General features: G+C 44.0%; 1 long non-coding RNA gene across 1 annotated transcript; it reads right to left on the bottom strand.

Moving 5' to 3' along the window:
* Positions 1-1,613: 1,613 nt before the first annotated feature.
* Positions 1,614-22,250, bottom strand: LOC309872434. The gene is made up of 3 exons (XR_014315865.1): positions 21,679-22,250; positions 3,883-4,458; positions 1,614-2,258 (listed from the first exon to the last, which is right to left on the bottom strand). It is a non-coding gene; the product is annotated as an uncharacterized lncRNA (long non-coding RNA).
* Positions 22,251-72,089: the final 49,839 nt, after the last annotated feature.

The raw sequence follows: 72,089 nt of genomic DNA on the forward strand, positions 1-72,089 counted from the left end.
AGCTGGGTGATCCTGAGGACTGTGGAGAAGGGACCAGAGTCCAGAGAACTGGGAGTAGAGTGTCTTTGTACTGAGCACTGAGCTCTGCATACTTAAGAAACCTCTCCTCCCGATAGCCTCACAGCCACCCATGTGAACAGGGGTCTCTTGCCCAGCTCAGTGCTGAGGGAAGGGTCTGCACCTAGACTGGTGCCCAAGATGGGTGAAACACCAGAGCTTCCTGAAGGCAAAGCTGCATGCATTCTGTGTGAATGGGCCGCAGTCTCTCTCTCAGAGATTGCCTGTGGTGAAGAGTAAAGTTAGGATCCTGCACATCAGTAACAGGTCAGGAACCCATAAACCCCTGCCTGCCTGAGGCTTCTGCAGCTCCCTTCTGTTATCCCAGTATGTTGTGCTGCAGGGTGCAGACCTGGAGCCCTATTAAGGATCACAAATCTTTCGTTCTCTGGACCCAAGGGCTTGTTCTAGACCCCAGTCTCATTGTGTCTCAGCGGCCCCCTCCTGTGTCCTGTCCTATGCACAGCCTAAGAAGGGGGGTGTGTAAGATGCTAGTCCTGACCAGGGGCTATTTCTAAGGAAAAATGGTTGTCTCCTTTACAAGGGAATGAGATCAACCACTCCAAAAATAATAAGGTGAGCATAAGTGGCACTTCCTGTAGGGAAGGGGAGGCAGCCCCTATCAGAGACACCCTTGGGAAGAATATTCCATTGCTTCATCCAATCCCATCCATCTCACATTTCCTGGGATAAGATGCTAAGAAAGAAGTGGGAGACCCATCTAGTGAGTCAGTAGGGATCTAGAAAAGGCGTCAAGTAGAATATCCCGGAGGAGGGGCTAATTCTATTTGCCTCTGAGTACAATTTGGGACCGGATGAAGTTGCATTCAGCAGGGTGGCCATGTGTGCCAAGACCCAGGACCGGTTCCCTGTCCCACTGCTCAGCCCTCACCTGGCCCTGTAGCTTCCCCACCCAGGCTTCGTGCGCATCCTGTGCCTCTCTCCCGGACCAGGAATGAGTCCTCACAGACATCATGCTGCTCCAGGCGGCAGCAGGGAATTACTGCCTAGAGCCCCAGCATCCACTCATGGCCTGGTTCTGGTCTGTGGAACGGCTCAACGAGGATGAGAGGTGAGGCCCATTCAGGAGCTGGGTCAGGGTCGGGGTGGAGTCATTCTGCTAGCCCACCTGGGTTCCTTCTTCTAGGGCTCCCTGGGCAGTCTCAGGCCTCCTTGCTGGGAAGCCAGACTGCAGCTCTGGGAAAACCCTGGGAGGGACTCCTGAATGCAAGCTGCTCCTGAACACACAGTTATCTCTCTGTCCCTAGCTACATCCTGTCCTGCCAGCAGAACATAAGCACCAGGACAACTGGCCACAGCCAACATCAGGGCTGAACCCATTGCCAGTGCCCGAGTAAGGATTTCCCCTCGGCAGCTGGGGTACTTGTGCTGCATGGGCCACATGTGCACAACGCCCCTTCCTCTCAACTAATGACTTATTGTGGTGGTGGCAATATTTAATATATTTAAATGGTTTATATTTTTCTCCTCTTCTAGCCCACCAGTGTGCTTTGGTTCTTTTACTTCCTACAGTACTGTGTAACATGCAGAGACTCTCTTATTGCTTCCTGAATCCAAAAATCTTAAAGAGTCATCAGCTTTTCAAAGTGGGAGGTAGAAGAAGGGCCAGCCCTCCTCTCTAGCTACAGGTGGCACCTCCAAATCCCCTTTCCTCAGAGGGCATGTTTTTTTCAGTGTCAGGCATCTGAGCCAACAGCAGAGGCAGTTCTCAAGACTCCTAGATGGAGAGGTTGCAGATCCTTCCCCAGGAAGGCAACAAACACTGAACTGGAGAGTCCATGAGCGTGCCTTACACTCTCCAGAACTATGTGGTGCCAAGGAGAGGGGCTGCTTTTCTCCACTCTAAAGCAAGGAGGACTATGTCTTCTTTCCTTTGGGATATGGTGTTTGTGCTTGTGTTTGTGTTGATTTGGACCCAGTATTTGGAACTGACAGTTGTCGAGTTCAGTCTCTGGAATTGCATCAGCACTAAGTAGGGAAAAACATGTAAAGAGATCCAGTCCCAATTGTGGAAGACACAAAACCCGAGGAAGATGTTTTGTCAATGGAAGAAGGGCGGACAGGACATTCCATCCTCAGTTTCCTTTTAGGCTCTCCAGGCTCATGCTTTACGAAGATTGGAATCCTGGGATCGTTGTCTATGATCTCTGGATTCCGTTTTCCTGATATTTATGGATCTGCTGGGGAAAATAAGAAACCAGGAGGTGTACATTTAGGGCCACAGCTGGACCTGGCTCTATTCACCTCTATGCTGACCTAGGAGCTAGGATGTCCAGCCTTCCTGCATTTTTTTACACAGTTCTTGATAAGGAAGCAGTACCCTCCAGGTCCCAGCCACTTGGTCAGATCCATGGAAACCACTGCTCCCAGGCTGGGGACTGATGGAGCAGAGATTGCTTCACTTTTGCCAGGATAAAGGTTCATATGTTAACCAGAGATTCCCACACTCTCTTTGCTGGCCAAGGGGACTGTTAGGTCCAGGTGGTTCTGAAGTCCCTGGTTTCCAACATCCACCACGTGACACACCCATGTTCCAATCACTTATCTGAAATAAGGAAATCACCTGACCTGGAAGATTGAGACACAGATATAAACTGAACAGAGGGGAAGCATCTGTCATGCAAATGGATGCCAAAGGAAGCAAGGGTAGGAATACCTCTATCCAGACAAATAGGCTCTTAAGAAAAAAGGGGGGGGGGTAGGATAACACAAAGAAGGAAAAGGAGGCCCCACAATGGCACCAGTTGAACAGTAACACAGAGGAGGTTCTCTTGACACCCGCTCAGAATCCCAACTCACTGAGCAAGAGTGAAGAACCCCAGTCCCTCAGGCAAAATGGACACATCACTGGAATGGGTCATTTCTCAGGAAAAGGGAAATGTGGTCAAACATGGAAAGGTACAAAATAACATCACTGAAAGAAAGCCCACTGTTATCCCCTGCCTGGGTCTTAAGTTCCACCTATGAGTGAAGTCATTTGATAATCACAGGGGAAGGGAGGGAAAACTGAATGGGAAGCTACCAGAGAGGGAGAAAAAGGATGAGAGGCTCTTACCTAAGAAACAAGCAGAGGGCTGCTGGAGGGGAGGTGGGTGGGGGTATGGGGCAATTTGGGCAGGAGCATAAAGGAGGGCATGCGATGTGATGAGCACTGGGGATGATTCGCAGCTGATGAATAATTGGAAGCTAATGAGGTACTATATGGCGGCTCACTAACTTTAACAACAACAACAACAAGAAAATAAAATCAAAGGCTCTGTGTTTTCTTGATTTTCAATGTGGAAATTACAGGAAGATTTCTTGTCTTCCCTCAAGCAAGGAAACGAGATAGCCTATTCATGCAGAGGAAATTCTCAGGACACTCTGCCTTTTTTGGCCCTAAAGAGGTTTTCAAACAGGCTTTCACCATTTGCAGTCCTCATGCCCTTCTAGTCAATTCAAAGCACTCTTGACAGGAAGAAAAACACATTTTTTCTTCAAGATGACTCACTCCAAGCAGGTAACATCCGTACTTGCCATAGGAGTTACTACAGGTGTGCACCCTCCATCCTTTACAAGGGCCTCAATACAAGTTTTCCAGAAAGGTGGAATGAATACTGGTGGCTGGAGGTTTGATCCTGGATGATGTCCATCCCTTTGTTCACTTGTGGGATGACAAGGGGCAGGGTCTCCATCTCACTCATGGAGGTATGAGAGCTCTCCAGCTCACCTTCAGACATGGCCCTCCCCTCTCTGCCATAGAAGAACCTGCAGAACTACGTGACCATGAACTGGGAACACACAACAAGGGTACAAAGGTTTTACCTGAATTCAGCTCAGCATGGCAATGACAGATTGGTCCCTCTTGGAGCTTGCTCCCAATGTCCTTGAGTCATTCGAACCTTCTTGGTGACTGACACCACAAAGTGGCTCACCTGTCACAGTGGCTCACGATAGAGGGATGAGAAGTTCCTTGGAGACAGGTGTCACCACACCACTATCATCACCCTTTGTCATGGAAGAAGTCTATGTCCCTCCTTGGATTAAGAAATCCTTCAAACAGGACTGGAGCAGAGTGCAATAAAAGGCTCCCTTTGAAGAAGGGATGAGCTTGGGGACATGTCCAGTCCTATGTCTCACTGCTCCCATCACCACACAGGTGGTTCCCAAATGGGCAGGGTACCATTTCCAGTACATGGCTCCTGCTCGCCCACCGTACCTATTCCTATCTCGTGCCATAGCATCTGGCCAGGAACCCAGCATCAGGCCTGTGCTTCTCCAGTTCATGCTGCTGCCTGCCTCCACCAATGATCCTGTTTCATCTCTGAATTTGGAGCTCCGCAGCATTCATCTTCATCAGCTTCACAAAACAGGATTGGGCAATGATTTCATGGATGCGACCTGCAAGGCACAGGATGGTAAAGAAAAAGAAACTCACACACTGGACATTCAGAATACTTAAAATTTTTGTGACTTGAATGACATTATCAACCAAGGGAAAGCAGAGTCCAGAAGTTGGGAGAGCATGTTTGCAAACCATGGATCTGACAGGTTCTCAATATCCACAATATCTAGAGATCCCTGAAACTCAACGATAACAACAACAACAAAAGAAAAACAAATCAAATGTGATGTGTGAATGTACAAAGGGGGAAGAGATGTAACCTCAAAGCTATACACATGGAAGAAAATTGCGAAGGATAGTTCCCATCACTAATTCTTCAGGAAATCCTAATTATAACAAGCAATGAGGTACCATTATGCATCCATGAGGTTGGCTCCCCATAGAAAAAGAAAAACAAAGCAAAACAAAACAAAGACTCAGGTGAAAGGAAAAGATCAAGTGTTGGCAAAAATATAGAGAAGTAGGAACCTTGCTGATTGTGTGTGGTTGGAATGTTTAAGGGCATGCTTGTGAAATCAATATGACAGCTCTTCACAAAAACCAACTTTAGCAGGACACCTGGGTGGCTCAGTCTGTTGAGTGCCTGCCTTCGGCTCAGGTCACGGTCAGGATCCTGGGATGGAGTCCCGCATTGGGCTCCTTGCTCAGCCAGAAGTCTGCTTCTCCCCTGCCTGCTCTGCCTGCCACTTCTCCTGCTTCTGCATGCCTCTTTCTCATGCTGACAAATGAATAAATAAAATGTTTTTAAAAAATCAACTTTAGCATTACCATGTGTTTTAGTACTTGCCCTTCTGTGCTATATACCCACATTCATGAGCAGTATGATCCTGGAGACTTATCTGAGCACACCTTATCATGGCAGCATTGTTCCTAAAAGCCAACCCATGAACGCAATCCAAGTATCTGTCCAGGGAGGAACAGATGTTGTATATACAGACGTTGGGATAGTATTCATTCTGTAAAGAGGACAAAAACATTGACAAGCGCCACCCCATGGGCGAACGTTGAGGACAGTATGCTAAGTGAGAGGAGTATGCATGAAGATACCAACTTTGACTCACTCTTAGGACCTAACTAGAGTAGATTCCAAAGGACAGAATGTAGAATGGTGTTTTCCAAGGGCTGGAAGGAGGCGCTCGTGGGAAGACTCTGACTCATGCTAAAGAGGTTTAGATGGACAAGATGCAAGGAGATGGGAAGGTGGGTTCCAGGGAGCTTGGACAAAGACAATACTTTTAAGACATTTAGAATATACTCCGTGAACTTCATGGAAGTCACGACCTAAAAATAAATTGCACTGAAAAGCTGCAAAGATGGAGAAATGAACACAGGACCATTTCATCTGGCCCTTTATACCCTTTCCAGGTAGGTCCTCTCTCAGCCATTCGACTTCCGCCATTTTCCTTGAGACAACATGGAGCCAACAAAATGTTGTCCTTCTGTGCCTACTTCGATGTTGAAAAACAGAATTGCCCCACCTGGGACAACTTTATGTGAGAAGGTATTTTTCAGAGTTAATTTCTTGAGACCTGTTATTCCTCGATCATGTTTTGAAACAGAACCAAAACTAAACATTCCCCTTCATCTGCATGATTTTTCCTTCCCTGATTTTTTTTCCCCACTCAGAATCCATTGTTGATGCAAGGGGCTTGGATGTTCCTATGCCTGTCGTCATCTACTGACTTTAGCTTCTGCTGTGTCCAGTTTTGCTTACGTGTCATTCCTTTACCAAGTCAACTTTCCTGAGGCTCATTATGAATAGTAAAATATTTTCAGCCCCAGTTGTATTGAAAGAATTGACATTGAGCACTGTGCACGTCTCAGCTACACAACACAATGATTTCATTTGCCTAGGTCCTAAAAGGAGGACCAGAATAAGTTGAGTTCACCGCCATCCTCTCTTAGAGATAGAAAGGCAAGAGCAAAGAAATGAAAGGTTCTTCTTTGTGTGATGAGATCTCTCCAAATGGGCTCTCTTAATACTCTCTAACATGCCATAGAGCAGTATGAACTGTAGTCATAAGGTTGTACACGACCTCCCTCTTACATCTTTCTCTTAAAACGGGAAGTTTGGGGACGTCTGGGTAGCTCAGTTGGTTAAGCAGCTGCCTTCGGCTCAGGTCATGATCCCAGCGTCCTGGGATGGAGTCCCACATCAGGCTCCTTGCTCCGCAGGGAGCCTGCTACTCCGTCTGCCTCTGCCTTCCACTCTGTCTGCCTGTGCTCGCTTTCACTCTCTCTCTCATTCTCTGACAAATAAATTTTAAAAATCTTTAAAAAACAAACAAACAAACAAACAAACAAAAAAATGGGAAGTTTGTACCTTTCCACGATTCACTCCATCCCTGCCCCACCCTCTGCCCTCTGCTTCTGGTTCCTTCCATCTGAAGGCTTGGCTGAGTTCGCTTTTCTCCTTTTCTCTTCTTGGTTTCAGATTCCCCCTAGAAGGGGAAAATATCTATCTATCATCTATCGATAATACCTATCTATCCATCTATCTTTCTATGTATCTATCAATCTATCTATCTATCTAAGCTAGTATCTCTCTATAGCTCCCTACCTACATTCAGATGGTACGTGCCTTCCACGGTCTCAATTATCTCACTTGGCATAATGCTTTGAAAAGTCCATTCCTGGGCACCTGAGTAGCTCAGTGGGTTCAGCCTCTGCCTTCAGCTCAGGTCAGGATGTCAGGGTCCTGGGATGGAGACCTACTTTGGAACGTGCTCCGCAGGGAAAAGGTTCCCACCCTCTCTCTACCTGTCTCTCTGCCCCCTTGTGATCTCTCTCTGACAAATAAATGAAGAAAAACCTTTAAAAAAGAAAAAGTCCATTAGTATTTTCACAATGCAGGATTTCCTCTCCTCATGCCTGATTTCCTCTCTTTATGGCTCCTGTTATATAGACTAACACTTCTTTATCCAGTCAGCACTAAAGGGCGCGGATATTTTTGTTGTCTTGGCTGTTGAAAAAAATGTTTCTTGAACATGGGGGTGGGTTCAGGGAGTTCTTGGACATATTCCTTGGCTGTCTATGGGTATGTTCCCAGACGTGGAACTCTGGGATCCTACGGTAGATTGTTGGTTGGTTGGTTGGTTTTGTTTCTCCCAGGACCCTCCATACTGTTTTGCACAGTGACTTGTCCCAATGTGCATTCCCACTGATGGTGTCCAAGTGCTCTCTTTTTTCCATATCCTCACCGGTTATTTGTTAGCTCCCATGTTCCCTGGGATAGCTAATCCAATTGACGCGATGGGATATCCCATTGTGCACCTGGTTGCATTTTTCTGATGGGTAGTCATGTTGAGGACCTTTTCTTCCTATCAGTTCCTCATGTGTTTATGTCCTCTGGGAAAATGCGAGAGCACTGGACACTGTGTCTTGGGCCTAGCGACAAGATTAGTCTCCATGAGACCTTGAGGGTTGTCCCTCATACAGGGCACATATAGGGGTGGGTGCAGAAGCACTCTTCTGGCTGAGGTGAGGGTACTGGAATAGTAAAGAGGACACTGTGGGAGTGAACAGAAAAGGAGGTAAGAGAGGTTTCTGTCATCCATGCTTTTGCTCTTAGAGCCTGGAGATTGTGCTCCTTTGCTCCTGTGACTCTGGAAAGCCTATGCTTGTGAGACTCCTTAACCACCCCTCTCTCAAGAAAAACAAATGAAGAAACAAAGGAAAAAAAAAAAACAGCATCTCTTTGCTGGATTTTCTGCTGGCCTTGGGCTGTCCCAGGACAGCTGGAGAACAGGATGCAGAGCACGCCCCGCCCTCGGTACATAGGCAGTACTGCTGGGTACTACTGGAGTAGGAAGAGTCAGGTTGAGACCATAGTGGTTGTTCTCCTGTGCAGAAACAGCTTGAAACTTAGAGTAGCACTTCTCAATGTAATCTAGGTGCTTGGGGAGGTGGGCTCCAAGACCATGTCAATAATTTATTCACAAACTCTGCACTACAGCACTCCCCTATGCCAGGAACCTTGGTAGACTCATGCACGGTCCTGGAAATACCTAGGGCTCCTTCCCTTAGGGAGCCACAGTCTAGAGATGGACCAATGCATGAAACAGTGCCCTGAGAGAGAAAAGAGCAAGCTTCCATGTGACAAAAGAAGAATGCTCTGAAAGAAGGCTGCAGAGTCATTGGATAGAAAGGCCTGAAAGGCCTCACTGAGGGTCACAGTGCTGAGGACAGAATGAAAACAAGTCCCGCACAAGTCTGGCTGCCCTGTGTCATGAAGAAGGAAGGCACCTCTGCCTTAGAGTCTCACTACCAGAAGCTGGGTTGGCCAGGGGAGATGAAAAAGGCATCCAGTGTGGCCAGAGAGCAACTGGGGGCAGAGCAGAGGGTAGTGAAGAAGGCAGGGAGAGGGCCTCAGCAATCTCCTGTCCCTCTGGAACGGCATTGACCCAATACCCTCCATCTTCAAATGCATGGACTGAATGCCCCACAGTTGTTGCAGAAGAGGAATGGAGGCACAATTTCACATGCATCCTCAACATCACCATACATGAGCCATGAGCCCATGGTTGTGACTGAGGCTGGACTAGCAGAGGATTTTCCCCCACGCTAGCACCCATCATTCGGGGAGCTATTCAACTCAGAATCTGAGTTTCTGGGCCCATGTTGGCCTTGCCACTGTCTCCGTTCCTGGCACTGTGAGCCTCGATGGATGGCAGCCCCAACCATCTGGGCTTGATTTTTGCTTCAGAGTGAGAGAAGAAAAAGGGAACAAGGAAGAAGTGGAACATGAGAAAAGTAACTAGGAAAGTGCGAAACTCTTTGTATGACATCTAGAGAAGCACGAGGCATGCTATTTCATCACATTGAGTACATCCTGTGGCTCCGAAGCCACTCGCTAACCACCCAGAGCTTGCAGAGTGATACCTCCACCACAGGTCAGGATCCCTGGGAGCCACTGTGAAGGCTGCTCCCCTCATAGACCAGAATGAGGGAAAGAGGTCTCATTCTAAATCTATGCGGGAAACAACTGAACCATTTTACTACCGAGGATGACAAAGTCTGCATCTTCGTGCATTTCCACCCCATCATGGTGCCCCAATATAATGACGCCAAGAGGGAAAGGGACGATTCCAAAACGACACAATGCCGGGACCCAGGCCTCCTCGGAGCATTCCTCCAGGCCAAGTCCCACCCCTTCCTGCAATTCTTCCAGCCTTCAATGTGTGCCTCTGATTCCCGTGATACCATCGCAAACATACCACAAATATGATCTATATACACCCCAAGATGTCCCAAGGAAGTAGATTCTCCCTGGACACCACTATGCAGGTTGAAAATGTGGGCACTAGGTGAGACAAGAATGACTGAGGACACAGAAGTGGGAAAGGAAAGAGAACAAAGGTCTGACTTCAGCTCTGTCTCCTGAAAGGGAGGACCTGAGTGCCATTTCCAGAGAATGGTGCCTCTGGCATTTTTGGCTCATTGTGTACAGTCCCAGGGAACCGGGACCAGAGGTCAAGAGTCAACTGAAGGGGCTGTGGAGAGGTGTGACTGAACGAAGTGTCCCAGGTATTAGAATCCTGAAAGGTGACCTCACACCCTTCATGATAGGCCCCAACTGAACTTAGAACTCTGGTAACCAGGCACCCACTTTCAAAGGGCAACCTGCTCTCCAGCACACTTGAGTGGAGACCTTCGACAGAACATGATGTTCAGTTGTTGTCTTCCTACTTCCAGGGGCGCTGGGCCCAGGGGATCCCACACCCAGAAACATTACTGCAGTGGCAGACAGTGCTTCAGCCCACTTTTTTGAAGCTTCTGGTCATGGGGCGGGAGACACCAACAGGTAACACAAGGCAGCTCTGGGAAGCCCACTGAAAAGCTGGCAACAACAGTGGTCCCACCACACCGGGCCCACACCACTTGCCCCTTATTGTGTAGGCACATGTGTGTGTATGTGCGTGTGTGTGTGTGTGTGTGTGTGTGTGCGCAGAAGTGGGGACAGGGTATGAGGGTCATGCCCTTCTTGGGCAGAAGCAAGCTGCCTGGTGTTGGAGGTTGGACCCATCTGTCATGTTCATACCCCAGGTCATAGTAGGCAGGATGAGAAGGTGAAGGCTGACACAATGATAAGGCTCATGGTAGTCATGAGCCTTAGAGTGTCCTCTGGCTACCTCCTTGCTCGATGTCTTTTTAGCCATCCCTCTTAGTCTGAACTGGAGAACACGATGTCTAGTGGGGGTTGTCCCCTTGTGGCAATGTCCTGGGAGGCTGCTAAGGGCTCTTGGCCCTGTGTCTATGGGGCACTGCATTTTCAGAGCTGCACCCCAGAGATTGTGAATGAGCTGGCTGGGGACTTCAACGACTCTAACTCGCGGGACAAGGGTCAGGTGTCCCAGGCCACCCAGGATCAGTGCTGCTCTGAGGTGAGAATGGGAAGAAGCTTCTCCACACCCAGGGCCCCCACACAACTATGGGGACAAACCTGGGGCCTTCCTAGAGTGTTCCACCTTGAGTATCCCACAGGCCCCACCCCAAAGTAACCCAAACCTCCGCACATCTGCCCCCAGCTATGGGTAAGGGAGGAAGCCACTCTTCACCTATCTGGGACTGGTAGAGAATAGAGTGAATGTTTTCTGTGGTTTGGAGGGTGATGGTTTTGTTTTCTTTCCTTTGGCCTTGTGTTGCTTTTCACGAAGCCATGAGTATCTTTGCCTTTTCCCACTGGTTTTACGATTTTCCCTACTCATGCCGGCTAACCTGTGGAGAACCCAGATCCACTGGGTTCTGGAGAACTGGCCCACGCCCTTCTAAATCCTCATACCAGGTAGGGTGATGGAATCTACAAAAGGGCCGGTGGGATCAAGCCATTCTACAGGTCTTTCTGGAACATATTGTCTCTCAAAAGACATCGAATCCTAGGAGGTCCACCAGCTCACCAGCTGTTTCCCTCTAGGTCTTCATAGTCCCCCATAAGGGAGGTGGTCTGCCACAGTGACTCAGTCTTGCAAGGCTGCTGGAACTTGACGTGACTCAAGTTGGTTGCCATTCCAGCAATGCTGCAAGGAACGGGCACCTTAAGGGTCCTCACAGATGATTTGGGTCGCTCCATCTGCCAGAACTTAGACCCAGAGATTGGATGGAAGGCCTCTGATGCCTCCTGGCCCAGGTAGCTGTCGCTGTCTTTTCAGAGGTCCAACCAGGACACCTGGCATGAGCTGCTTCAAGGCTTCAGCTACTCCATCTCCCTTGACAAGCAGCACGGACCTCAGGCTGCCAACAATACCCTGTGCTGGTCTGGAGTGAGAACAGGTCCAGGTTCACAGCCAGTCTCAGGACCCAAAGATGATCAGGGCCAGGCCACAACCAAGACTAGACACAACTGGCTGACCCCTGAACCTTTCTACCCCTGACAACAACAGCCAAGCCTCATCAGCATAGGTGAAATGCCATGCAACCCATGCTTTGGACATATCTCAGGCCCAACGCTGATCATCTTGAGCAGCCTTGGATATTCTCAGCCTCTCTTTTCTCCTCTCGACAGTAGGGCTCCTTCCTCATGACTCCAAGGCATACATACAGCTCTTCATACAGGCTAGGAAGAGACAGACATGCAATTGTTGTCCAGCTAACAGCACATGTTGAAGTCACCCGTACATTTAAGCCTAGATGGTTCCTTTGGAAGTTGGTTTTAGGTTTTCAGCCAAGAACCTTTTTTGTGGGTGGGCACTCAAGTCCCTCGTCATCTTGCACAAGTTCCCAAAGGGATGGGAGGATGCAGTCTGAGCTCCAGACCCTCCTCTTCCTGGTGTTTCTCGGCTTTGAAGCTGACTACGTTGACCCCCCACCCCACCCCCTTGTCTGCCTGCTGGAAAAGGCATAATCCCTGTCCCTGGACGAGGCCTGAATGATGCTGGCGCTCAGAGAAGGCACAGTGCATAATGCGGACATTCCCTGCTGCTATCCTTCCTAAATAGAAACCTCACCACAATGTGCTCCATATATCAGATGTTCACGTCAGCCCAGCAGGTCCTAGATCAGCAGTTCCCTAGGTAAGTGCCCACCCCATAGCCATCACAAGGGGGAGCCATCCATCTACTAGTTGTATGTCTTGGGAATGTCACTGCACCTCTCTAACCTTCCCTTTCCTCTCCTGAAAAGTGGGGGTGCCAAGAGGATGAACCTCGTAGGGCCACTGGAGGAAGTCATGGGAGGAAACATGGCACGTGCTTCTCTGAGGCCCAGCTCTGTAGAAAAGGCTGCTGGACATGCTGGGCATCTTCCCACTGAACATTTCTCTCTCCAGGGAAGACATGTTCAGGCTCAACCCTCACAAGCCTGTGGTCCTTCTGCGTCTATGCTAAGGAAAAGGAAGGCTGGCAGCTTTCTTATTGGCAAAGGACCTCTGAGATGCCATCTAGCTGGTCCTGACTTGTGGTCCTTTATGTGCCCAGATCAAGGGGACACTGGGAGCAGGCAGAGTGGCCCAAGGGCAAAGTCTTGTTTGCGATGATTTCATTCAATCATGGGTCTTAAGCACCTAGGAATGCAGTTACTCTCTAGTCAACAAGAGCAGTGAATGGGTAAAATAGACACAATGTCTGGGTCTCCCTTCTCGTCCAAGGGTCAGATAGGCACTCTCCACATCCTAAGCACACATGTCTAGCATTAATCAGATAGGGCATCTCTGTGACCTACTCTAGGGATGAATGGATCCAGCTCTATAGGGACCATGAAGATGCACTCTACGATCAAGAAAGAACAGGATAGGTCTTTGGGTGCCAAAGGAGGGCCTGCTGCCTCCACAGAGCAGAGTGGGAGACAACAGGGGTTGTTACTGACGAGGGATGTTCAGAACCATGGATCTCCCAGAACTCTTGACTTCTGCAGGAGAGCTAGGTGGGGTGGCTTCCTCTGAAGAAGCCAGTGAGTCCAAGAGAGCTGTGGATGGGATGCCAAGCTCTCTGGGAAGCAGAGCCCATTGTGGGCTGAGTTGGTGCCTAAAACAGCCATCCCTTGGATGGTCCATTCTTGCTCTGTCTGCCCTTATTCATATCCACCTCCGCTGACCACCACAAGTGGGGCCAAGGACAGAAAGTGTGGGGACCAGACCACTCACCCGTCAGCCTCCAACCAAAGCCCAGACACTGGTCTGCATGGAGGATGCATGACTGAGGGGCCAAAGGACAGACCTATGGGAGGTCCCTCATCCCATGTGGTCAGCAGTCAGCAAGGACAGCTCCAGAGGGGTTGCAAGTGGGCTGGCGCCATTCTGTGGGGCCCACACCGAAAGAATGGTGCTGTGGGAGTAGCATGGGGAAGGAAAGGCCAGGTCTCTGACTCTGCTCTACATATGACTTTCCCCAGCACTCTGTGTCCCATCTTGGGAACCTGGCCTGAGCAGACATGGCAGGATATCGGGCAGTCCCTGCACAGTGCCCATGTGGAGGTCAAGGGGGCCTATGTGCACCTCAAGTGGCATGACTGGGACCTGAACCCCCATGCCCCTGTTCTGCTGAGGCAGGGGGAACTTCTGCAGCTCAGAGGCTGAGGTGGAGGGCAAGGGGCATTGAAAGCTGGGAAGACCATCTGGAATGGGGCTCATGGGCTGGGTATTCCTTGAAAGGCCATGGGATCTGTCCTGTTTAGGGAAAGGAACATGGAGTGTCAGTGATGTGGCTGAATTTTCCCCTTACCCCACCCCCGTGTCAGCTATGTGACGCGTTCCAGCAGCTGAGCTGGCCAAAGAGCCTCCCATGGAGTGAGAGGCAACCCTGGATCTGCATCAGCCATCACCTTCAGGGTCCGAGCCAGCCTCCCCTCCACTGGCTGCCCCAGAACTGGAACAGGGGCTCCTAGGTTATGAATTGTTGCCAGGTCCTGAGGCACAGATGGCTGGGCCATTTGTACGCCAGCTGTCTCAGGTGCTACTGAGCCCACTCCAGCCACAGAGGCATCCTGCCAACCCACGAAGCGGCTCAAAGAGAAGGAGCTTGACTTCCTGGACTTTCCTCCCTAGCTGGTGGCAGAGCAGCTCACATACATGGATGCGGTGAGCAGCTGGACCCCCAGGGTAGGAGGGCAGGGCCAGTTTTTCTTCTGCTCTCTGCTGCCCTATACCTGCTTTTCCCTGATGTGGGCTCCTAGGATATAGGGACATATCTTAGCTGCAGCCCTAACCAACTGTGGAAACCCATTAGGGTTTTTAGACCTGAGCTTTCACTGTCCAGCTGCGGATTGGGGAGACAGACACTGAGAAGGACTGAGGGAGGGGTTCCACGTAGATGCAACGAGTCAGAACCGAGAGACCATAAATGGGAAGGCTCTGGTCCCCTCGTGGGGAGGAGGGCTGCTCCTTGTGTGCAGTCATGTCCAGGGGTGGCCCAACCATCTGCCTGGGAGCACCATCAACCTGGATTAGGATCAGATGTGTCCTGAAGGACAGACACGGCTCTACACGGAAAGCCATACTTTCAGCCACCATGTGGGAATGGGCACTTGAAAGGAGACAGGGACCGCAGGGATGAGCATTTCGAGGAGAAGATGCCCCCTGCACTACCTGGAGCGGCCCCCTAGACATGGAATGATCAGGGTGCACACGCCTTCCTTCCTTCCCTTGCCTCTCTTGGCTCCTGGGGCATCCTGCACTGGCTTTCCTCAGAGAAGAGTGGCATGAAATCCAGGCTCTCTAAGCAGGTTCAGGCCACATTCGCAGCCTCCTGAGCTCCAGCTCTGACCTGGGACCCCTCTCGAGGACATGAGTCTTGCATGTGCAAACATGTGTGTGGCTCAACAAACCTCCCCCTGTCCCCTAGAAGCTGTTCAAGAAGGTGGTTCCCCATCAGTGCCTTGGCTCCGTCTGGTCCCAGAGGAACAGGCCTGGCAATGAGCACCTGGCACCCACAGTCCGGGCCGCCATCGCCCAGTTCAATGCTGTGGCCAGCTGCATCGTCAACCCAAGCATGCTGCATTGGCAACCCAAGCATGACAGCCCGGGACAGGGCCATGGTGGTGGGCCACTGGATCTGGGAGGCTGAGCTCCCTGAGGCTCCCCTGAGCCTCAGGAACTGCTCTTCTGTCTTGCTCCCTTCTCAGGGCTGAAGGCCCTGCTCTAAGACCTGTGGCCCCTAGGCTCTTCCTCCCGGGGGCATGGCTCAACATTGGGACGCTCAGTTCCTACGTGACTCCTCCTTTGCAGTGAGGGGAAATCCTCCCTCTTGCCAGCAGTGTTCCTTTTTAGGGCTGACCTGTGCCCTTCTGCAGCTCCCTGTACATCAGCTTCATCCAGGGGGGAGCAGTAAACTGAAGGGGGCACTGAAGCTATCGAGCCTCTAAGGATCCTGCTCTCCCTCTGACAACTCCTTCTCTTCTTTTGTGTGTCTCAGTAGCCCCCTCCTGTGTCCTGGCCTACGCACAGCCTCAGAATGGGTGGGTGTAAGATGCTAGGACTGACCAGGCGCCTCTTTCTGAAGGACAATGGTTGTCTGCTTTCCAGGGCAATGAGATCAACCACTGCTAAGAGAATAAGGTGAGCATACGTAGCCCTTGCTGTAGGGAAGGGGAGGCAGCCCCTATCAGAGACGCCCCTCGGAAGAACATTCCTTGGCTCCATCCACTCCCCTCCATCTCCCATTTCCTAGGACAGGTTGCTAAGAAAGAAGTGCAAGACCCATCTAGTCAGTCAGTAGGGATCCAGAAAGGCATCAAGAAGAACTTCCCAGAGGAGGGGCTAATTCTACTAGCCTCTGAGAACAGTTTGGGACCGAATGAAGTTGCATGCAGGAGGGTGGTCATGTGTGCCAAGACCCAGGACCCGTCCCCTGTCCCACTGCACAGCCCTCACCTGACCCTGTAGCTTCCCCACCAAGGCTTGGCCCAGGAATACCGAGTCCTCATGGACATCATGCTGCTCCAGACGGCGGCAGAGAATTACTGCCTAGAGCCCCAGCATCCATTCATGGCCTGGTTCTGGGCTGTGGAGCGGCTCAGACAGGTGAGGCCCATTCAGAAGCTGGGTGAGGGTCAGGGTGGACTCTTTCTGCTGGCCCTGCCTGGGATCCTCCTCCTAGGGCTCCCTGGGCAGCCAGGCACCAGCTGTGGGAAAACCCTGGGAGGGACTCCTGAATGCCAGCTGCTGCTCAACTCACAGGTGTCCCTCTGTACTTAGCTACATCCTGTCCTGCCAGCTGGAGCCATGGTCTTAGCTGGCCAGCAGAACACAAGCACCAGGACAACTGGCTACAGCCACCATCAGAGCTGAACCCGTGGCCACTGGCCGAGCAAGGATTGCCCGTTGGCCCCTGGGCTACTTGTGGTGTGTAAGCCCCATCTGCTGCTCAACACCCCTTCCTCTCACCTACAGAATTATTTTTTTATGGGGGGGGTGGGCAATATTTAATATAATTAAAGGGTTTTTATTTAAACAACTACAACAACAACAAAAAAGGAATGAGAACCCTTGGGATTAAATTTTTGTTACCAAAAAAACCCCCCATGTTTTTATTTTCTCCTCTTCCAGCCCACATATGTGTTTGGTTCTTTTAATCCCTACAGTAATGTACAACATGTACAGACTCTCTTATTCATTCCTAAACCTTAGAAATCTTAGAGAGTCAGCAGCTATTCAATGTGGCAGGAAGGAGAAGAGCCAGCCCTCCTTACTACCTACTGGTGGCACCTCCAAATCCCTTTTCCTCAGAGGACAGGTTCATTTCAGTGTCAGGCATCTGGGCAAACAGCAGAGACAGCTTTCAGGACCCCTGAGATGGAGAGGTTGCAGGTCCTTCCCCAGGAAGGCACCAAACACTGAACAGGAGAGTCCTTGAGAGTTCCTCCTCGCCACCCCCCCCCCCAGAACTATGTGCTGCCCAGGAGAGGGGACGCTCCTCTCCCAAGGAGGACGATGTCTTGCTTCCTTTGGGATATGGTGTTTGTGTGTGTGTTGGTGTTGGTTTGGACCCAGTACTGGGACTGACGGTTATTGAGTTCCGTCTCTGGAATTGCATCAGCACGAAGTAGGGAAAAAACATGTAAAGAGATCCAATCCTGCCTGTGGAAGCTCCCAAACCTGAGGAAGCTATTTTGTAAATGGAAGAAAGGAAGGCAGGACATTCCGTCCTCAGTTTCCCTTTAGGCTCTCCAGGTTCACCCTTTACCAAGATTGGAATCCTCCTGGGATCCTTATCCATGATCTCTGGATTCCTTTTCCCTGCTTCTTTTCGGAGTGGCTGGGGAAAAAAATAAAGAAACTGGGAGGTGTCCCTTTAAGGCCATAGCTGAGCCTGCCTCTATTCACACCTATGCTGACCTAGGAGCTAGGATGTCCAGCCATCCTGCATTTCCTAACGCAGTTCTTGGCAAGGCTGTGGTGCCCTTCAGGCCCCACCCTCTTGGTCAGGTCCTTGGTAGCCACTGCTCCCTGGCTGGGGCCTGATGGAGCAGAGATTGGTTCTCCCTTGCCAGGATAAAGGTTCATATCCTTGACCAGAGAATCCCCACACTCTCCTTGCTGGCCAAGGGCACTGTCAGATCCAGGTCGTTCTGAAGTCCCTGGTGTCCAACATCCACCAGGTGACACACTCATGTTCCACTCACTTGTCTGAAATGGGGAACTCACCTGACCCAGTAGGCCTAGACACAGATGGAATGTAAGCAGGGGAGAAGCATCTATCATGCAAATGGATGCGAAATGAAGCAAGGGTAGGAATACTTCTATCCAGACACAACAGACTCTCAAACAAAGTGGGGAGGTAGGAAGACACAGAGAAAGACACTACTTCATCACAATGGAGACCATGTAATAAGAGAGCACATCTTGAAATATGTAGACACGCAACATAGGAGCACCCAAAGGCATCCAACAGTTCATAACAAACATAAAGCACCTTTGACAGCAATACATACAGTGCAGGACTCTAACACCCCACATCTACTAATGGAGACATGATCCAAACTGACAATCAACAAGAAATCTATGCCTTTGAGGGATGCATTCATTTGAACACATAGATGCAGAACCTTCCACCCTGAAACAGCAGAATCTGAAGTGCTTTCAAGTGCACATGGAACATTCTCCAGAGTAGATTACACGTTAGGGCACAACGCAAGTCTCAACAAACTCCAAAAGATGGATATCATCCCATGCATCTTTTCTCAGCACGATGCTATGGAACTCCAAATGAACCCCAGGAGCAACCCTGGAGAGACCACAAATCCATGGAGGTTCAATTACAGGCTATCCAACAAGGACTGGTCAACGGGTCAACCCGGAATCCAAAGAGGAAATCCAAAATTACATGGAAGCAAACGGACAAGCCAAGGGTCCCCAACCTTGCAGATACAGTGCAAGGGAATCTAAGAAGACAGGATCCAGCACCACAAGAGAAATCCTCAATACCATCATCTGACACAAAAGGACCTAGCAAAAGCACAACACAGAGCTCCTGAGCAGTTGCTCAGCCTGGGTGAGTTGGAGCTCCTGCTGTTCGGTGCAGGCTTAGCTTCCATCTCGACTCTAAATCCCAGCCTGGGGGGTGTTCTTTCCTTTCTTCCAGAACTATCCCCACCAGGGCCACTGGGGAATCAACCCTTCAGGGGATTCTCAGCAGAGAGAAATGGTTAAGAAGGCCCAGGAAGCAACCACCCCTTCTCTGCGGGTGGATCAAGGTGACCAATTAGCGTTCCCTCTGTGGAACATTCCACAGTGCTTTTGCGGGGACGATCCTCTAAGGCTCTGATGCCCAGGGTTTCTCGGCAAAGTGCAAATTCCGACTGAGTAACCCTGGGAGGCACCTGACACTCTGCACTTCCAGCCTGCTTGCAGCTAATGCCTGGGCTACCTGTCCCCAGAGCACATGGAGAAACAACTTGTCAGCGGACCAGTGGACAAAATGTCCTCTCTTTCACCACCAAGAAGAGATTGATCAGCAACAGTCTGGCAGCCACAAAGAGGTGTTTGATTGTCAGGAAGATCAAAAGCCAGGCAGGGCTTTGTCCACCCCCACAGGCCTCTCCTCCTGTTCTCCTCCAGAGTATAGGGAGGCAGGATGGCAGGAAAGACAGTTTGTTCAGTGGAAGTGAAATCCTGAGCTTGAGTTCCTTTCTACCTAGTAGCCTGGGCACTCCTAGGCTGCTTCCTCTGTGGCCTCTGTGGAACGCCATTCTAAACACCAGTCCTGGCTTCCCAAGTTCTGGGATACTACTGGGCAGAAAGTGATGGAACTCAAGAGAGTCCCAGGGAAGTGACAGTGGGTTTGGTCATGAAAGCTTGAAGGTGTGAAAGACCATCTCTTGCCCTATGTTCCCTTGGTCAGAAACCTTTCAGCAACCACTCAGAGGATAGACAGGCAGGTACATAGCAGGGATGGGCATCCTTGGGAGCCACTGTGGACTGAACCTGGTGGTCTCTTCACCACAATTCACACAGACCAAGATACTGAGGTAAGACTTAACATCCATGGGTGTTTTGTTAACATAGGCTTTGATTCATGTGTGACTTTTCAGAAACAGAAAAGAAGAATAAAGGGAATAAGGAAAAAGAGACAACCAAAAAAACCTGGCTCAAATATAGAGAACATACTGGTGGGAACCAGGTGGGGGGATGGGTGGAAGAGGGGGTGGGGATTAAGAAGACACTTATTGTGCTGAGCACTGAGTCATATACAGAACTCCTGAATCCCTACTCTTCACCTGAAATGACGATAACACTGTACGTCCATTAGACTGTATTTTCAAAATTGTCTTTGAAAGGTGGGTATTAGGGGATCAAAGATGAGATTATGCTCTGAGACTTTCACAATCAGGTCTCCTCAGGCTGACCGTAAATGTACATTAAAGATCAATGAAAGAGTCCAAAGACAAAAGTGAAGTCTGTTGATATAGAAAGGCCAGTGCCCACTTCTGTGTTCACAGAAAAGATACCTTCCTATGATACTGGCTGTTGTAAAAGCATTTCACTCACATCCCCTTGGTGCTACACTCTTCTGGTGTTTCCATTCTACTTGGTTGTGTGTCTTCATGAAGTAGTTGAAGGAATTTTTCCTATCCCTTGCTTCATGGGCTAAACCACACTTGGCTATTTCTAGCCCCTGGAAGATTGGAGCTGGAGGGCCTTTTGGAAAACATTGCACAACTGGATCGCTCATCGTCTTCCAGAGAAGGAAAGGGAGGCCCCACAATGGCACCAGTGGAACAGGAACACAGAGGAAGTTCTCCTGACACTGGCTTCAGGATCCCAACTCTCTGAGCAAGAGTGAAGAACCCCCGTCCCTCCAGACACGATGGACACATCACTGGAATGGGTCATTTCCCAGGAAAAGTGAAATGCAGTCAAACATGGAAAGGTACACAATAACCTCACTGAAAGAAAGCCCACTGTGATCCCCTACCCTGGGTCTTAAGTTCCACCTATGCGTGAAGCCATTTGATAATCACAGGGAAAGGGAGGGAAAACTGAATGGAAAGCCACCACAGAGGGAGAAAAAGGATGAGAGGCTCTTACCTAAGAAACAAGCAGAGGGTTGCTGGAGGGGAGGTGGGTGCGGGTATGGGACAATTTTGGCAGGAGCATAAAGGAGGGCATGCGATGGGATGAGCACTGGGGGTGATACGAAAATGATGAATACTTGGGCACTACCTTCAAAACTAATGATGTCCTGTATGTTGGCTAAATGATTTCAACAACAACAACAACCACTACAAAATACAATCCAAGGTTCTTTGTATTCTTGTTTTCAATGTGGAAAATACAGGATGATTTCTTTTCTTCCCTCAAGCAATGAAATGAGATAGCCTATTCATGAGAAGGCAATTCTGAGGACTCTGCCTTTTTCAACCCTAAAGAGATTTTCAAACAGGCTTTCACCAGTTCCAGTTTTTTTTTTCCCTTCTAGCCAATTCGGAGCAGTCTTGGCAGGGTGGCAAACACTTTTCTTCAAGGTGACTCACACCAAGCAAGTAATACCCATACTTGCCACAGGAGTTACTACAGGTGTGCACCCTCTGTCATTTACAAGGGCCTCAACTACACGTTTTCCAGAAAGGTGGCATGAATACTAGTGCCTGGCAGTTTTATCTTGGATGATGTTCATCCCTTTGTTCACTTGTGGGATGACTAGGGACAGGGTCTCCTTCTCACTTATGGAGGTTCAAGAGCTATTCAGCTCACCTTCAAACACAGCCCTCTCCTCTCTCCCTCGAGAAACATGTAGAACTAAGTGACCATGAACTGGTAACATGCAACAGGGGGTACAAAGTCTTACCTGAATTCAGCTCAGCATGGCAATGACAGACTGGTCCCTCTTGGAGGTTGCTCCCTGTGTCTTTGAGTCACTCAAACCTTCTTGGCAACTCACTCCAGACAGTGGCTCACTTGTCACAGTGGCTCACGATAGAGGGATGAGAAGTTCCTCAGAGACAGGTGTCACCACACCACTATCATCATCCTTTGTCGTGGAAGAAGTCTATGTCCCTCGTCGGATTAAGAAACCCTTCAAACAGGACTGGAGCAGGGTGCAATAAAAGTCTCCCGTTGAAGAGGAGCTGAGCTTGGGGACATGTCCAGTCCTATGTCTCACTGCCCCCATCACCACACAGGTAGTGCCCCAAATGGGCAGGGTACCATTTCCAGGACACGGCTCCTGCTCGCCCACCATACCTATTCCTATCATCGCGCCATTGCATCTGGCCAGGACCCCAGCATCAGGCCTATGCTTCCCAGTTCATGATGCTGCCTGCCTCCACCAATGATCCTATTTCATCTCTGAATTCGGAGCTCCGCAGCATTCATCTTCGTCAGCTTCACAAAACAGGATTGGGCAATGATTTCATGGATACCACCTGCAAGGCACAGAATGGAAAAGAAAAGGAAACTCACACACTGGACATTCAGAATACTTAAAATTTTTGTGACTTGAATGACATTATCAACCAAGGGAAAGCAGAGTCCAGAAGTTGGGAGAACATGTTTGCAAACCATGGATATGACAGGGCTCAATATCCACAATATCTAGAGATCTGAGAAGCTGAACCAACACCAAAAAAAAAAAAAAAAAAAAAAAGAAGAGAGAGAGAGAGAGAAAGAGAGAGAGAGAGAGAGAGAAAGAAAATGTGATGTATGAATGTACATATGGGGAAGAGAAATAACCAAGCTATACACATGGAAGAAAACTGGAAAGGATACTTCCCAGCACTAATATTTCAGGAAATCCTAATAATAACAAGCAATTAGATACCATTTCACAGCCATGACGTTGACACACCATGGGTACAGGCTGAGGGAAGACTTAGAATACACGAAAAGTCCAAGTGTTGGCAAAGATGCAGAGAAGTTGGAACTATGTTCATTGTGTGTGATAGGAATATTTAAGGGCATTGTGGTATTAGTAAAGCAGTCATTCATAAAAATCAACTTTAGAAATGCCATGTGTTTTAATAATTGGCCTTCTGCAGTAGATAACCAAATTAATGGACAACGTAGTCTTGAAGACTTATCTGAGCACACCTTTTCATGGCAGCATTGTTCCTAAAAGCTAATCCATGAATGCAATCAAAGTATCTGTGCATGGAGGAAAAGATGTTATATATATAGTCATTGGGATAGTATTCATTCTGTAATGAGGAAGAAAACATTGGCATGCACCACCATATAGACGAATGTTGAGGATAGTATGCTAAGTGAAAGGAGTATGCATGAAGATACCAACTTTAACTCCACTCTTAGGACCTACCTAATGTAGATTCCTAAGGACAGAAAGTAGAATGGTGTTTGCCAAAGGCTGGAAGGAGGCACTCATGGGAAGAGTCTGAGTCATGCCAAAGAGGTTTAGTTTTATAAGATGGAGTGAGATGGGAAGGTGGGTTCCTGGGAGGTTGGACAAAGATATTAATGCATTTAAGACATTTAGAATGTACTCCTTGAACTTCATGGACTTCATGACCTAAAAATAAATTACACTGGAAAGTGTAATTTGCTAAGATGGAGAAATGAACACAGGACCATTTCATCTGGCCATTTATAACCTTCCAGGTAGGTCCTATCTCAGCCATTTGACTTCAGCCATTTTCCTTGAGACCACATGGAGCAAACAAAATGTTGTCCTTCTGTGACTTTTTCACAGTGTCTTGCCTGTTGTAATTAATGCTGGAAGAAGAAGGAGGAGGAGGAGGAGGAGGAGGAGGAGGAGAAATAATTGTCTTTAAACATGGAGGTAGGTACACAGATTTCTTGAACATATCCCTTGATTTTTTTCATTATTGTGTTATGATAGTCACCATTAAATGTATCATTAGTTTTTGATGCAGTGTTCCAAGATTGTTTATGTACAAAAACAAGTGTTCCATGCAATATGTGCCCTCCTTAACCCCCACCAGGCTCATACATCTCCCCTCCAAAACCCTCAGCTTGTTTCTGAGAGTCCACAGTCTCTATTGGTTCATCTCCCTCTCAGATTTCCCCCAATTCACTGTTCCCTTCCTTCTTCCAATGTCCTCCATGTTAATCCTTAGGTTCCCCAAGTGAAACCACATGCTAATTGACTTTATCTGCTTGACTTCTTTCACTCAGCACCATTTCCTCCAGTCCCATACATGTTGATGCAAAAATTGGGTATTCATCCTTTCTGATGCCTGAGTAATGTTCCATTGTATGTATGGACCAAAGCTTCTTTATCCTTCCTCTGTTGAAGGACATCTTGGCTCTTACCACAGTTTGGCTATTGTGGACATTGATACTATGAACCTCAGGGTTCATATGGTCCTTCTTTTCAAAACATCTGTAATCCTTGGTTTTCTGTATGCCAAAGCCACTTGTTCATGGACCACATGGAGAAACAAGGTGTCATCAGTCCAATCCAAAAATGTTCACCACTTTCAGCAAAAAATAGTGATTTATCAGCACCAGTTTGACAGCAACAAAGAGGCATTTTGAATGCCAGGAAAATGAACAGCAAGGACAGGGCTTTGTCCACACCTGCAGGGGTCTCCTCATGTTCTCTTCCTCAGTAGGTTGAGTCAGGATGGAAGGCGTCAATAGTGTATGGGTTTCATTAGGCCGGTGGCTTCCCTTTCTTGTGCCCTCCTGAATCTCTGTGATGTGTGCAGAGCACAAACTCCTTTTAAGAGGTATGGATGAACTCAGGGATATTCAAATTAAAACCACATTGAGATATCACCTTACACCAGTTAGAATGGCCAAAATTAACAAAACAGGAAACAATATGTGTTGGAGAGGATGTGGAGAAAGGGGAACCCTCTTACACTGTTGGTGGAAATGCAAGTTGGTGCAGCCTCTTTGGAGAACAGTGTGGAGATTCCTCAAGAAATTAAAAATAGAACTTCCCTAGGACCCTGCAATTGCACTCCTGGGTATTTACCCCAAAGATACAGATGTTGTGAAAAGAAGGGCCATCTGTACCCCCAATGTTTATAGCAGCAATGGCCATGGTCACCAAACTGTGGAAAGAACCAAGATGCCCTTCAACGGACAAATGGATAAGGAAGATGTGGTCCATATACACTATGGAGTATTATGCCTCCATCAGAAAGGATGAATACCCAACTTTTGTAGCAACATGGACAGGACTGGAAGAGATTATGCTGAGTGAAATAAGTCAAGCACTTGTTCCCTAAGGAAACAGGGATCCATGTTTAGTCAAGAACACCACCACTCTTGGCTATGGAGATTGGTTTAGGACCAAGCTGGCCAATAGAAGGGACTGATGAGTGGAAGCATAAAAACAGAGAAGCTGTCTCTCCCTGGCAATGGCTCAGCTAGCCGTTGTAAACCTCCCAGCTCTAGGGGCAGCCATGTACAGAAATCCTGGTCAAGAATGATACCAAGAAAGATGTAGTGGCCAGAGAGACAGAAAGGACTGAATCCCGATGGATTAATAGAGCCCCTGGACCCAGTTGGACCTGAATCACAGGCTGTTCCTACACTTTTTCAGTTACGAGACCAAAAATTCTGTTTTCACACATCGAATACCATTTCACTTTTATGTAGAATCTAAAATATAAAACAAGCAAAAAATACAGGAAAAAAAAATACCCATGAATTGAAACTAGGGGCTGCCAGATGGGAGGGTGTTTGGAGACAGGCAAAATGAGTGAAGGTGATTGGAAGGTATAAGCTTCCAGTGATGGGATGAATAAGTCACAGTGATTAAAAGTACAGCATAGGGAATATAGTCAGTGGTATTGTGATAGCATTATATGGTGACAGATGGTAGCTACACTTGTAAGCATCATGTATATAATTGTTCACTCACTATGTTATAGACCTGAAACTAATGTAAAGTGTGTAACAACTCTATTTCCAATTTTGAAAAGTTAAAATGAATCCATTTTGCTACAACCAAGAGAGTCCTACCAGATGCAGCATGCTGCACAAAACATGATCTCTGCCTTGGTGTATATTTAGAATTGAAATGAAGACATGAAAAACAATGAGAACAATGTGAGACAGAGTAGTATCAGGTGCTGCACTTTGTTATAGTCTGAGTGCCATGAGTCCTTCAGAAGTCAGAGGAAGGGCAGGCAGTGGGCCTTGATAGGATTTGGGTGAGTGGAACTTTGAAGAGCTCCATAATCCTGTGCCTGCAATGGGAAATCTGATATTGTCCAAGAACCAAAAGTTTGTTTATCGTGTTGGGGCAAACTTGTATTCAAGGTGAAAGTACAGAAACTTCAAACTGCTGTCTTAAGGGATATGGCCTCAGACCCATCCGATATGTCATATTTTATAGACAGTTTTATAGACAGTTTATAGTGCAGTTTTACACTTCCAACGTCTGAACTATTTAAATTCTGAAACAAATTTGGCCCTATGCAGAGTGCCTAAAAGACTGGGTCTCTGTGCTTCGTGTGTCGGGGAAGTGAGGACACATGTTTTCTGAGGCCTAGATATTGGAGTGGATGTCAAGGAACCCATCAGGCATGACTTGAAAGGCACCCATCCCATGAGCAGCAGGGAAAAGATAGGATGCCTTAAGCACTTTAGATGTATAAACAATCCAGTGTCTCCAGGTGATAAGTCTCTACTACCACCCTAGTGATACCCAGTAGGACCCCTGGGTAAAACTAGTCAGACTATGACCTTCCCAAAGTTGCTTCATCAAGGGAGCAGGTGGGGAAACATCCAAGTTGGGCCACTTTCATTGGTCACATGGACACCTTGGTGCTGGCCGCCCATTCAGCATGTGAGTGCCCATCTTCCAACTGACTCAAAAGTGTCAATAAAGTGCCATGTGCTATGTGCTGTTTCAGATCCTTAGCCTGAGGCAGGTCAACCCCTAAAGGCAGAGCCTGAGGAAAGGATTTGAGCCAGGTGGCTAACTCGGAGGTGGCCCAGGATTTGCTGGGGAAGTAAGGCAGGAACATCAATACAGGACTTGTCAAGGAGTGAGCTACTGCTGTGAGCAGCTAGGACTCCCTCCTGTTAAGAACCTCTAGGAGACTATATGGAGCATGCCTCAGAATTGCCCCACTGAGCAGGGAGGAAGCCGGGGAACCTATCCACCCACTGGCTGAATGCTGCACGAGGGGCAGTGTCTTCCATCCCCCAGGAGGAGAAAAAGGGAGAGGCAAACAGGTACTGGAGATAGGTAGGAAGCTGTCAGGGTGCACAGAAACTTCCCACCAGCTGCAGGTGAGCACAAGGTGAGCTGAGAAGATTTGGCACACGATGTCTTCTTCAGGGATCCCACTAAGAGTTCCCACCCAACATTTGCTCATCTTGATTGGCCACACTGTTCAGCTGCCTCTCTTCTCTAGCCCCATAGAAGCCCCCAAAGTCAGGAACTGTTTCCAATCATAGCTGTATCCTCCATGTCTAGTATGATGGGTGGGTCAGATCAATGTGCAGTTAGGATTTACCAAATGATCAGATACCACGATATTTGTTTCAGTTTCTCCCTGGGTTCTTTATTCCAATTGTTCTCCACAGAGTGCACTGCAGGTAAGATGGCAGTTTCCTTCTGCTGCCACTGACCGAAGGCAGGGTTGGGAGAGAATCCATTCCATGTCCCCACATTAGCAGTTTCCTTCTGCTGCCACTGACCGAAGGCAGGGTTGGGAGAGAATCCATTCCATGTCCCCACATTAACCACATTTGACCCTCCTTCGGATGCTAAGGCAGGAGGCCTCTAGCTGGACCGAGTCATTGCCCAACTTCCTGCGCACTCCTGGCAGGAAGCAAACTTTTACTCTAGGTGCCTTCTCAGGATCAGGCAGTGTCCTCACACTCCACACACTTGCTCTTACACTTGCCATCATAAAAGTCTCAGAGCTGGTTGGCTTTCTTTGGGTTTCCCAAGATAAGCAAACTCACTGCTGCCCAGATGTCTGGCTGCTGCCTGGTCCTTGGGTAGCTTCATTCACCAGTTTTGCACTGATGTAAGAGGAAGCTTCTTCTGTCAGTTTAGCATAAACTTAATCCTCTCAGCAGCAGCTGATTCAAAACTTCCATACAGGCAGGTCCTAGGGGCAGCCCTCTGTTTGGAAGGGGGATCAGGATTTACAGAGAGCTACCTTAATATGGCAAGCACCTTAATATCACTTAGGTGGTATGATAATTTGCAATGGCTTAATGGAGAGGTTGTTGGATTATAGGAAGCTAAAGGATGCCCTCACTTGGGCCCCTATTCCTTATGAACGAGATGCCCTACGATAGAATTGGTCATGAATGGGATGGGTGAGAGGCAGAGCAAAGCCAGAGAAAACCTCAGCATTTAGCCACTGAAAATTCATGTAACCACTGCTGGTTTTGTTTTTAATAACATGAGTGTTTTTGCAGGCAAATCAGGTTAAATATCTGTTAGAAAGAAGAACCATCAGTCCTGAGCTTGGATGAGTCTTTTGTTCATAGTGGTACAATTTCTAATAATTCCCCTGGTGCAGGTGCTGCCATCCAGATCCTCATCTCCTCAGATGCTGGCACTAGAGAAGTGCTTCCATCTGTCTAGCTGAGAAACTGTTTGCCACATCTTTGACTGATCTGTGGAGATTTGGGGATTTGTAAATCCCTGTGTTTCCCTGAATGAAAACAGACATTGTGCCAGAAACTCACTGTCAGAGAGAAACGTCTAATATTGGTAAATATTATTTATCTTACTTAGCAAATAAGAAAGAGGCCAGAGTGCCCATCTCAAACCAAGACTCTTCCTCACAGGATGGATGCGACTGGGTGAAGTAATGAACAGAATTCTTTCCTTCATCTACATGTGCATTTGGAAGTGGAATTGTGTCCTGTCACAAGACACCTAGGTTTTAAAACACAAAAGATAATATGCCTTTACGAGGTTGAAAGCATGTAAGTCTTACTATGGTGAGGCGATAAGTCAGTGGCAGATGGGAGGTGTCCTGTGGGTTGATTTATTTTTTGCTCCCCTCTGTACTGTCAACATGGAGATGCCCTTTTTCACATAGCTCAGTCCCTGAAAGTCCCTGAAAGAGAGTTTTGTGACCTGTAACCTGGCCATTTCAAACTATCCCTTGCAACAGTGCCAGTCTGGAATTTCAGTGTTGATGACTAGGAACTGTGACTACATCACATCACTTGTATCCCTTTATGAGAGAAAATTGCTGTAGTTCAAACATAAACCCTATGATTTCAAATATCTGGAGTGTGGATACCCAAGGCAAGAAGCCATGGCCATGTATAGAATACTTCCAACTTCAAATACTCCATCCCTTTGTCTCCATAAACCACTGAAACATCTCAGAAATCCCAATATTCCAAATCCAGATAGTCAACCTTGAAAGAAGCCTTCAAGCATTAGAATAACTGTATTCAAAAGTCACATCAGCTCAACAATGGATTTATGACTTATTGTCAACCATGTGTGCATTAGCCCATACCCTTTACTTATGACTGCTGCATTTACCTGGTGCATTTGGACTTTGTGTTTTGAATTACAAACCTCATGAACATCTCACTGATCTAAATTCCTATTCAATTGTGGCTACAAATGGCACAGAAACTGCTGCTGATGTGCAAAGGATGACAAAATCTCCAAGTCTGTTTGTACATAGTTTAAATCGAAGAGGGTTTCAATAGGATTCCATTATAATTTGTTCTACTAGTGTCAAAATGAGTGCAAAGAACAGAAGAGAAATTGTTTTAAGGTTGCTTTATGGAAGCAATTCACTCATCTGAAACAAGAAATGACACTGAGCATAATCAAAAGATAAAATTGCTAATCGTATCATGGCTGACATGGCTGTTCATATTCTATTGAAAGTCATTCAGTTAACCGTCAAGCCTGTTAACTTAAGTGCTACAAGAAGGGCATCTCTTAAAGCAGTGCCATCTGGTTGCCTCAGTTTCCCAGGTGACTATGAGTGGTTAGAGTGGATTCATCCATATTCCAGTCCATGCGAATCCACACAGCATTGCCTCTACTCTCAACCTCTCCACTTGCTCTCCAAGCCTCCTGCCATTTCATCTTCTTGAAGCAAACCCTTCTCCTCTCTCCTCAGAATCCTCCAACAACTTCCCAGTGCTAAAGAGAATGGTCTGCACTCCTTAGGCTGGTGAGCTTGGGACAGCTACCCAATATCCACTGTTCATTCATGTCTTACAACACTGATTTTCTTCCAGGGAGCCATGCCCTGTTAGAAAATAGCATATACCAGCCTCCCTTGCAGCCAGGGGTGGTCTATAAGCTATACTGGAAACCCTGGGACTTCTTTAAGAAAACGCTTTAAGGGGAGCTACTTCACCTGGACGGGCATGGCCTATCATCCTTTTTTCTTTTCCTCGGGATCAGACCTATAACATGGACAAGATGGCAGAAGCTCCTACTGCCAACAGATAGCCTTGAGGGTGGAGAATCAGAAAGGTAGATGGAGCCCAGATCTTTGAAGCTGTCATACCAGTTCTAGAGAGCCGACATCTTGACTTCTTATCCATGAAAGAGTTACCACCCAAATACTGAAGCTTCAGAATTTGGATCTCTGTTGTAGCTGCTGACCCAATTGCTAATGGATAGGGTTGGCATGGAACAGTCTCCACATATAGTGCTCTAAGCTTCCCTATCAGCTTTTGCATCACTTATTTCTCAATCCTAACTCAAGATCATTCTGAACAGGCACAGATCTTGGATTCCTGTATCAGGTTTGCCAGCATGCTAGTTTCAGAGATCTGTATCTTCTACTTCCTCCCAGAGACAGTCTACCAAGCCTGGTTGCTTCTTCCACCAAGCCTTTTAATTTTTTTTAAGATTTTATTTATTTGACAGAGAGAGATCACAAGTAGGCATAGAGGCAGGCAGAGAGAGAGGAGGAAGCAGGCTCCCCGCCAAGCAGAGAGCCCAACACGGCGCTCGATCCTGGGACCTGAGATCATGACCTGAGCCAAAGGCAGAGGCTTAACCCACTGAGCCACCCCGGTGCCGCTCCAACCAGCCTTTTAACAGATAAAAAAGGGGGCAGTGATCTATTGTACATTTGGTTGATTTTAAAAAAGCTTTTTAATGATCTTCTGAGTATATGTGCCAGGAATCAGGACAGGTGGATAGGCCCTGTTCAGGGGCAGGAAGTGGGGTCTGGCCTCAGCTGCTTCTGGACACCTGGCAAATCACCCCCTTGCTCCATTACTGGTCACAGTGACGAGCGCCTGGATGCGGTGGACTTGTCAGCTTCCTTCCAGGCACGTGGACCTTTATTTTAAAGTTGTGATCACTGGAAGATATTATCTCAGTCCCCAGGAAGTGAAAGATCTTTCACCAACAATGTCATGACTGGAGTGACTCCTCCCAGAGCCCTAGGTCATAGAAGTCAGGCTGTACCTGCTAACCTCAGTCTGTCTGAGCTCCCACCTGCTAAGAAAACCCCTTATCAAATAGACAAAAGCTGCTTTAAAGAAAAATGGGTCTGTGGGTGAATCAGCACTCTAGGTGAATGGCTACAGGGCTCTATTGTCTAAACAAAATGACAGGAAAAAAGGAATTCAATTGGATAATTAATAGGTGAAGGGGATGAAGAGTACATTTGTGAGGAGTACTGAATAATGTACAGAAATGTTGAATCAGTATATTGAACACCTGAAACTCATATAACACTACATGGCAATTATACTAGAATAAGATCATTTTAAAGATTGTATTTGTTTATTTGTCAGAGAGAGAGAGAGAGAGAAAGCACAAGCAAGGAAAGCAACAGGCAGAGGAAGAAGCAGGCTCCTCTCGGAGCAAGGACCCTGATGCAGGACTCAACCTCAGGACTCTGGGATCGTGCATGACCCAAGCCAAAGGCAGACACTTACCCATTTGGGCCACCCAGGCATCCCAAATTCCCCCCCTCCCCCGCCTTTAACATGCCCGACACAATGATGAGGTTAGACTCTAAAATAGGATGAAAACATGAGGCAAACTTTTAGTAATGTCACTTTAAGTTTTGGCTGATTTGTCATTTTCCTACTATTCTTCATAATCTTTATCAACCATTTGCTATAACCTCTCTTTATTCAAAATAGGCATATTTTACATATATGATAAGACTCAGTCTCTACCTCTCTTTCTCTTTGCTCTTAGTCCTCTTTTTAATTTATTAGTTCCTAATTTAAGGCTCTGTATATAATAACTATTCAATAATTCTTGGAAAATAATCTCTGTAATTGAAATTCATACCACATTCAGAAGTACCATTAACCTATTTACAGGTGGGAAGCATGACCATCAGGTTTAATGAGTTGCCCTAAGTCCGTCCTTGAGATTTCAAGTGCATTACAATATTTTCATTGAGCCAAGTTTTTAATAGTGCTATCTGCTGAGAAACAGATGATCATTTGTGAACTCAGAGGCGTTTATTAATGTGTCTGCTTGCTTTCCTCTCCCTCATAAGTAATGATATCAATAAGTAGTCACATTTGTGAATATTCACTCATGCCCTCTATTTAATCACATGGAAGCCCTTTCTCAATTAAAAGCAAATGATCTACCACCTCTGTTTGTCTTATAGTGGGGGCCAGACTGCTTGCCAGGATCCCAGGCCTTCAGTCTTGGACTTGGCAGGTCTGGTGAAGGTGAGGAGTGAGGAATGGAGGTGGACACAGTGGGAGGAAAGAATGTACACAACTGCCCTGGACAGTCCCTCTCTCCCAGGTGCAGAATCCCCATCAAAATCTGGGGAACCTAATTTGAAAAATCTGCATGTGCTGGGAGGAGTGTGTTCTCATGAGTGTTGGTGCTTCTCAAGCAAAGGTTTCCTAAATCTGGCCACTGCAGAGTATGAAGCTTGCCTGTTGACTCACACCTCCTCAACTGTATTATCAGGTCCTGACACCCCAATTACAATAACACACAGTGGGTTTCTCCATGAAGGACTGTATCTAACACTGCTTCAGGTCCTCCGGGCCTCACCTGTTTCTTGGTCCAGCCACAGTAGACTCCCACTTCCTTTTCACAGGTACAATTCAGTAATGTTCGAGACTGGCCTTATTAAATGTCACAATCTCAATACAGCAATAAGCACTACCAACAAACCAACCTATGAAAGCAATGGGGTTATCCATCCATTTCCTCACATATAATCCTTTTCATACCATTTCCACTCTTTTTTAATTGAGAGGATCATAACAGAGCCTCACAAAAACCTGCTTCAGCACACCCCAGGAAACACCAAAGGAAGTGGAAAGATCCTTATCCCATTTGGGAGCCCCAGTGGAAACCCTCAAAAGGAAGAAGGAGCTCAGTGTGGTTCTTCCCTAGTAGGGAATGACCCCCCAGTCCTTCCTATCCCTCCATCTCTCCTTATGCCAACCCCCACCCCCTGCCAGAGAACTAAGAGCCTTCCCAGCCCTGCCTACACATCCAAGTGTAAATGAAGATGGTGTCATTTACTAGCTTACACAAATTCCCTAGACAATGGCATAAAATCATGAAAGCAGGTTGTTCAAGATTACAGACTTATACAGAAAAAGGGGAAATAAACATTCAAGATGAACTTGAATGAAAGGCCTGGACAAAGCTCACCCCACCCGAAACTTGTTTATGCCTGAAAGTGTTATCAACCTCTCAGCATCACCGGCATGGAGGTCTGGGTTCGAACTCGTAATAAACGACCCTTGCTGTTTGGCTTTGACTTGCGTCTCTGGTGGTCTTTTAAGGTGGGTGTACAATGCATCTGGCATTACATTGACAACTTAAATAAAACATAATTCTACAAATAGAACAGTGATAACAAGGAAAATAAACTGGTCAGACATAAGACAGAAAACATTGACAAGGATAAATGTCATTAGTGATGCACTCTTACTTAAAAGCTAATATGACTCTGGTGATTTCACCTTCTAACAACTGCCTTGGTCCCTGTCCTCTTTCCCTCTTGGGATAGTTTGTAAAAATGCCACAAATTCTTCTTTAGCTGAAGCCACACCTTTGGATGACACACACCCACAAATGATTTGGGGCAGCCAGTCCTTAGAAATATGACCCAGTTACAGCTGGAGAACCTCAGGCAGTCACTGCTCTAAGGGATACAAGGAAACTCCTGGAGCAGAGCTGGACCCAACCCATCGTGGATCCCACCCCAAGCAACCAGCAGCCAGAGACAGAACCACCCTAACCAACGGAGACTGGTGAGGAAGAAAATTAGACACTTGTTGCCATAAGGCCTATGTAAGTCATGGGGTTTGGGAGGAGCTGTTTTTCAACATTACTGTGGGAATGTTGACAGGGAAGAAGAAACTTACCCCAAGGAGCTTCACCAGCCATGAAGGTCAGCAAGCCCATAAAGTGATGACCCCAAGGATAACATAATAATGAAAAGCAGAAAAAAATGGATCTGAATAACAGACTCTGCCCACTGAAACAAACTTTCTGTCAACAATAATCCATGCTAATCAGGGTGAAGGCAAGACTCCTTTTCCTAACACTGGCCAGTAGATTTTAGAACTTCCTGTGTGTGCAGTATACTGTGCCAAGGGCAGATGAACGACCTGGAGCTTCATATCTGGTAAGGAGGTAAAATCCACACAGGGAAGCCCTTTTGAGACTCAGTGAGTAATTGGGTCATAAGACAGCAGGTATGCTGATTGTGCTTCAATGCTAAATCAACACCTTTTATTATCATCATTATTATGAAAGAGAAATATACATTTGAAAGATGCACCTATTTACAGACCTAAAAATGTCCCTTGCACAGATTATATGCAAATACAAAATCCTAATGTGGTTGAAATACTAACTACCTAGCAGATGAAAGGCTCAGCTCAGTCCATCGGTGCTGTGAAAGGGAATGTGGTCAAGGACATGGTGGGAGAGGGCTGGTGGAAAAGGGTGAATCAGTAGTCGGGACTAGTCATCCCCTAAAGTCAGCTTGCAGGGAAGGACACCTGGCGTGACACACCACCTAATATGCCACCATGCAAAATTATTTCTAGTAAGTTCTGGAAAGCATTAAGAACTCAAAGAGAAAAGTCCAGAAGAGTCTGGAACAGAAGAGAGTCCTGACTTTTCAAAGAGAAAAGTCTGCAAGCACACTTTTTCTGATGCCATGGAGACTTCAAATTTCAGAAAAACTCAAGTGCCATGTTTTCCATCCACATCCACTTTTAGGTATTAACATCACTGGACATATTTGACATGGAATTATTCCTGGAGTCATCCAGAAGTTAAGCAATAAGGGACTGAAGATAACACTTACTACCCTCCACGGCAACATAAGGAGATGTTCTTCTTTCTCCTGCCCGAAACCCAGCCCCTATTCCTCACCTTCCCACAAGATGCCTGACACCAGAATCAATAAATAGACAAACATTAGACTATGCACACAGCAGGGATGTCCCCTCTGATCTTCCACTGGTTTCTATCCATGTTCCTAGAAATCCAAGCTTCCCACATGACCAACATTTCTGACTATCACTTCCATATGGCTCTGAGCATCATTTAATCTCACCTCAGCTTCCTAACCACAACCTGTCCATGCCCTAGATCCAATAAAGCTCACCAAATCCCCTCTCCTGCACCACATCTCTTCTGGTTCCACCTAAAGCATGGAGTCTCTTGAAGGGACTGCTTCCCTGTAGACTGCCAGGTAAGTCTTTCATTATTTCTACACCACATACTGCTGGGCCTAAGATGAGGTCGGCATCCTTCCTGCTCCACACTACAATATCCAGATCACAGCAGTGTTTCCCCTCATGCACACCAACGCTTCTTTGCTAGTCACACAACCAGTCTGCATGCCAACTAGCCCACCCACCCAAGCTGCACACAGTTCTTCGCTCATCCCAGCATACTCTCAGAAGATTTCAGGGCCTGGCTCCCTCTTTCTCTTGTAACGAACACTGATTTCAGCATTTCCAAATGTCATGCCTGACTTCCACACTGCAAGGAGGCTGTCCTCCACCCCCTGTCCCATGATGTAGGCATGCCCAAAACACAGCCTAGACCCAGGCACTGCTTTTCACCTCCCCACGTCTGGGAGTCCTGTCACCTGCCATTTCCCCTTGTCCCTGCTCACCCTTCTAGAAAGCTAATTCAGGCAACTCTTCAACCCTACCAGGTCCTTGACCCAAAGACCCCACCATCTGGTCACTATCTATATAAGCTCAAGTCTTCCCTTCTTTTTTTCTCCTATTTGGTTTCCACAGCCCACCTTTTTAATCAGCCCTTGCACATTACTCCCAATGTCCTTCCTTTCCCCTTTCTATATTCACTCAAGAGAACCCCAGTCTCAGTTTTGGTCTTGAATCAATTCAATGTACTTATGTGCACAGAGGCCATGTGCTAGACATAAAAAGGCATTTAAAAAATTGTTTTAGATATTGAATGCATATGTGAAAGAATAATCTTCATAAATATGTAACTTGTGATATATAATAGAAAAAAAAACAAACACTTTAAATCCACCCACCCAACCAAGCATCCAAGACAATCAGGCTTTTGTCCCACCATTCCAGCCACCCCCATCCACACTGTTCATCCAACTTACAGTCCTCTCCAGGGCCAACAGCAGATACACATGTGCCTGTATTTCCAAGCACAACCAGGCTGGCCCGAGAGAAGGAAAAGGCCCCTAGAACCCTGGCATAATGATTCTGAAGCATACTGGGGCCTAAACTATATATATATTCCTCCTTGAAAAAAGTGAACCAAACCCCCCTTTTAGCTTTGCCAATAGCTTTGTTTCTTGCATCCATTACAGCCTGTCGTATATACCAGTTAGAGTGCAAAATTTTAAATTCTTCCCCAAAAATATACACATATCCAAAATGTTACCATGATTGATAATTTACTTCCATAGATATTCTCCACACCATTTAAACTAAAAAGTAACAGTGGCCTAGAGAGACACTGGTTTCCCTCCAGCCCCCCACCCCACCCCCATTCCCACAATCAGATCTTTCCTCTTCCTCACAGAGCACCTATCTGCCCAGAGTCATGTCCTTTCGGGAGGCTGGCCTGTCCCTGGCCCTAGGAGGGAAGACCTGATGCTGCTGAGTCAATTACAGTGCCAACACACCTCTTGCCAGTGATAGGTTTAGGCTCAAGCCCGTGACCTAACACTTCGATAAGAAATGGGAAGAATTATGATAGAGATGTCTGGAAAAGATTCATTGTTTTTATAAAGAGACACAAAGAAGAACAATTTCTTCTATTTCTGCCTCTGGATGTTGTTCTATCTGGGTGCAATGCTTGTAAGGGCTGCAGGCATTTTGCCACCTTGAAGACAAGCCTGCCACACTGAGGACATTAAGGATGGCAGGGCAGGGAGGCAGAGCAGGTCTGAGCTGTAAACATCACAGAACTGATGAATGAATTAGCTGTCTCAGGGCTCATCCTAGTCTGGGGCTGCTTTTATAGGAATAAAAAAAAAATCCTTATCATTTGCATTTTGGTTTTCTGTTACCTGCATCCAAAAACATCCTTGTAAACACTGAAATAAAACCTGACAGTTGAACAGGAAACAATTATCAGTTATGACAGAAGAAGTTGTAAAAGATAGCCATCCTAAGAAAATGGATTATTTTCATATCTTTATATTTAGAAGGTAAACAAGATGTAGAAAATAAAATTCTTACAAGTCGGGAAGATATTAACCCTTTGTAACCGAGAACTGGCAATCCACAATTCTATATAAAGATGGAACCCAATTACCAGTGCTAAAGTTTTAAAAAGTAGAGCTGCTTTATTTAAATATTTTGACACACATTTCTTAAATATAGGATCCTAACATACTCTTTTTAACTAATAGGGAGTACCAATATAACACACAACATAAATATACACCAATGATATACAATGTTTAAGTCAAATGTGCTTCACATACATTTTAATATATCTATACCTTCAGTAGGATCAAGTTTTATCACACTTTTAAGTCAATGCAAAATTGCCTCTACTTCTCTTGATCTGAATTGGGGCTAGCCTATATTACAGTCAAAACCACTCATCATTGAGTCACTGATAGAAATAAAACAACATAAAACAGGAGCTAGCTAGTAACTTCTACCCGCACCCATCTTCAACAACTAAGGAAGTAGAAAAGTGATTGATGAGGGCAGAGAGAGCCATCTTACTTATGTCAAAGTAAGTATAGCTCTTACAAAAGAGCTTTGATTATATTAACTTAATTAAACCTCTAGTAGCCATAGGAAGCAGGTACCATCCTTATGGTGAGTGGAATGTCAGAGAGGTTAGGTTAGACTCAAACCCAAGCAGTCAGGCTCCCACACTGCTCTGCCATATCAATATTAACAGGAAGTGATTGCGGAGGTATGGGGAAGTATAACTGGAAAATTATTTTTTTAAAGATTTTATTGATTCATTTGAGAGACAGAGAAAATATGAGAGAGAGAGACAGGGAGACAGAGAGACAGAGAATAGGAGTGGGGGAGGGGAAGAAGGAGAGGGAGGGGGGAAGAAGACTCCCTGCTGAGCAGGGAGCCTGACACAGGGCTGAATCCCAGGACTCAGATCAGGATCTGAGCCGAAGTCAGATACTTAACCAACTGAGTCACCCAGGTGCCCCCAAAACATGATTTTTTTTAATCATAATGATCTGGTAGAAGTCACAGAACTAAAGAGTTGCTAAATCTAAAAGTGGACTGACCCAGATGTTGGTTTATTTAGGACACCAAAGTCAGCTTGCACGTGGAATGACCTTCCTCCTGAACAGATTACAAAGGTGCTCTTTCCCCGAAGTACCTCAGCAAAGGCTGAAATAGCCTTCCCCAAAGGCTTCTCTCTACCTCTGGAAATCCATCACAATGTCCCCCAACCTGCCAGCAGCTACAAACACAGCCCACTGTATTCCTTACACAAAAAGCCAAAGGCCTCTGGTCACTAGACAGCCTCTTCTCACTCCCAGGCCTCAATCTGCTAGCAGCATGGGAAAGCCAGAAACCCACAACCTGAGGAATGGGTGGCAGATCATTTGTTATAGGAGTCTAGTGGAACATAAGAAAGCCACTTAAGTATTATGTAAGTCTTCACTTACTGATGTGGAAAAATGGCCAAGAAATGTTAAGTCAAAAGCCTAGGGTTAGACTATGCCTAATGACAATTCAGGTAAAACTGTGTTCCTGTGTGCTACGCACCCAAGACAGACACAGACAAACAGGGGGAGAGACAGAGAGAGAAGAGGATGCACATAAGCAAGGGCAAGTATAGAAAACATGCTTACCAAAACTGGAACAATGGACATTAGGAGATTGCAGAATTTGAAGAGCTTTCTCATACTTCAATTATTTTCTTGCTCATTTGTATCATTCCAATGTTCACAATGAGTACATTAAATTTCATAGCCAAAAAACTATGGACAACATGGATGGATCTTGAAGGCTTTATGCTAAATAAAATAAGTCAGATAGAGAAAGACAAATATGTACTCAATGATCACATCTGTACATGGAATAGAAAGAAAGAAAGAAAGAAAGAAAGAAAGAAAGAAAGAAGAAAGAAAGAAAGAAAGAAAGAAAGAAAGAAAGAGAAAGGAACTGACTGATGCATTGGAAGAGAAATCAGACTTACTGTTACCAGAGAGGGGAAGTAGGGTAGGAGCGGGAACTAATGGAAGGGAAAAAAAAAAAAAAAAAAAAAAAAAAAAAAGCTGCTACAGTGTTTTGGAGAGATCTTTTTTTTCAGCCATTTTTCAAAGCCTAATTCCTATAACAAAGGAAAGAACAACTCAGCAAACATGACACCAAACTATAATGTTCTCCAAACCTGTCTTACTCTTTAAAAATGAAGTACATTCAAGACCCACACAATATATTAAATAGTATTTTCACCAATGCCAAAATGCCCCCCAAAAAGCAAATAACTTAAATTTCTTCTGTCCAACACTGTAATAGAACTGTTACAACACATATGTTGTAGATAATACCTTGTAATGGCCTGTTTGGTATCTTTAGGGAAAGCTGTGTTTCTGTAATTGTCATTTACCAAAAAGTGCAGAAAAATAACAGAGCCAGGCAGAAAGAAATTATTTCTGCCCAGCCACACAATAACTTGCACTGACCCAGGGAAAAGCACATGTGTGACACCCCTGAATGGAAAAGATGATGACATTACCAATCATGACAAGCTCATATACAAGACCTGGTGGCCTTAGCACACATTCAGTCATGTTTCTTCATTCTGTGTAAACCTGGCAGCAACAAGCAACTTCCAGAACACAATCTCCATCAGGGATTCTATCAACTAGCAACAACGGTTTATAAAAATCGGGTCTCTTCAGGTTATACTGAGCCAGAGATCAAGACTCCCTCAGGTCTTTCCATTAAGAAACACAATATAAAGTACAAATGGGGGCCTAATTTAGCAGGTTCCTGAAATGAAGCCAACCAATTGGCTTCTCTTGGCAATCATCTATACAAATAAATTAATATTACCCTGACCAATCAATATTTTCCTGCACTCATTCCTTTATAGCAGCTGGAAGATCTATCTCCATTTTTTGTCAACATCAGGGGTATTTTTTTAAGAGGGGGAGAGAGAGAGAGAGTGAACAAAGGAGAGGAAGGGAGCGGGAGCAGAAGCAGAGGGAGAGGGGGAGAGAGAAACTTTTGCAGGTTCATACCCAGCATGGAGCCTGACACAGGGCTCAATCTCACAACCCTGAGATCATGACCTAAGCCAAAATCAAGAGTCAGATGCTTCACTGACTGAGCCACCCAGACATGCCAGGGGTACTGTCTAATATATCTGCTTCTTGCATCTTATTGATATTTGGGGTAACATAAGAAGCCTGCCTCCATACTGTTACAAGCCTGGGCTGCTGTGGGCCCCGTTACAAGGCCCATGGCAGTCTAGCTTTCCAGTCCCATGGGCTGCAGCAAGCCTGTCTTCTCATCACTGCTCACTGTCACAGTAAGGACAGACACAGACCATGTGTGCCCAAGTGTACCCACCTTCTGCAAAACCTGCTCCTGCTATGGATTCCATGGCTGCTTACTTCTCTTCTCCAGCACCACTTTCTTCCCTTACCTCTTCCTTTTTCTGTCTCCAGTCACTGCTCAGTATTGGCGCCAAGGATCAGACTTTTTATAAAGCAAGTCAAAAGAAAAGAAAGGCGTTCTTTACAAAGAAAGATCCTGAAGGTCAACTCAGGTCATTCCCCTGCTCATCTACCCCCTGGGGCTTCCCATCTCACCCTTCAAAAGAAATAAAATAAAATAAACCCAAGTCCTCAGTGAGACCTACAACCCCACCTGGTCCTACCCTTTCCTCGTCCACCCCGCAACTCCTCCAACTCTATTGACTTCCCTTAGATTATCAAGGGTATTGATGACTCAGAGTCTTTACATTTACAATTCCTTCTGTTTGGAACACTACTCCCATAAATAATCCCAAACGGTTCCCTGCTCAATCCAGTTCTTGACACTAAACCGTCTTTAGGGAGGCTTTCCCTGACCCTGCTATCTAGACCAGCATACACACTCCCCGATCAAGCTTCATTTTCCTATAATCATTACCTGAAACTATACACTTACTTGTTATTTTTTTATTGTCCATCTGCCCTAATAGACTGAAAATCTCATGAAACTGGAACTTCATTTGGCCCATAGCAAGCCCTCAGTATCTACTTGCAGAACAACTTCAAAAAAGTGTATACTATCTAACATAGAACTCAAAGAGTGGGAAATCCATTTATTAAAAGGGAAACACTACTTCCCTCCAATTAGATAAATCCTCCACTAAAACTCCCACAGTTTTAAGTAAACTTATAAAATGTCATATAAGGTTTTCTCAATTACCTTGGATTATCAACATAAAAGTCAATGCTCTCTTGATACACATGCGCATGAGCAGAGATATGAGCAGTACTGTTTTATGTGGGAATGTATCAGAATGCCTTTCCAGAACTACTTTCTCAGGAATATATGAGCCAGAATGAGATTCAGTCTCTAGGAACAGGGCAAATAATATGCAGGCCAGCTAATCCGAGTATACCATCTCCTACAGGAATAGGTCCATGACCCATGGAAAGCCAATCAGTGTGGTCTCAAGACCTGGAGCCCAGAGGGGCCACACTCTTCTCAAGGGTCACTAGGTTTCTGGGACCATCTCTCCTGCACCTGGCAGAGACAGCATGACAATGAGGTGGAAGCACAGAAAAGAAACAAACACAGAGCCAAGAGTGAAAAGGAATAATTTTCATTAACAGGGAGGTCAACAAAGAGAGTGGACGTGAGAATGGGTGGGTGTCAGGGATTCCAATTACATCTCTGTCAATAGTCATAGATACTTAAAGCCAAATTTACCCCTGGAATAGTCGTGTGTATCATTAAATCCCCCCCCTTTTGAAGTTAGACTTTCTGTCACTTACAGCCAAGAATCTTGACTCATACAAATATGATCAACATACACAGCTAACCCTTGAACAACGCAGAGACTAGGGGTAACTACTCCCTGCATTTAACTTTTTTTTTCATTTATTTATTTTCAGCATAACAGTATCATTATTTTTTCACCACACCCAGTGCTCCATGCAATCTGTGCCACTTATAATACCGACCTCCCACCGCCCCGCCCCTTCAAAACCCTCAGATTGTTTTTCAGAGTCCATAGCCTTTCAAGATTCACCTCCCCTTCCAATTTACCCCAACCCCCTTCTCTCTAACTCCCCATGTCCTCCAGAAAACACAGAGGCAACCCACGGAATGGGAGAAGATATTTGCAAATGACAGTACAGACAAAAGGTTGATATCCAGGATCTATAATGAACTCCTGAAACTCAACACACACAAAACAGACAATCATATCAAAAAATGGGCAGAAGATATGGACAGACACTTCTCCAATCAAGACATACAAATGGCTATCAAACACATGAAAAAATGTTCATCATCACTAGCCATCAGGGAGATTCAAATCAAAACTACATTGAGATACCACCTTATACCAGTTAGAATGGCCCAAATTAGCAAGACAGGAAACAACATGTGTTGGAGAGGATGTGGAGAAAGGGGAACCCTCTTCCACTGTTGGTGGGAATGCAAGTTGGTGCAGCCTCTTTGGAGAACAGTGTGGAGATTCCTCAAGAAATTAAAAATAGAACTTCCCTATGACCTTGCAATTGCACTCCTGGGTATTTACCCCAAAGATACAGATGTCATGAAAAGAAGGACCATCTGTACCCCAATGTTTATAGCAGCAATGGCCATGGTCACCAAACTGTGGAAAGAAACAAGATGCCCTTCAACGAATGAATGGATAAGGAAGATGTGGTCCATATACACTATGGAGTATTATGCCTCCATCAGAAAGGACGATGCTACAACTTTTGTAGCAACATGGACGGGACTGGAAGAGATTATGCGGAGTGAAATAAGTCAAGCAGAGAGAGTCAATTATCATATGGTTTCACTTATTTTTGGTGCATTTAACTTTTGACTCCCCAAAAGCTTAACTCATAACAGCCTGTTGACCAGAAGCCTCACGTATATAACATAATAACATAAACAATTAACACATATTTTGTATACATGGAATATGCACATGGTATGCTGTATTCTTACAATAAAGTAAGCTAAAGAAAAGAACATGTTATTAAGAAAATCATAAGGAAAATAAAATACATTTATATTCCTGTAGTGTTATTATAAAAAAAAAGTAGAATCACATAAAAGTGGACCCAAGCAGTTGAGACCCATTGTTCAAGGGTCAACTCTACTATCACTCGGGTGGAACAGAATGATTTTACAAAGAAAAAAAAATCCCCCAACTGGTTAAACACACACACAAGTAGTTGCCAGGGCTGGAGGGAGGAAAGAACAAGAGACTGCTTCATGGGTACAGGGTTTTCTGTTGGAGTGATGAAAATTTTCTGGAACTAGATAGAGGTATGATGATTGCACAGTACTGTAAATGTTCTAAAGCCAGTGAATTATTCACTTTAAAATGATTAATTTTATATTATGTGAAATTTACCTCAATAAACAAAATTTTAATTGTGAAAACAATGCTGCAATGCATTTTTAATCGCCTTTAAGTATACCTATCAAGGGGAGATAAAGAGGAGAAGGGAGTTGAGGGAAATTGGAAGGGGAGGTGAACCATGAGAGACTATGGACTCTGAAAAATAATCTGAGGGTTTTGAAGGGGCGGGGAGTGGGAGGTTGGGGGAACCAGGTGGTGGGTATTGGAGAGGGCACAGATTGCATGGAGCACTGGGTGTGGTTCAAAAACAATGAATACTGATACGCTGAAAATAAATTAAAAAAAACTTTTTTTAAAAGTATACCTATTATCATTTCCTAGAAAAGGAAATTAAGCCAAATGAGATGTACATTTTTAGCATATTAGGACATAATAACAATTACTTACCAGAGATCATACCAAATTAGAATTCTATCAAAGGTATATTGGAAAGAAAACACAGATAACCAGGAGGAATCATTAAGGGAAAAAACACACACCAGGTACCTTGGTGGTTCAGTGGGTTAAGCCTCTGCTTAGGTCATGACCTCAGGGCCCAGGATCAAGCTCTGCATCTGGCTTTCTGCTCAACAGGGAGACTGCTTCACCCCTCTCTCAGCTTGCTCTCTGCCTACTTGTGATCTCTCTTTCTCTCTCTCTCTGTCAAATAAATAAAAAGTCTTAAGGGGTGACTGGGTGGCTCAGTGGGTTAAAGCCTCTGCCTTCAGCTCAAGTCATGATCCCAGGACTCTGGGATCAAGCCCCACATCTGGCTCTCTGCTCAGCAGGGAGCCTGCTTCCCTTCCTCTCTCTCTCTGCCTGCCTCTCTTGCCTACTAGTGATCTCTTTCTGTCAAATAAATAAAAAAAGTCAACACACACACACCAGCAACTTTGTTAAAATAATAAGTGAATACATTCTTATTTGTAAGTTTATATATCCTAGAGAATTGAAGTGACATTTAAAACACTGGTTCTTATCATTTCTTCATTTGTGACATATATATGTATAATTTAAACATTTGTTCTAATTTTTCCTGTTAATATATAGGTGCTCTCTATGTACTGAGGATATAACTATATCCTGTCCTATAAATTTCAAATATTTTTCCAGTTTATTCTTTACTTTTAACTTCAGTTAAAATGATGTGTCTGCTTGTGCGCATATTTATTTTAGGCACAGAAAGAGAGGATTAGAGCTATTCTCTCCAAAATAAACAGCTGCAATATGACACACACGCACGTACACACACACACTCACAAGATATTATTTTACCTCTAACCCAAAGTTCAGCATAAGCTCTACTATAACAAGCCTAAATAAACCAAACACATCCTTCTCTTATCAGACATAAAATCCATGGAAAATGGAGGTTTAGAGGTTTACACTGTTTGTCCAAGAAATATGACTGTATAGAAATAAAACACGTTAATTCCTTTCAAAAGTTGTAAAGAAGCAACATATGTCACTGTTCCCCTCTCTTCCATGCGGTCTTAAAAATACTATCAAAGATCTTACTAAAAGAATTTTTCCCAGTTAGAACCAGTCCTTTTGGAGGGATAGTGACTCCGTTTCGGTTGCTATATATTTAAAATTTTACAATAGCATCTCTGCAATTTGGTTTCCATGAAAGAAGTCTCATTCAAGCCTATCCTTCCCAACAGCCCTCTGGTCCGGCTGCCCCTCTCCTCCGACCCCTTTGCCCAACCTCTTCTCCCTTTTGTCCACACTTTGTCCTCTCTTACAACTCTTCTCCTTGGGGTCAGAGGGGTGGGTGTGATAATGAGTGCATGTACACAAGGGAGAAGGTCAGGGGACTCTTTCAGGAGACCTTAATTCTCAGTCTCAAATCACTACTTTAATGATGGGAACACTGGCTTGCGAAAACAATCATTGGGGCAGGAAGGCTTTTAGAAATTTTTCAAAATATCCGGTAGCTGTTATTCTCCCAGAGACTTACACCTGCCTATTTGGAAATCACATTTTGGGGTTTGCTTTTTAAATAGTTGTTAATTCTAGACTTGGATTGCAAGCTCTGGCAACCCCAACACTGGGTATAGCACCTGGAACATATTCTTCTGAATAAAAAATAACTGCTAAATGAACAAAAGGACCATGGAGCCAGTCGCCTCGATCCAAACCCTGCCTCTGTCACTTAGCACCAGCTATGCCACCCTGGACAAGATTCTTAACCTCTCTGGATCTCATCTGTAAAATGAGGAGAATATTACCTATCCTATTTGGAGGATTACCTGAGTTAATTCACGTAAAATATTTCTGGCAGTGTTGGGCACATGGAAAGTGCTGACTAAATGCTAATTATTATGATTACAAATAAAGAAGTATGTTACCAAAACGAATCAGATGAACAAGAAGCTCTTCAAGTTCTCAGTGTATTTATCATCTAGGAGGAGAGATCCAGCAGATACAAAGCCAAAAGCCATAAATGCCAAACACAAAGTTCAAAATGCCATGGGAATTCTGAGGAAATATCATCTCAGGGCAGAGGGATAAAGAAAGTTGATGTGGAAAATGTAGTGTCCTCACGCTGTCTCCTGAAAGGGTTTTAGATGGTAGGATGGACACCTCTGGGGAAAGGGATGGTGTGTCAGTTTGGGTTCCCTGAGAAGGAGACACCAAGACAGCATTACATGTGTAGGAGATTTATTGGGGGAACTGGCTGTGAAGGCGAAAAGGGAGAGACCTGAGAAGGCATGGGGAGGTTGAACCACAATGCAGGTCTGACCCCTGTGAAGGAGACAGGGAAGGAAGGAGGGCTGGAAGGAAGGATCTCAGACTCCCAACTCAGTCCAAAGAGGGTCTTGACCAACCCATTGGGAGTCCTCAAGACAGAGTCATCCTTCAGAGGCATCTGGATCTTGCATGAGTGGACCACAGTAGCATCCCCACTTGCTCAGTAACTGTAAGTAGCCGAAGAGAAGCTCAGCTTTGGCTAAAAAGTGGTGGTGAATCCAGAGGGCAGCAGCTGGAGCCATCAGTCAGTCATGATCCCCACAGCAGAGGCCTGAGTGATACATTCTCATGGTCCCACAGTGGAGCACAGGCAGTGTCACTAGTACCTATTTGTCCTTGAAACCCTGGTTAGTGAATATGTGCCATCACTTAAAATCAAATGCAAGACAATATCATAGGGCTCCTTATCTTTTTAGACTAAAGCACAGTTGCAATAGTAAAATGAAATATTTACTGTTACAAATTACAACTACTTTTAAAATACCTTTCAGATGTGGGTTCAGCTTCTAAAACGATACAAAAGACATAAAAATGGTTATGAAATCTCTCTTTTATAAAGATCACAGTTAAAAACTTGAAATGGACATTCAGAACTCAGTCATAAACAAAGTTTGACTAAGAATCTGAAAGGTAAGTCCTTTCTGAACTGGGAGCTTCAGGCAGCATATTGATCCAATGAGAATATAAGAAAACACTGCAAAAGGGCAAGGTGCCACATGAATATGTATAATCCCAAGACATCTTATGTGAGGTGAAGTGGCATTCAAGGCAAAAATGGAGAAGATCAAAATTACTCATAGCCACTAGAGCCACACCCAGCAGGACAGATGGTCCCACAGAGGAGAGGCATGAAGGAAAGAAGACCATTGAGAACACAGCACTTCCCTGGGCCCACCCACAGCACTCCCGGACACATAGTCACCGAGTGGAAGGCCAAACAATATGTGCACTCTCTAACTGTCCTTGTTTTACATATATATACATTTCCTGGCTTCTGGCCAATTACTGAATATATAAGTTAAATGCATTTATGAGAGTGTTCCCCCAAAGAACAACATAATCAGTAACAGGTCTTACTGATTTACCATATTTCCTTTGTTTTAAGGCATGGGAGAGGGAACAAGACATCCTCAGTCCCTATTACTATACAGGCAAGAAAACTGGCTCAGTAGCCAGGTATACCTCTTATCTTCACAGAGAAAACAGAAGCCAGGGCAAGAGAGCTCCCTCCACATCAAGGACCCCTTCTTAGTTCCTCCAAGTGGCCTTAGAGGAAGTGATATCCCTCTTGTCAAGCCTGATCTCCTGCCCCACACCCTTCATCTCACTGAAGGCCTCACCTTTCTCCATTTGTATTCTCCTTCTCTGCACTGCTTCTTCAATTTTGCTCTTTCATTAGTTCCTTCTTCTACATGTATATAAGCTCAATTGGCTCAGCTCTTAAAAAATAGAAAAAGCGTATCCACACATACCCACCCACCCACCCATCCTTGATCTGGGATTTCCTCCCTCTCTTTCTGGCATATTAATCTGTATTCTTTCCATTTCAATACCCAGAACTATGACTCAAGCTAGCTGAAGCAAAAATAGGGTGTTACTGGCACCTGCAACCAAGAAACTCAGAGTTGGAGATGGCACAGACACAGCCGGACCTCTCAGCTCACAAAGGGTCCACTGCACTTCTCTCACCCTCCATCTCTCTGCCCCGCTTCCCTCTCATTATGGATTCCATTTGAGGTAGGTTCCCTCCACGCTGGGGAAAGATGAATGCTGGCAGCATATGCTACACCCTCAGGGTTTGCAATCCAAAAGGTGGGAGCTCACAATCCCCTGGCACTCATGTTTCAAATCTCAGAAAGTCTGAGACTCTTGGGCCAATCATCAAGGGGGAAAAACAGATCTGGCCCCTGCCCTCTACTTAGGTCTTCCTGACTCCCAAGAACTACCACACCACAGGATAAAAGCCACTGGACACTTAACTCCATGGTGGCCACACCATTACCTTCACACAAGTTCTCCCATCCCCAGTCCCCCCATCCCCAGTCTGTCCCCCGGGGAAAACCCCATATTCATCACTCCAAATCCACCTCAGACTGCATCTCCCTCAGGAAGCACTGGCAACCTCTCCAAGAGGCATAGGTTCTGGGATTCTGCCCTATTAATATCTGAATACACAGCCCTCCCAAGCAGACAGACAGACAGAGATAGATACACACACACACACACACACACACACATACACGCTCACTCATACACTCTTAAGAAAATGTGTATGGAACTGAAATTTCTTTTAAATCTGAAAACAGCATAGTTGTCTACTACTTTTATGTATTACAGTACAATCACATATTCCTCCTTTAAAAAAAACTTAAAATTTAAATGGAATCAATTTGCCATTTTGAAAGACAATTTTTTAAAAATTAACAATTCTCTACAGTTTTATCTGTAGAAAGGTCAGTATTCTAAACAGCTAGTAAAATGACCCATGCCCAATTACAAGTAAAACACCAACAAAATCAAAGTACAAGTTAAAAAAAGTTTACATCAAAATATTCTGGACCTATCAATTAGCTCTCTTCTTCAGAATAAAACAAGGAAGTCAACCTTTTTCTGTTGTCCCAAACAAAACATCTGAGCTCCATTGGACTTTTATCCTCAGTTTATACTTCTCTCATCAGAAATCCAAACATTCCCGAGCCCTAGAGGCAGGGAGTAGTGTATTTCTGATACACACATCTGTGTTCAAAGTTCATCTCATGTTCCTGAGGCTACAAATATAAAATGTTGTTAGCTGATGAAAAATTAGGAAAGTGAGCATTATGGCAAGGTGACTGCTTCAAACAAGGTTAAATGAGAGAGACAAAACAAAGACATCCTGAAGAGCCTGAAATTACACCTCAGGCTTTGCTCTGGTTGTAGAATGTCCTTTGGCACTAACATCCATGCGAATATTTTACCACCTGCTCAGCCTGCCCAAGGCCCAGAGAGGCCAATGAACAGAAAAACACAAAGGGATTCTTTTTATCTTCTGTCATCCTGACATCAAATATAGCCTCAAGTCTCCCTAGAATAATCTAGTAAAACAGACTAGGAAGAGAACCACACAAGTCCAAGCAATATTTTTGGGAGACCTTCAAAAACCCTAGGGCTTTTGTTTCTATGTTAATATCCAGTGTGCTGGGTAAATATATTTTCTGATATATAAATATGCTTTTGGGTCAGATAACTAGCAGAGGTACAACACGGCCTTTAGAATCAGGAATCCCAGCTCTGCTGCTAACTGACTGGGTGCTGACAAACAAGCAGTTAAGCTCACTGAGCCTCAGTTTCTGCACCCTCTCAGTGGAGGGTAGGAACACTGCCTGCACCAGAGGTTGTGGGAAGATGTGATGGAACCAGGATGAAAATAAACAACCATACCATAGCTTTCTACCCTACTATTATTTTCCAGACCCCCTGTCCAACAACCTCCCAGACATCTCCACTCCTCAAAATCAACGCCCCTAACACCAAATTCATCTTTCCCTATCATTAGCCAGGATCTCCACCTAACTCCTCTGGCCCTCCTCCCAACACTCCCATTCTCCAAGATGCCTCCCTCCAATGATCAAATTACACCAATGTGTCTATTGCTAGTCGGACTACAGTGCACATGGTAGTCTCAATCCTTGCTGCTAGCAGTCTTACTGGGAGCAACATTTAGGAAATGAGAGCAGTCAACTGAGTCATGAACATGTTCAAATCCAGCAATTTGACTTCAGTGCAATCTGTCCTAAGGAAATGACATAAATTAGAGACAAAGCTGCTTCCCCAGATGCTTAGAGCAGTATTATTCAGATCAGAGAAAAAAAGAAAGAGAGAAAGCAAGGAAACAATTCAGCCATCCAGAAAATGGTAAGCTAACTTACAGCACAGTTTCAACAAATGTTTGTAGTTAATAAAAATGAGAGGAAAATGCAAATAATAAAATAACTTTAAATGGCAACATTTAAAATTGTAAGTGAGGGGCTCCTGGGTGGCTCAGTGGGGCAAAGCCTCTGCCTTCAGTTCAGGTCATGATCACAGGGTCCTGAGATCGAGCCCCGCATTAGGCTCTCTGCTCGGCAGGAAGCCTGCCTCACCTTCTCTCTCTGCCTGCCTATCTGCCTACTTGTGATCTCGCTCTGTCAAATAAATAAATAAATAAATAAATATTTGTTAACGTCTTTAAACCACAGATGTTGGCCGGAGTTTACATGAGACATTACTAGAAGTCTTCAGACACATTTGCAAAATGTAGTCCCTATGGGTAAGACTGCAGCCAGAAAGGACACTGGGTCATTCCACAAACAAATGCATCCACAAAAAACAGCCTCATATCAATGAACCTGCCTGTGTTACAAACTGAGGTCATCATGAGGTCAATGAAGTGAAAAAAGAAAGTTCCTCAAAATAAAATACTGCACCTTAAAATGAAACCACAACTATACAGTCTCGAAAATGAACTACTTTCTCAGACTGGTAACAATGTACTGTGCATCTCTAAGAAGCCATATTCATCTAGGTTTAATTGATTCCGCCTTTACAAAATGGAGCCAACATAATCCTGCAGACTTGGGACAGAACAAAAGTTCAAATTCTCTACCACAGAAACAGTCCCAGAGTATCAAATCTATTCCTTTATCAAGTGTCCCTGCAGTAGTATTTATCAGTCACTAGAAGAACTCTGCACAATGCAACCTGTGTGAGCATGAGATTTTCCTACAGGGAGGAGACAGGTCAGTTTACCAAGGATACCACACTTCACTTTCACAACTCTTGAAAACTAATCTCTCATAACAGTAAGTAATTAATTTACATTCATTGCAAACTGAACGAGATAGTGTAAACCTCAAGGAATCTGAGATTGTAAATAACCTCACCTGGGAACCAGGTGTGTGTGTGTGCGCGTCCTCTGAGGTACTTCACAGGGTATAAATACAAATAATTAGCAACTTTTAATCTCATGAACAAGATCTTTATTTAAAATTCTCACATATAAAATGAATTCTTTTATGTCATATTTCCTCAAGTGTGTTTTTTCCCTCATTTTAAGAATAAAAAAGACATCCAGAGGAAACAAGGTGTCCTTTTCTCAGCCTCCAGAAACACTAGGGACAGCACAGGTAGCACAGGTGTTTGGTCTTAAACAAAAGTTAAGACTAAGTCGGGAAGAAAATGGAAAACAGAACACAGCCTAGCAAAGCAGCCAGAGATCCCATGCAGCAGGTGACAGGAAGCCTTGGGGACACTTCACAGCCACCAGGATGAGCTTCATCCCAGGTCCCTGCAGGCCCCCTGGGCTCCACAGAACCTCCACCCAGCAGTCCATAAAAACGAAAGGCTGCCAAGAACTCTCACTGTCATCCTGGCAAGAAAGCAGCAGCAGCCTCCTTGAACCCAGGAAAGCCACCCCTCCCTCCACAAACAGGAGGAGGCCCTTCACACCAACCACACAAGGAAGCCCAAGCGGCCAGACCCAAAATGAAAATAAGAGGAGCGCGGGAAGACAGACGACAGCTCAATTAAATTTATCCTGGGAGCACTGGGAGGCTCCGTCTCTTTTAAGACTCCAACTCAAAAGTAAAACTAAAATTTAAGGGGAGGGAGCCCACAGAAGAGAGGACAGTTCAGTTAAGTCTGGGCTGGGAACACTTGGAGACTCTACTTCGGCTGTCAGAGTCAGAAATAAAAATTAAAAAACGAGAGGGGGAGGTGTCAGTTTATTTTGTGTGTGAGTGTGTGTGCGTGTGTGTCTGTGTAGCACCTGGAGTGCAGGATTTGCCAGGGAGGGGAAAGTGGCGGCTCCGCCGGCCTTGAGGTGACCAGGCTCAAATCCGGGGTGAGTTTACGCCCTGGGCGACAGGGCAGAGTCCGAGGCCAGACTGCCCGCAGTCGGGAACAATGCTGGGCCCCCGAAAGGAGGGTCTCACACCATCCCCACGGCACCCCCACGCCGTGGGCATCCCAGCCCCCACCCTCCCCCGGCCCACGTCAGGGCAAGAACGCCCGAACCCGGGGTCCCAGAGCGGGCCTCACCCAGCAGTCAGCGTCAGCCCGTCCTTCTCGGGGTCCAGCACCTTCTGGGTGGACTTCTTCGCAACCCCGTGGCTCCTTCCAGAGAACATCCCGCCGCGGGGGGGGGGAAACCGCCCACTGGCGAGGCACCGGCGCCTGCGCCTTGCGAATAACCGCCAACGATCCGGGTCCCCTGTCGCGCGGACCTCTCGCCAACCGCCAGGGGCCGCGTCCGTTGCCTGCGCCTCAGCCGCCTCAGCCGCCGCAGCCGTCTCAGGAGGCTCTAGGGAGGAGGGGCGGGGCGGGTGCTGCGAAATCCAGGGGCAAAAAGGTGGTGTCCACGCGGAATCCCCCCCGCACTGCGGGAGATGCGAGTCAGTCAGCCTTTCGGATGCCGCGCGAGCGCAGCCCACTTGAACCTGCCAACGGAGGGCGCTAGTTCGCGGGGTGGCTCTGAGCTCCTTCTTCCTCCTCCCCCGGCTGTGGGTGGCAAGGCCTCTCCGGAAATGTAGTTCTTCAGGGGGCGAGGTGCGGGGACTTACCCTTCCAGAGTCCCCAAGCTGCTGGACAGCACCCGCCTGCCCTCTCCAGGAAGAGGCCCAGAGCTCCCTTCACTCCTTGCTCTGGACTACCAGCCCATTTTCCTCTAGTGCAACGTGAACCACAAGAACATCTCAGTAAGAAAAAGTCAAGGCTTTAAAATGCAAACTTTTCCCCTTTTGACTTCTAGATTCACACAAAGGAGGGAGACTGAGTCCCTTTGACCAAACTAAAATCAGAGCTCCAGCTTCACATGAACATCAATGGCTTTGGGAGCAGGAAGAGCATCCCTAGACTCTGCATGAGGAGTCCAGCGGGTACACTTGGTTCCTGGGGTTCAGCTTCACTGGGGTATGAGGTAGCCTTGCTCAGAGGGCTCCTCAGGCTCTTGTCTCTTGCTTTGTAGGAAGTGCACTCACCTTCGCTGTGCTGTGCAAGGTCCCACAGCAATCCAGTGGCAGAACCAGAAACAGAACCTGAGGGACCTGACTCTCAGGCTGGTATGCTTTTGCAGATTAGGTGCCTGAAATCTGGAGCAAAACTTTGAAAAGGAAAATGGCCTGGAGATTTCTTATAAGAAATCTGTAGGATTATTTACTGGCCTCTCGATCCTCTGACGCTCCAAATGTGGACATTTGAGGGAATACTTAAGCTGGCTCTTTAAAATCATAAGCTTTTTGTTCACTGGGAGCACCATTTTTCTCATTCAAGGGAACCTGTACCTTGGGGAGAAACTCAAGAGATGTGACATAGCTTTGTATTCTCATAATTAGCATAATATTTGACCTCCAGAAGCACTCACTAAAAGTTTATTACAGAAAATGGAATAAGAGCTAGTTCTATCTATGCTATTTTGACAATTCTAAAAACAGAAAGGCTCTAACAACTAGAAGAAATGTGTTTGCACGCCTGGATGATAGACATGTCCATATCCGAATCCAAGGAACATGGGATTGTGACTATTTCTTAGAAAAAGGATCTTTATAGATGTAATTAAGGATCTCAAGGGAAATCATCTTCGATGATCTGGGTGGTCCCTAAATCTAATGACTGTCATCTATTTATAAGAGACAGAAGAGGAGAAGACACAGAGAAGGCCATGTAAAAATGGAGGCAGAGATTGGAGTCACATAGCCATAAGCCAAGTGATCCTTGGAGCCACCAGAAGCTAGAAGAAACAAGGAAGGATTCTGTCAGCGGGTTGTCCAGAGGGAGCACCAACACCTTGATTTTAGACTTCTGAACTTAAGAAATCAGAAAATAAATGTCTGTTATTTTAAGCCACCTCATTTGTGGTACTTTGTTGTAGCAGCCCTGGAAAATGAATACCACCAGATGCTGGAGACAACCCAGTGTGACTGTCTAGCAAGATCAGAATGACCGATTTTGATTATAAGACCTTGAATAAATAAACATTCAGGAATCCATAATGATACTCAAAAGAATCTTTTGTGATGCCCTAGGTGGGTGTTTCCAGTAGAAAACATAGCGTGTACTTTTCATGATTTGGGGCAGAGTTAGGTTTTTGTTTGTTTGCTTTTGTTTTTGTTTTTAGCTTACTTATTTGAAAGAGAGAGTGAAAGCAGGGAGAGAGGTGGGTAGAGGGAGAGGGATAGGGGCAGAGGAAGAAGGAGAAGCAGTCTCTCTGCTGAGCAGGGAGCCCCATCTTGTCTCTAGGCCAATTATCATCCAAGGACCCTGGGATCAGGACTTGAGCTGAAGGCATGTGCTTAACGGACTGAGTCACCCAGACACCCCGGGTAGGCATTTTTTTTTTAAAAGAAGAGAATGTGAGGGGTGCCTAGGTGGCTCAGTGGGTTAAAGCCTCTGCTTTCGGCTCATGTCATGATCCCAGGGTCCTGGATCGAGCCCCACATCAGGGTCTCAGAGCAGAGAGCCTGCTTCCTCCTCTCTCTCCCTGCCTGCCTCTCTGCCTACTTGTGATTTCTCTCTGTCAAATAAATAAGAGAGAGAAGAAGAAGAAGAAGAAGAGGAAGAAGAGGAGGAGGAAGAGGAGGAGGAGGAGGAGGGGAATGTAAGAGCCCCAGCTGGCTAAGACCCTTTCTCAGTAACAAATGGGGAACCTGATCAGAACTGGGTATGTGTTTCAAGATTCTAACCAGGGAAGAGTGCAGGGCTTTAGAACTTTATAATTCCCCCCATATGTCACATACCAGAAAGGATCATGTTTTCCTGATGACAGAAAATTGTTCTGTTCAGGAAGACAGAGCCCAAGAAACCAGGAATGAGGGAGGGAAATGAGAGACCAAAAGGTCCCAAAGAATGAGAGAAACACTTATTAATTCTTGATGATGTCTGCAGGAGAATTTCAGATTTTTGTTTTGTTTTGTTTTTGTATCCAATTTACATATATTCAAACCAACACATTTTTATGAACAAGTCATACCATTAAACTGTGATGACCATAGTTTTCTAATTTCCATTCTTTTCTATTTTGCAGAAAATTGTTGTTTCAAGGGCCATGTGAAAACTGCAACTCCTGCCGTTATTGATGTTAAATACTTATCAAACAATTCTACCATTCCTCATTTTTGGGCTTATACCCAGCACAGGGTCAGGGTCAGCAGTCAATCACTATTTGTGGAATAAACAAAATCATTCATTTCTTCATTAATATCTCCATGAGCATTATTAAGGAATGTTGTTTAGTACAATGTTTTCAATTTAACTAATGTGTTATGAATCCAAATGTTAAAATTCTACCCTTCTGCCCTCAGAAATCTTTCTAAAATATAAAGAGACCTCCCGCTCTTCTTAAAGAGCTTATTCACTGTTTATGAAACCACAATCTGCTCTACCCATCCACTGTGATTCCCTTCAACTCCTCTTACATGGGTGTTGCTACCAGACACAAAAGAGAAATGCCTGGAAGATCTTCCCCATCTAATTTTAACCATTTCTTGACACCAAATTCAGTCTCTGCTAGCAGAGATCATTTGTTTACCTTTTGAACATTCATATTGGAATGTTTCTATATGTTTAGAACTGCTGGTTCTTAGTTTCCAGATAATCTAAAGGTTAAGGTATTTTACTTTCTAATTGTCACTCATTGGAGGTTTTCAGTTGGGAAGGATTAGGGGTTTCTTCAGGTTGACTAAATTATCTTGTGCCTACACATCAGTCCTAGTTGTCATGATTATTCTATTAATTTTAATATGTGTGAAAATTCAACTTTTTGATGCAAATTTTCTTATCAGATAAGCTCATTGTGCCTGTCCTCAGAAGTAAGGTCTTTTTTTTTTTTTTTAAAGATTTTATTTATTTATTTGACAGAGAGAAATCACAAGTAGATGGAGAGGCAGGCAGAGAGAGAGAGAAGGAAGCAGGCTCCCTGCCAAGCAGAGAGCCCGATGCGGGACTCGATCCCAGGACCCTGAGATCATGACCTGAGCCGAAGGCAGCGGCTTAACCCACTGAGCCACCCAGGCGCCCAGAAGTAAGGTCTTTTTGTATGCTAGACACACTGTGGATCTTCATTTGGATATTGCCACAGAGAGCCAGCCCCACTGAACTTCTGTGACATAGTCAATTTTTATTGATCTTTGCATTCTTGTTTTCTTAACAAGGAAAGCAATGATCTAATAAATTAAATTTTTATATCAACTCTTACCCAAAAATTTTGAATTCATTCAATGTGTATGCTGTGCCCCTGAGAATCCACATCTATCTAAAATTCCTAAGAAAACATTTCCTTAGTGATTTGGGGTCTCTTCTGATTTCATACAAATTTTAGGATTATTTGCTCCAGCTCTTTGACGGGCATCACGTTACCTGATGGTCCTCTCAATCGATGCAGAAAAGCATTTGACAAAATCCAGCATCCGTTTCTGTTTAAAACACTTTAAAGTATAGGGATAGAGGGAACATTCTTGAACTTCATCAAATCTATCTATGAAAGACCCACAGCAAATATCATCCTTAATGGAAAAAGCTTGCAGCCTTCCCGATGAGATCAGGAACACGACAAGGATGCCCACCCTCACCACTCTTATTCAACATAGTATTAGAAGTCCTAGCAACAGCACTCAGACAACAAAGAGAAAGAAAAGATATCCAAATTGGCAGTGAGGAAGTCAAACTCTCTCTCTTTGCAGATGACATGATTCTTTATATGGAAAACCCAAAAGACTCCACCCCCAAACTACTAGAACTCATACAGCAATTCAGCAACGTGATAGGATACAAAGTCAATGTGCAGAAATCAGTGGCTTTCTTATACACTAACAATGAAAATACATAAAGGGAAATTAGAGAATCGATTCCATTTACTATAGCACCAAGAACCATAAGATACCTGGGAATAAACCTAACCAAAGAGGTAAAGGATCTGTACTCAAGTAACTACAGAACACTGATGAAAGAAATTGAAGAAGTCACAAAAAGATGGAAGACCATTCCAAGCTCTTGGATCGGGAGAATAAACATTGTTAAAATGTTTATACTGCCTAGAGCAATCTATACTTTTAATGCCATTCCGATCAAAATTCCACCGGTATTCTTCAAATAGCTGGAGCAAATAATCCAAAAATTTGTATGGAATCAGAAAAGACCCTGAATCACTAAGGAAATGTTGGAAAACAAAAATAAAACTGGGGGCATCACGTTACCTGACTTCAAGATTTACTACAAAGCTGTGATCACCAAGACAGCATGGTACTGGCATAAAAACACATAGACCAGTGGAACAGAGTAGAGAGCCCAGATATGGACCCTCAACTCTATGGGCAAATACTCTTCGACAAAACAGGAAAAAATATACAGTGGAAAAAAGACAGTCTCTTCAATAAATGGTGCTGGGAAAACTGGGCAGCTATATGTTGAAGAATGAAACTCGACCATTCTCTTACACCATACGCAAACTCAAAATGGATAAAAGACCTCAACGTGAGACAGGAATCCATCAGAATCCTAGAGGTGAACATAGGCAGTAACCTCTTCGATATCAGCCACAGCAACTTCTTTCAAGATATGTCTCCAAAGGCAAAGGAAACAAAAGTGAAGATGAACTTTTGGGACTTCATCAAAATCTAAAGCTTCTGCACAGCAAAGGAAAGAGTCAAGAAAACAAAGAGGCAACCCACGGAATGGGAGAAGATATTTGCAAATGACAGTACAGACAAAAGGTTGATATCCAGGATCTATAATGAACTCTTGAAACTCAACACACACAAAACAGATAATCATATCAAAAAATGGGCAGAAGATATGGATAGACACTTCTCCAATCAAGACATACAAATGGCTATCAAACACATGAAAAAATGTTCATCATCACTAGCCCTCAGGGAGATTCAAATTAAAACTATATTGAGATATCACCTTACACCAGTTAGAATGGCCCAAATTAGCAAGGTAGGAAACAACATGTGTTGGAGAGGATGTGGAGAAAGGGGAACCCTCTTACACTGTTGGTGGGAATGCAAGTTGGTGCAGCCTCTTTGGAGAACAGTGTGGAGATTCCTCAAGAAATTAAAAATAGAACTTCCCTATGACCCTACCATTGCACTCCTGGGTATTTACCCCAAAGATACAGATGTCGTGAAAAGAAGGGCCATCTGCTCCCCAATGTTTATAGCAGCAATGGTCATGGTCACCAAACTGTGGAAAGAAACAAGATGCCCTTCAACGGATGAATGGATAAGGAAGATGTGGTCCATATACACTATGGAGTATTATGCCTCCATCAGAAAGGATGAATACCCAACTTTTGTAGCAACATGGACCGGACTGGAAGAGATTATGCTGAGTGACATAAGTCAAGCAGAGAGAGTCAATTATCATACTTGTGGAGCATAACAAAAAGCATGGAGGACATGGGGAGTTAGAGAGAAGGGAGTTGGGGTAAATTGGAAGGGGAGGTGAATCATGAGAGTCTATGGACTCTGAAAAACAATCTGAGGGGTTTGAAGTGGTGGGGGGGTGGGAGGTCGGGGTACCAGGTGGTGGGTATTATAGAGGGCATGGATTGCGTGGAGCACTAGGCATGGTGAAAAAATAATGATACTGTTATGCTGAAAATAAATAGATGAAAAAAAATCCAGTAAAATAAAAAATAAAATAAAATCACACCTAGTCATACATTTAAATAATTTCTTTTCTTTAGAAAAATGTATTAAGAAATTGAGGCAATGCCAATAAATCTCCATATTTATCATTGGCTATGGATGAAATTATGTCCCCCAAAGTAATATGTCAAAGCCCTAATGGCCCATGTGACTGTATTTGGAGATTGGATTTTAAGGAGGTAATGACATCATAATGGTGGAGCCTTAATCAGATGGGACCGATAGCCTTGGAAGAAGAGAAAGAGACCTCTTTCTCTCTGTCTTTCTGTGCAAACAGAGGAAAGACCATGTGAGGATCCAGTAAGAAGATGGCCACCTAAAAATGAGGAAGAGAGGCATCATCAGAAACAGAACCCTACCAGACCTTGAGCTTAGACTTTCCAGTCTGCAGAGCTACAGGAAAATACATTTCTACTCTTTAAGTCATATAGTCAGTGGCACTTTGTTATGGCAGCCCAAGCCTTCAGAATATCTGTCATGTGTAGAATGTTTGGCTGTTGGTAAATCATGACATGGAGCTCTAAAAAAATCACTTTATTGGGTGGTCAGAAGGAAGTTCTAACCATGGTATAGCTCTAATTAGCATAAAACCTTGTGGGATTAATATTCCAGGAAAATAAACCAAATGTGTCATTTTAAACTAAACAACAGTGCTGTCTGTCGATTCACCACAACTGTAGAGGATTTCTTAGGTTTCATTTTGCCCAAGATGGAGAGAGCTGCTCCCTCCAGCCTGGAGAATGCTGTGGCAGAACTGTGCAGCTATAACACAGTTGGTCAGGACAAACTTTCCTGGATTTGCAGAGGTTGTTCTGCCTTCCTTCACGTAAGTAAACATAGAGACAAACAGAAAACATTAGGAAGTCGGAGATGATTACTAGAAACCAAAGGATGTAATTGAGTCATCATCCACAAGCACAGAGAAACTAAAAGGTTAAGTGACTTGCCCACATTGCTCATTCACAGGAAATAGTCAAAATCTGAAACTGGGTTTCTTGACTTCCATCGTCCATGCTCTTACCCATCCACTACACATAACTCCCAGAAGCAAAATTCACCACAGGTAATGACTTCTACACATAACATCTACTACACATGAAGACTATGACTGAGCATTCAAAATGTGTGCCACAGATTCCATGGCCTAACAAAATGCTTTGTAATATCATATAATGGAGGCATGTTACTCAATAGAAAACAACCTGAAATTTGAGATAATTCTTAACACTGAAGCCATTTCAAACAGCTGCATATTATAGTGTGATTGTTTTCCTTCCTTTATAAATTATCTGGGAGGTGGACCAGTAAAATGGCCCTCACATATATTCAGGAGAGTCAACGAACATATTTACTTTCTTATTTTGTTATCTCTTATAGAGGTATATTCTTGAAAGGAAAATAATGATTTGGTTGCGTGATCTTTGTTAAAATCACTTGTAAAAGCTCTTCCATAATGAAAACGAATCAACCTTGAAATAAACTAAAATGCAGTTATTTTTCTTGACTGAAAGTACATGCCTAAAAAAGAATTTCAATTCACTTTCAACTATTAAGGATTGGCTTTTTTTTTTTTTTTACAGTTTTCTTGAGAAATAATTGACATACATTACAGTATAAGTTTACGACCTACAATATGATGGTTTGACTTACACATACCAAGAAATGATAACCACAATACATTCAGCTAACATCTGTCATATTCTATAAATACAATAAAAAGAAAAGAAAGGGGGAAATTTGTTTTATTTGTAGCATAGGATCTTTGGGGGAGAAAATAAATAACAACAAAAAACATTCTCTGAATTTCTAAGATCCTTAAGATTGCTCCAAATTTATATTCTGAACTTAAGTAATACAGATTTTAATGTTAATTGAACCTGCTTTCCACTTAAAAACTCTTTGTCTCAGAAGCAAAATTCACCACAGGTAATGACTTCTAATTGTACTTTTTCACGTAGTTTGTATTATCTAGGTTTTTTGTTTGTTTGTTTGTTTGTTTGTTTTCCCATTTACTCAGTAAACTGGTAGCAAATTATTATTTTGAACAATTCACATCTTGGCAATTTAAAATTTTGCTATAGCATCCATCAATAATTCCATTGGTTGCTCACAGGGAGTGTCATATTCTCCAACAGATCTTGGGCAGCCAAGGGAGCACTTAGGTAAATTGTCTCACCTAACACCACAGCCCTGTAGTTCATAGTAGAAGATGAAAGCTGAAATCATAAAATAAAGGCTCAACAGGGAGTCAGTTCGCTCTAGGAATGATGTTGGACTGTAACAGATTTTCTAAGTTACTACACTAATAAGTAATGATTCTCGCTGCTTGAAGTAGTTCCCTTATGCATTTCCTAAATTCCTCCAGTTGCACTTTATTGTGCATTTTCTCCCATTTAGTCCTCAGTAAAAAAAAAAAAAAATGAAGTTCCTTGTTAGAGGAGATGAAGAGTGTCTAGTTACCAACCTTTAAATAAGAAATTTTTATAGGCTTGGTGATAGGTATTGTATATAATCTAAACATTTTCTTCTCTACAATGAGTAATTCACTTCCCTGCATCTTTCCTCATCTACTCTCATTTCAGAATCCCTTAGTTCACTCTGAGAATTGGAAGGAACAACAGATAAGAAATTGAGAGGTAAGGCTGTAGTCACAGTTCTCCACAAATTAACTGTATGCCCTTGGATAAAATACTTCCACTTTTTGAGCTTTGTCTTCAGTGAAATGTGGAGTTCGGACACAATTATCTCTAACTATTCATCCATCTCTAAAACCAAATTTCTGATGCTTCCCTGAAATCTGTCTAGTTCATGCATCTTAGTTAGGGAAGCTACAACTGGACACAGCACGCTGGTTCTGAGTACAGAAATTAGGTCATCACTGTGACATGGTGTATTACTACTGCTAAATCCTGATCTCATAATATTTTAAAATCATTGGATGTGAGGGGTGAGAGAATCATTTTATTATCCATGTTGATCTCAAGACTTTTTTTCCTGCTAATCTCCTTCATACTTATTAACTTTAAAATTTTTTCAACTTTATTTTTATGTGTATCAGCTAAAGACATATCTAATTAACATTCATGTTGTTTGCTACTGATCATTTCTCCAACATATTATTTTATTTCTATAATCTGGGAAACCATGGACTAACCAACCTTTCCACCTGGCTGCAGTCATTTACTGCCATAATTATTATTCTCGCAAATCACCAAGCAACATATTGAGCAGTGTTAAGGCTGGTGTTCGGCCCACCATAGTACTGCCAATGTTGACACTGACCTTCTGATAAGTCCTTTCTGAAAAATGACCATAAGTTTTGTGATCCACCCTAGACTATGTTCCTAATAGACTTATTTTTCATTTATCTACTCATTTGATTATATTTAATACATATATGTAGTATTGGTTTACTTTTCTGAGATAGAGAAGCAGGCTAAGCCAAGAAGATGATGCCTAGGCACCTATTTAGATAATATATGACAAAAGGAAACTTAGCATGGAAGGAGAAAGAAAAAAAAAAAAAACAGAAATGCACCCAATTGAACTATAGTAATTGCTATATTAAATGTGATTGGATTAAAATTTACAAAAAAACAGAGATTATCAGAATGTATAATGATATAAGGCTGAAATATATGTTGTCACTATGCATACACACTTATAATAAGAAAATTAACAACTTTGAAAGAATCTAAAGTTGGTTTTTCTAAAATATTAATGGTATTGGTAAACCTCTATCAAAGCTAATAATTTTTTAAATGCCAAAATCAAAAATGAAAGTGGGACTATCACAACAGATCCTTAGAAAGAAAATAAGAAAATTCTATGAACAGCTCTATGCCAACAATTTTGATAACAGAGATGAAGTGGAAAAATTCTTTGAGAAATATTATTTCCAAAGTGGATACAAGATGATATGTAACCTGAAGAAAAGTACCTATGTTAAAGAAATTGAATTTGTAATTCTAAATTTCCTCAAAGAAAATTCCTCACTCAGACACCTGGCTCAGGTTAAATTCTATCCAACATTTAAAGGAAAAAATATGTCACACAAATCTTTTTGGAAAATAAGGGGGAAGAAATGCATCTCAATGTCTTTTATAAGGCCAGAATAATCTTCTAACTGAAATTTGAAAATCACACTATAAGAAAAGAAATTATAGACCAATATTCCTCATGAACCCACATACCCACACAAAACCTTAACAAAATTCAGCAATATATTAAAAAAGATAATACATTATTAGCAAATAGCATTCACCTGAAGAATGCAATATTGGTTTAATATTTAAACATCTATCAACTGAAATCACTGTACTAAACTAAATGAGAAACTCACCCAATAATTGGCATATAACTGTTGATAATAACTTCTGACGATTGTTTCTACTTCCTTGGTGTAAGTTGTGATCTCTCCCTTTTCATTCATAATTTTATGAATTTGGGCTTTCTCTCTTTTCTTTTGGATTAGTGTGGCCAATGGTTTCTCGATCTTATTGATTCTTTCAAAAAACCAGCTTCTAGTTTCATTGATACGTTCTACTGTATCTCTGGTTTCTACCTCATTGATCTCAGCTCTAATCTTGATGATTTCCCTTCTTATTCATGGAGTTGGTTTGATTTGTTGCTGATTCTCCAGTTCTTTAAGGTGTAGAGACAGCTGCTGTGTTCTGGATTTTTCCATTTTTTTGAGGGAGGCTTGGATGACTATGTATTTCCCCCTTAGGACCGCCTTTGCTATATCCCATAGGTTTTGAACCAAAGTGTCTTCATTCTCATTGGTTTCCATGAATTGTTTCAGTTATTTTTTGATCTCCTGGTTGATCCAAACATTTTTAGGCAAGGTGGTCTTTAGCTTCCAGGTGTTTGAGTTCCTTCTGAACTTTTCCTTGTGATTGAGCTGCAGTTTTAAAGCATTGTGATCTGAGAATATGCAGGGAATAATCTCAGTCTTTTGGTATTGGTTGAGTCCTGATTTGTGACCCAGTAGTGGTCTATTCTGGAGAAGGTTCCATGTGCCCTTGAGAAAAACGAGTATTCTGTTGTTTTAGGGTGGAATGTTCTGTATATATCTATGAGGTCCATCTGGTCCAATGTGTCATTCAATGCTCTTGTTTCTTTATTGATTTTCTGCTTCAATGATCTGTCTATTTCTGAGAGAGGCATGTTAAGATCTCCTACTATTAATGTATTCATACCAATAAGACTCTTTATCTTGATTAATAGTTTTCTTATGTAATTGGCTGCTCCCATATTGGGGGCATAGATATTTACAATTGTTAGATCATCTTGGTTGATAGCCCCCTAAGAATTATGTAGTGTCCTTTTGTATCTCTGACTACAGTCTTTAGTTTAAAATCTAATTTATCTGATATGAGAATCGCTACCATGGCCTTCTTTTGAGGCCCATTGGCATGAAAGATGCTTCTCCATCCCTTCACTTTCAGTCTGGATTTATCTTTAGGTTCAAAATGGGTCTCTTGTAGGCAACATATGGATTGGTCCTGTCGTTTTATCTAATCTGCAACCCTGTGTTGTTTTATGGGCACATTTAGGCCATTCACATTGAGAGTGATTATTGATACATACATTTTTATTGACATCGTGTTACCTTTGAAGGCTTTCTTTCTGTAGATTGTCTCTATATTTCTGTTCAATGCTATTCTTAGGATTTTTCCTCTTTTATAGAACCCCCTCTTAATATTTCCTGCAGTGTCGGCTTGGTGGTTGCAAAGTCTTTTAAGTCTTTCTGGTCTTGGAAACTCTTTATCTTTCCATCCATTTTGAATGTCAGTCTTGCTGGATAAAGTGTTTTTGGCTGCATATTCTTCTCATTTAGTGCCTTTAATATATCTTGCCAGCCCTTTCTCGATTGCCAGGTCTCTGTGGACAGGTCTGAGGTTATTCTGATGGGATTTCCTCTGTAAGTAAGGAGCCTCTTTGTCCTAGCAGCTTTCAAGAGATTGTATCTACAATTATGATTCCTCAATTTGACTATCAGGTGCCGTGATGTTTTTTTGGAATCTATAATCTTGTGTGGAGACCGTTCAGCCTCTAGTACATGAACGCTGGTTCCATTCACGAGATTGGGAATATTTTCATAAAGAACGTGTTCCATTATGTCTTCTAGACTTCTTTCTTTCTCCTCCCCTTCAGGGATTCCAATAATTCTGACGTTGGAGCATTTCATGGCATCATTTATTTCCCTGATTCTGTTTTTGTGGTTTCTAATCTGTTTGTTCCAGGCTTCCTCCTGATCTTTTCTCTCTATCTATTTGTCCTCCAGATCACTAATTCTATCTTCTGTCTCAGTTACCCTAGCTTTTAGAGAATTTAGATTAGTTTGGAACTATTGAGAGCATTGTGAACCTCATCCCTGGTGGCTTTCAGCTCTGTCCTAACATTGTGAACATCATCCCTGGTCGCTTTCAGTTCTGCCCTAATCAATTCTATTTGGTCATCCATGGCTTTCTCCAACCTAGCTATTGCCTGGATAATTGTTAGCCTGAATTCTCTTCCCAACATATTGTCTATGTTGATAGCCATTAGCTCTGTTGCAGAAGGCCCATCCTCTCTATTTTTCTTCTGTTGGGCATTACTCCTCCTAATCATTTTGGTGAGAGATGACTCAATGGATGTAGCTGGATGTATCAACCGTCGTGCAGTCAGGGTGCACCCTGGAACACTTCTGAGCAATCAGGATTCCCTACCCAAATGAGAGAAAAAAGAAAAAAAAGAGAGAGAGAGACAGGAAAAAAAGGAAAGATAAAAGAGAAGGTTCAGCCCAAATGGGCCCCAAGGTAAGATTGATGAAGTATACAAACAAAAACAGACAAACAAAAAGACTGATAAATGTATATGACAAGAGAAAAAAATATATATATATAGGCAAATAAAGGAAGAACCTCCTCAAAAAGAACCCCAAGTATAAGATTTATATACTATCAGGACAAACACAAAAACACAAAAACACTGGCGGAAGAAAAAGATGGGAGAGTGCTTATAAATTCTCAGTGTGAGCGAGGAAGGTTGTTTTGATTCTTGCTGGATGTATATTGATATCTTTGTTAAAGGACTTAACTTTCCTAAGACAAATGGGGATTAAAAATTGGTTTACCTATAGGGGTATCATTGATTGGGGAAAGGGGATTACCTTGAAGTTTAACTCTATATGAATATTAGAAAATAAAAATAAAAAAGGAATAAGCTAGACTAAACTAAACTAAAATTTTAAAAAAATTTTTAAAAAGAGAAATGCAAAAGAAAAACACAGGTGTATGTATCAAAAGTTCAGGTTAGAAGGTTATTATGGAATTTGATGTACTGGACATCTCACTGTGATGGTAAATAGGCTAAAAAAATATCTATGTATATAAAAAAAATGAGCCAGAATAGTGGGAACGAGTTAAAAATAAAAGTTGTCCTATGAAGTAGTGGTGGTTGTTCTCTTGTAGTCTTTTTTTTTTTTTTTTTTTTTCTGGTTGATTTTCTGGGGGAGAGGCCTGCCACGTGGGTTTTCAGTCAATGATGTTCCCTGAGTTAAGTCCTCCCTCCCCCCGCAAGGGGGTGGGCTCTGAGGAAACCGGGTTTTCTCTGGAGGTTTTGTGTTTGTTCACTTTTTTTTCTCTCACCTTGACCGCTTTTGATGGTTTTTGTAGATTTATAGGAAAGAAAACTGCACCCTGACCTCCCTCTCAGAAAGAAGCCTCAGTCTGGTCTCCTGTGGGTGCTGCAGAGCCCATATAAATTCCCCCTTGGCCACTGGCAGAGCAGGTTCTGAGTCGCAGTCCCTGGGGACGCAGGACCTTCTGCTTGTATCCAAAACCATGGCAGCGGTGGCTGTCTAGGCAGCTCCAGACCGCCAGAGAGGTTCCAAGTAGTGATTGCACACTGAAGATTTTCCTGCTGGCCCAGGCTGGGAATGCCTGGTCTTTCTGGGTCTAAGAGCACCAGGCTTGCACACGCCTCTCTCAGGGGAGGGTGTGGGTCATGCATGTGTCTCAGGCTCTGATAGCATGGCTCAGCTTTCTGCCATTTGGCTAGGCTCCCAGCCCCTCACAGGAGCTGGACCCCATGCATTCTCGTGCACGCTGGTGGCTCAGGGACCAATACCTGGTTTCTCCGCTGCACTCTCTCTGGCTCAGCACCAGGGGAGGCTGTCCTGGGTCCGGGAACTTAAGCCTCTGTCCCTAGCCACCCTGATACCCACAATTTCCCCCCACGATCCTTTGCTCTTTTGGAGTGCTTTCAACCAGTCTCCAAGTTAATGCTGGTCCCCAGATGCAGGGCACTCTCATATTAGGGGTATTACTTTCCAATCTGTCACCTCTGGTGGCTCCCTCACCCTTTTGTTTGTCTTCCAATATCAGTCCAATGTTCCCACTCCGCGTTACCTGCCCACTGGCATCTTCTGCCCCTGTAGAGATCCAGACGTGTATAATTCTAATCTCAGGCTGATTTCATGGGTGATTGGAGTTCTTTGGTAGGTAATCAGCTCACTTTAGTGTACAGGTTGTAACAGTGCCTCCTCCTACTTCCCCGCCATCTTGTCTTCCCCACTCTCCAACTCTTTGGACCTGACTTTCCAGCCCCTCTGACTGGGAAGCACAGGCCAGGTAGCACTCGACAAGGCTGTTGAAAATGCAAACTGAGAAATCTGGGGAGAAATAAAACTATGAATTTATATATGTGAAAAGCACCATTTGGGGAAAATTTCTTAAGATGTATTAATTGAGCAACAGCTAGTTAGCTTTTCTGGAAAATGAATCAAACCTGAATGACCTCCATTGTACATTGTAATAAAAAAGCCTCTCTTTAGTATGCTAACATTGGCCTTTCTTTCTAATTCCTGCTTTTTAATAAAAATAAATACATTCATATTTACCTTATATTTTTTTCTTTCACATTCCTTATGTACTATAGAATTTGGTTTCCAAGGTCTGTTTTCATTGTATATGAACTGGCATAAATTGCCCTAGTGCCAACATGTCAGCAGCCTTTAGTGACCCTGTTTGACATGAAGCTACACTTCTCGATGTGGACTGCATGACACGGGGGACTCCTAAGAGCAGTCATTTGACTCCATAGCATTACTGTGACAATATGAGAACACTAGGCATTCTCAGAGACACATGGAGGCTATAAGCTGGAACAACGTGTACTGGAAGAAATCCTCAGTAAATATTTATTAAGATCAATGGTTACATGCAATGTGCTGATGGCAGCTTTTTTTTCAGACTTAAAATTAAGATTAATTGTATAATTGATGTATTAGGACCTCCTCTCTGCTTTTAAAGCACAGGACAGTTGTTCCCCCGGCCATATGACTTACACATCTTGTTAGTTGCCAAACATTGCATCATAATGCTTATACTTTCATTTAACCTATGGCAGTCTGTTATACTCCTGGTGACAGTAATGTGACCCACAGAAACGTACTGGATATGGGCCCAGATCAGTTGTGGTGAGTCATTTGACCTCTAATTAGGTGGCTTGTTTTAAGGCGCTAACAGTTAGTTCCTAATCACATTCAACAACACTCAATAAGGGCCAGCATTATGAAAAGCAGTGCCCTTCAGAGATGGTTCTTTGGATGTTGAAGCAGAAAAGGAAGGTCCAGAGGACCCACATTACTAGAAGATGTTTATAGAAGACAAGATTCTTGATGGCCAGGGATAAAAGAGTAATTTTCTTTTCCAAATATATGTGTTCAAAAATTAGTGGTGCAAGATTTTATGTGGACCTGTATTATCTTAGATATTCTTGAGTATTATTTTGAGCATTTCCAGTATATTTCCCAGAATTCCTTCTTCCCTTAAACAGGTGTCCTTCAGAGGAAAGAATAAGATTTGGGGTTTTAATTTATAGCTAGGTATAAAGAAAATTTAAGAGGAAGGATCTGTTAGGTTAAGAACATAAACTATTTTGAATAATCCATGCAAAGCAAAGAAAATAATTTTGCTCCCATCTTTGCAACAAACAGGAAGAAAGAATTGATATTGTCATATGTTCTATAGTCTTTAAGAGATAAGCCAAAAACTCATTGGTAAGTACTACCCCTCCAGCAGAGACTATGTTTCTGCTGCAGTCAAATTGGTAGTGTCAAAAAAGACATGTTCCCCCTCTAAAATCTGGTGTAGAGCAATGGGATTCTCAAATACTGGTCTGGAATCACTAGTGATCCATTATAAGCTTTGTTCATGCATCACACACCATTGCAGTTCTAAAATACCTCAACTAAGTTACTCAACTTTTAAATAAATATTATAGACTGATCTGGACATCTCTTTAGAGGCTTATCATCAAAATAATTGCAATTTGACCTCTAATTCTGGATCTAGCATCTGAGAGAACAATTGTGGACTTTTTTCTTCATTGATGGGGTGGTTGATTTTACTTATGAAAGAAGTAGCCCCTCTGTTCAGATCTTGTGTCAAAAGCTACCGCTATAGAGTAATATCTGCACTTGGAGGGTAAATGCTTTGAAACCTACTGTTTTTGTCTTTGCCTAAGCTAGTGAATCCTTTCAGTTCAATCTGGCCAATAATTATGTTTTCTTACATTGAGTTCAGGAATAATAACATAGTGGCTAATGGATGTTTTTATTTTTAAGTTTTATCTATCAATAACTGCCTTTTTCTTTTTTTTAAAGGTATTATTTATTTCTTTGACAGATAGAAATCACAAGTAGGCAGAGAGGCAGGCAGAGATAGAGAGAGGAGGAAGCAGGCTTCCTGCTGAGCAGAGAGGCCGATGTGGGGCTCAATCCCAGGATCCTGTGATTATGGCCCGAGCCAAAGGCAGAGGCTTTAACCCACTGAGACACCCAGGTGCCCCTGACTGCCATTTCTTTGAACAAACAGCAACCTCAACTAAATTTCTTTCTTTATTTATTTTTTAGCATTTCTTTCTAAAAGACATGAGTTTCCACAAATGTTTTTTCCAGAAACTTGACAGTACATTTCTGACTCCATCTTTTAAGACTTGGTTTAAAATGCTGAATGCCACTTGACCATGCACAGAGCCATAAGTAACTTGGCTCTGTAAATCTCATCAGAGAGACAATGCAGTTCTGGCAGTCTCTGAAAGATGGCCTAATCTGTGCTCAGTAATAATCTTTGCTTCTCTTTGACTACTCCTAGAATATTAAAAAAGGTGTATCTTTTGAACGTACTATATGTTTTTCAAAGATAACAAGTTATAAAGCATTCATTTTTAAATTTTTTTTTCTTAGGGACGTTCCTTAAATGTTTTTTTTTTTTTTTTTGTATTGTACCGGCAAACTGATATCAAATATATATGGATGTTTAGTATATTAATAAGTCTTGTAATCCTGTACAAATCCCTTATGTGTTGATCTTTGTGTTTCCTCTAGGAAATATTGAACTATAAAATAAAGAAATGCCATCAGAAATCAAAGACACTGAAGTTTGGAAGGAACAGTTGGGAAGGGTTATGGGTGCCATGTCATATACAGAACCAAAATTATGTGGTCCTGGTCTCTGAAGAATGCAATTTCTTTGTTAAATTTGCTATAAACCAAGAAAAAGATGATCACTTGGGCATTCACTTATTATTCAACACTCACACAGCAGTGTCATCTCCTCTTGGCTAAAGTCTATACAGCAGCAGTAAATCATATTAGCAGTCAGCAATAATGAGGAAAAATAAGACCAAATTTTGTGACCCAACTGGAGTACCATTACCAAAGAGACTACACTCAATGGAATGACCCTGACAGGGCAATCAGCTGTGGTTTTAAGAGGAAATAAAGGTAAGGATTGCCTTCCAAGAGAACAAATACTTCCCAGATAACAAGTTCAATCCATTGAATTTTATGAACCTTTCCTCATTCCTCTGTCTTCAAAAAACAAAAACAAAAAACAAACCCAAACCTCCCATTTTGTTGATGTTACATAAGGCCAGCCAAATGACTATCGCGAGAAGAGACAACCTCAGAGCACAGTGCGCATCTGCCTTTATTTTCGTATTGAACCTCATATATTTGAAGCTATCGCCTACCCACCATCTTAGTTAAATTCTCAAAGAGAATGCTCACGACTCATATCCCTCTTTTCTGACATGACTTCTACAAAGTCACCCTGCATGTGTTCTTGTTTCTCTGACATCCCTCTGCTCTGCTGCTCATGCCCACGAGAGACCTGTCCTTTTTCCTCACGGTGCACTTATTCCTTCAAATAGGAGTCTGAAGAGAGTCTGAAGAGAGGCAGCAACGATGAATAAACAATGAGGAGTATGCCTTACAAAACTACCCCTTGAGCGAAGAGCTCTGGAAATACACTGAACTGAAAAGGGGGGGTGTCTGTTGTGGGTTTCTGACTATCTGAAAGCATAGGGCACATGATGATCTAAGCAACCTTATTTTGTACCATGAAGGAGGCTACTGTTACCATGCTCTTGTAAGGATGAACCTAAGGGAAATAATTCAGTACATGTTTGCCCAAGGCCAGACAATGCATTTGTATAACCTGGACCAAAATCCAAATCTGACTTATGGTCCAGTGCTTACAGAAAGAACACAGAGCTGTTGCTGTCTGTGCTTTGATGCAACTCCTGGATGGCTCTTCTCTTGCAGTTAGCCTTCTCTCCAGGCCTGGCACCAACACTTTTGTGTATGTGTGTATGTGTGTGTGTGTGTGTGTGTGTGTGTGAGAGAGAGAGAGAGAGAGAGAGAGATGAAATGTAGTGTCTATGGAGAGGGTGGCTTCCCTTAATATGTAAAGGGTTAATCACAAAGGAAAGATTCTCAAGCTCAACCTCTTAGGGCAGCTGAATGCTGAACACAGATGTTTCATTAGCCAATCCTTCTTGAAATGTTTGCTATTTTTTCTCTCTCTTGAACTTAGGATTTAAGGAGAAAGGCTAGAG

This window comes from Mustela nivalis (assembly GCF_964662115.1).
Source record: "Mustela nivalis genome assembly, chromosome: 8".
NCBI lineage: Eukaryota > Metazoa > Chordata > Mammalia > Carnivora > Mustelidae > Mustela > Mustela nivalis.